Raw genomic sequence first — 71757 nt, 5'->3', positions numbered from 1 at the left:
AGAGCCAGAAGCTTGTGTTAGGGTAATATTTGGATTTGAGAATGGCAGTGACGAAAGGATTTTTTTGGTGGCAATATTCCAAGCAGCATGAAGAATTAGACTGCGATTTACAGTGCTGAGATCTCTTTTTTTTTTGTGATTAACAGTGTTGAGATCTCTAATACCAAGTCCTCATTTTTCCTTATTTTGACAAATATCTTCCCAGGAACGAAAATGTAAGGGTGAAGTAGAGTTATCCTCCTGCACACCAGCCCACCAAAATTTTCTAATGATAGAGATAATTTTAGAAATAAAATTCTTTGAAAACAACACCGTTGACATGTAGTATATAGGTATAGATGCCATAACAGAGTTAATGTATGTTAAACGGCTAGCATGATTTAGCTTGTTTGCTTTGATGGTAGTAAGTTTAGCCCGGAATTTGGTTAAGATGAATTCATATGCCTTAGATCTATCACTATGATTGAAAATGAGTGGGTGGCCTAGATGAATGGTAGAAACTGGGAAGACACTCCGAACAACCTGCCTGTTATTTTGGTCAACGCGCTTGCTGAACAAGATAGAAGACTTAGATAAGTTTGGCATTTGTCCAGAAAGAGTGCAAAAATTTTGAAGAACAGAGTTAATTTTGGTGGCTTCATCAAGGGTGGCTTGACCACAAATAATTAAATCATCAGCAAAAAGCAGAGAATGGATGTGGGGGCTGTTGGGTCCTAGAGTGATTCCTTGAATATTATTGCAATCTATGTTATTTTGGAGTCTGATGGAGAGTTCATTAACAGCAAGAACAAACAGGTAGGGAGATAGAGGGCAGCCTTGCCGAATTCCTCTCTGAGGATGAAAGGCACCAGTGGGTTCACCATTAACAAGAACAGAAATAGTGGTTGTGGAAATGCATGCATAGATCAAGGAGATGAAATGGTTTGTAAAGGCCTTCTAAGAGCCTCGGTAATGAAATTCCATTCTATTCTGTCAAAAGCTTTTGCAAGATCAAGTTTGAGCAAAAAAGCTTATTGTTTCCAGGATTTAAGGTTAAAAGAGTGGATAATTTCTTTGGTTATGATGATGCTAGAAGCAATGTGCCTTCCCTGAACAAAAGCAGCTTGACTAGGGTGGATGATACTTGGAAGGTGATATTTGATTCTATCAGCAAGAGATTTGGCAATTATTTTATAGCTTACATTGCAAAGGCTTATAGGGCGAAAATCTTTAGGTGTAACTGGAGAATTGATTTTAGGAATAAGGGCTATGTAAGTGCTGTTAATTTCTGGACACAGTGTACCATTTTGATAGTAGGAGGAAACAAGCTTGTGCACATCAGAGCTTACCCAGGATCAGGCTGCCTTGTAAAAAGCTGCATTGAGGCCATCCTGGCCAGGGGCAGCATTGTTCCGCATATTTTTGATAATGGCATGAAGTTCCTGCATTTCTGGTATTGAATTAGTGTAAGTATCAGTTGCTCTTACCTGACTGTCGCCTCTGGTCTGGTGGTGATCTTCTTCGTAGCTATCATCCGCAAAAACAGGAGCTTGGGAGGCAAAGATTTCAGTGAAGTAGTGGTTAATTGTTTCAGCTAGCTGTTCAGGTGTAGTGGAAATGGTGCCATCTGGATTTTGGAGATGAGTTATTCGGTTTCTTCTGGCTCGTTTGAGAATTGCTTGGTGGAAGAAGGACGTGTTTCTGTCTCCAGAGGTGCACCAATTCTTTTTATATCTTTGCCGGTGAAAGGCTTCTTGTTTGGATAAGATTATGTGGTGTAGGTAGGTGAGCTCTTTTTGGATGCTTTGGTTTTGATCAGACGGTGGTTTCATTCGCTGCTGAAGGAGGGTGTCTTCAATGGTCTGAAGCCGATCAGAGATTTTAGGTTTAGATCACAATTTTGCCGGTGCTAGGCTACTGGGTTGATCAGAGATTTTAGGTTGTCTTCTATTTTGCCGGTGCTAGGCGGTTGGATCCTATGCCAAGGCCTGGCCAGCTCCATGACCAGACTCTGGCCCACTGCATGAACGAATGCCCTGACGTCTGAACCCAGTTCGGTCGGTGCTCCCTCTGTCTGGTTCGCGGTGAAAATGAAACACTCTGAAACTAGTGCGACGTGCAGCTGGAGGAATCTCACCATCTTGTCTTCTTCTACCTGCTGGTGCGGTGGTGGCACCTGACGCCAACGTCCCCCCTCGGTACGCTCGTGAACCCGATACACCACGCGCCGTGGAACCCCGAGCCCTCTCGCTTCCTTTCAGCCGTTTCCGAAAGCATAAACACTACACTGGTAGGTAGTAGAAAGCGTGCGCCCTTGCGCGCGTGGAGTGGGAAGCGGGTAAGAGTGATATATATACACCGATACATATATGTTATGTATGGTGTTTAACAGTGTAAAACACAAAAGCCTTGTTCGCTTCGCTGAAATTTGGATTATGCTGCTGCTTATGCTGATTTGCTATGGGAGAAAACACTGTTTCGTTCGTCTGCTGAAGTAATGCCGAAGAAGAGGGCGAAAGAGTAGTATACTGGCATATATAAATATCCTTGGGTCTGAGTACAGGTATTTAAAAGTGTGGACATAAGCATGTAATGTACATAGGAGTAACAACGTTTAAAAGTCCTTAAACGCGTTGCCATGTTTTGTCCAGGAGGCAGCGTTATATACACATAGGTTTGACACGGCGAGTTGTTTGGTGCACTGAGCATAACCTTGTCCATGTCGCAAAATGACGAACCGTTCCTGTCAGCTCCGTATCTATAGCATTACGAAGAGGGTTATTTTCATATTTTCAGCAAGCAACCAAACAGTAGGTGTTCTATGTATCTTTTTTTTTGAGGGGAAGGTGTTCTATGTCTCATGCTTGTGCTTATTAGTCAGGTTCTTGGGCTATGGACAGGGGCGGATCTAGGCCTCGGGCTGTCTGGGCTGCAGCCCGGGGCACGGCCCTAAAAAACCCTTTAACAATTTCTTTGTCTAGCCCAAGATAGCCCATGAAAATATACATTTAAGCCCCCTTTGGCACGGCTCATCCAAAACGGTTTTACCGGTGAAGCCAAAGCCGGTGAAGCCAGAAAAACTGGCTTTTCCCGGCTTCTAGTTCATTTTAACTCCGGCTTACAAAACGGCTTCACGCTACAGTGCATCGATTTGCGCAAAATAGATGAAGCCGAAGCCGACATAAGCCGTGCCAAAGAGACCCTTAGCCCCACACGACGCAGCCTAAAAATCCTTTACACTATTTTCAGCCCCCATCCCCTTTGAGTTGTTTCTAGATATGCCACTACGTGTGGGATTAGCGCGAAGTCGGTGAGCTACGGAAGGAGAAGCAAAAGCAAGTACAGCAAGGGAAGGGACTCATGGAGGCTATTGTCGCTAGTGCTGGATGTGTGAAGCTTGTGTTGAAGGAATTGAATGCCCGTGTGATGCCGAGGAGTTAGGCTGAGCCCTCTCGTTGCCCAGTAGGGCGTAGAAAATTTGCCCACAAAGGCAAATGCCCCAATGTGTATCACCAAAGGATACACGTAGGGATGCATATCCTACTACACACACATCCCCATGTGCATCCAACACAGGGCCATCTCAGAAAATTCGGAGGCCCTGTGCAAAAAAAAAACTATAGATAGAGACCAAAACTTAAGTGCTTTACTTTGAAAAGGTTCACTTATGCTAATGCAATGAAGGCTATACGTAGGAGTCCTGTTGAGAGTCAATTAAAAAAATAGAATTTCAATGGGGCTTGTATTCAAATTATGTCCTCTAATCTTGTCTCTGTTTTACATTTTTTTATGATCAGTCATATTTTCCAACCCAATTTGTAGAACACATGGATTGTAAAGGCACAAAAGGAGAAGTGAGGAACATATATACTTAGAAATATATATAAAAAAATGATAGATGGACTTTGTAGTGTTGGCTTATGGGGCTTGGACGCGCCTGATTACTTGAACCTGATGGAGGCACTGACTAATCTCTCATATATGAATTTCGATGCCCGATCGCAGTCACAGCAGACCTAAGCTCGGCCGTTTTGGCCCCTGATTGTTGAGCGGTTGGCTCATGGCGACTAGGAATTGGGAAAAGGAGCGATTACCAACTGGTGCAAGGGTTAAAGTAGGCTTCAATTAAATCATGCCTAGTTAAAAACTATTGTCTTGTTCGGGCTGAAAGTACTGTTGGCTGATTTTTTTTATGATTGACTGAAAAAGTACGACTTATAAGTCAAGCGAACAGGACGTATATCATATATATGAGTTAAATTTGGGGGCCATGGGCAAAGTGGGGGCCCTACGCGATCACACAGGCCACGCTTGCCGAGGGACGGGCCTGATGCAACGGTGCATACATACGGGGGCATATGCCTTTTAGACTGTCTTTAATAGGTGACCTATATGGGCATTCAAACCCAAAATGGGTGGTAGGAGACCAAAAATCAGCCTCCAACATAGTACCTATACGGGAGATCTATTTTGGGTTGTCTGAGAGGCACAACACAAATATGAGTATCCTCTCTCCTGGAAACTCATTTGCAGAAAGGATTCTCTTTTAGGTCCCGTTGTTGAAGAGGATGTCGAATGTGTATTGAACTTTTTGACTGTAGCGTTACCCAAACGTTGAATGGGTCTTGTATTTTAGGTGTTGTTGTTGGAGATAGTCTGAGAGAAAAACAACTTTGCCCTACACTGTGGTACCAAATGTGAATCATCGACGTTATAGTTCACCGGTGGCGAACGGCGTCGCAGCCGTGCCCCCGCGACCAGTGACCACAACATTGTCAACGATGCCCCGATCAGTGTTGTCGAGTGTTTCGGCGGTGGTGATCAGCGTGGACCGTATCATGGTTTGGCGTCCAGACAGCGTGCTTCTTCTTAATCAGTGCCTCAATGCTAGTGACGTGCAGGCATGACATGGACGTGCAGTCTAGTCTAGTCTGTAATCACCTCTCCAGGCCCCCAAAACATCCTGCCCTGGCGCCACGAGATCAGGCTTAAGGAGTTCAACGGCAAGCGGATTGGTCCCCACGACGAGAAGCCCGTCACCATGGGTGCCCAATTCTCTACAATGATCATGTCGCCGGCAAAACTGAAGGAACCGAAGGGATGCTGTGGTGAAGCGATGTAGTGGCTGACCTTCTCGTTGTCAGTGAAACTGAGTACAAAAAAACGGAACATCTGTGGCCACAATGTTTAGAATTGTACCTTGCCACCGGCCAGAGGTGTCTATGAGAACAACTCTGGCTAGCGTCCCGGATCTAGTCTTCGCTGGGTCCTGGTCCGCCCATACAGGCCACAATGTTGCCCTTGATTGTCTCCTCCGTGAGATCATGGTAAGGGTAAGGCACGAGCTAAACACAAGAGGCCTCGTTTCCGGAATCCGGACATCGTTTTTTTTTGCCCTCAGGAGCATGTGTTCCCATCTCCAGTCATTGGATGTGCTTGGAGATGTGTGCAATATTGTCTCTCTTCTACAGTGCACCTATCCCTATGCACATCCAACGGCTGTGGGGATGGGGGGCACAAGCCCTCAAGGGCACATTTAACTTGCTTGATACTTGATAGAGGGAAAATGGACGTATTTGAACTAATATAATAAGTAGGCCTATTGATACTTCACTAGATGGATTTTCTTCCCAAAGGGTAGATGGAGGTATTTGTTGTGCGAAGCAAAGTAAGACTTTGGTAATGCTTACCCAATGACTAGGGACGAATCTAGGATAAATTCTCGCCGGGGTCAGCATAACTATGACCTAAACTTATAATAAACTAACATCATGCATAACATAGAGAGAAATATTAATAATGATTCCATACTGTAAAAGAGTAAGTATTCATAGATAGATTAAATTAGCAATAATTTAATCTAACAAAATAAACTCTTTATAATAGTAGCGATCTCTTATAATTTCAGTCCATGCCAACGATCAACTGTATGACCATATGCAAGCCTCTCACCATAAGAAGGTGGAAGGTGGAAGAAGACTCGAGAAGGTAAAATTATTTTGAATATTGATGCTAGCTTTGATGAAAATTTAGGTACAGGAGGCACATGAGTGGTTATTAGGGACTGGAGAGGTAATTGTTTAGCTGCTTCGAATAAATTTATAGACCATGTAATAGATGTTGCTATGGCGGAAGTGATTGGCCAACGAGAAAGATTACTCTTAGTCCAACATATTGGGGGGGGGGGGGGGGGGGGCTGGCTTATTGCTCAATCCAACTGCCTAGAAGTGGCGGAGACGATGAGAGATGGTGGCTTCTCGTCGATGGCTGTTGCGGCCATCTATGATGAATGTAATATTATGTGGTATGGTTTTGATCGTGTTTTAGTTGAGCATTGTAATAGAGAGACTAGTCAGGTGGCTCATATGTTAGCTAGGGTAGCTTTTCAGGAAAATTTGATTGTATTTGTATCGATGAACCTCCTAACTTTATTTTACAGCACTTGGTAAACAATGTAACTATGTTCTCAAATTAATAAAGTGCGCAGGAGCTTGGCCTTTATAGTATTAGGGCTGCCAAATCAAGGTCCCCATTTTGCTGGACAACATCCACCGCAAAATTTGGCCTCTATAGTACTAGGGCTGCCAAATTTGTTTGGGCAACCTAAAATTTTCGGTGCCAACTAAGGCCCCGTTCGGCTGGTCACATTCTAGCTAGATTTGGCTGGAGCTGATGGGCCTTCCGGCCCAGGCGTGCAGCTGGCCTCTCCAGCCGTTCGGCTGCACTAGAAGAATCAACTGGTGCCCTCCTCACTCTCCCTCTCGCATTCGCTCGCGCGGCTAGGGTTGCGCCACTCCCACCTGTTGCTCCCGCCGCCAACACGGTTAGGTCTTCGCCCGCACCCCCAGTCCCGCTTCGCCGCCGGCCGCTCGTCGTCCTTCTCCCATCCCAACCCCCCAGCCAGAGATGGAAGCCGCCATCCACCCAACCCGTCTTGCCAGATTTGGTGTGGCCTTGCCGTACTAGATCCGCCAAGTCGTCCTCACAATCTTGCCTAGCAGATTTAGCCCCTTCATCGGCTACGGAGTCACCTCCGACTAATCCGGTACGTACTCGACTTCCCCTTCCTTTCTCGTTTGTTCATGACGATCCGTTTGGTTAGGGTTTACGGTTTCCCGCACCCCTAATCCTACTTTGTCTTCAGGTCAATCCGCCATCGAGCTCATTGACGCCACGGTTGCTTTAACGTGTGGCCGATTCTTCCATCTCCTTCCGTTTCTAGATCCAACCCGCAGTCGCCGCCGTCGTAGCTACCAGATCCGTCACCTTTACCTGCTTCCTCTTTCCCTACAATTCCAGATCTGGTAAGTACACGACTTTCTCATCCTTTTTGAACATCCTTGCAGTTTCGGTTAATTAGGGTTAGGGTTCATTTCCCTCGTTCACCATATGACACATTTACACATTCATGTATATACATTGCACCAACTCTGTTCTTTACTTGACTGCATATGTTGCCTTTTCACAGTCTATTGGTTTTACTATTGCAATGGCTTAACCCATATATGAGAATATATCCCATAGAGGATTGATTTATGCTCAAATAATAGACTGTGTTGTCTGAGGACCTATGATGGTAACTGCATAAATGTAACAGTTTTTTCTTTTCCCTTTGGGTTATACCAATGAGATGTAGTTAACTCACACTTTCAATTAGGTTCATTAGATTTGTGGATTCATACATGGGATTACCGTTTGTGCTTATTGCTCTCTGATCCAAACCAGTACGCAATTGAGTAATTGAAACTTTCATTATTTAAACTTGCATGCTAAAAATTAACTGTTGAATACCTCTTGGCTTGCAACCTCCTTTTATGTTTGCATCATTCATGTATCCATCTTTAGGTACAACTACATGCTTGTTTTCAAATCTTGAGCTCTGACATCTTCCCTTGTGTATCATGTAGGTCTCCACACACTCGAACGACCTTTGAATCATCGGCCTCTTTCAATTCTCTATACTGGCACCATCGTCAACAGCTTCCTGCTCACCGCCGGAAGCTACTCGGTACAACTTGCGTGCCAAACGCGCGAAGCGAACAAGGAAGGCAAGTATACTGTTATGCACATTCCTGATTGTTTTAGTTCTATCGTGGTTGTCTTTATTATGTCCGCTACCATTGCTATGCAAAGCCCCAAACAAAATTTGCCATTGCATGTGCTGATAGATGCCATGCCCATGCGCACATTGGGAAGACGATGAGACCAAGCTTTTGCTGCAACTATGTCTTCAAGAGAAGGAAAAGTTCAACTTCAACCAGTTTGGGCTAACTACCATCGGTTGAAACAACATTTACACCTACTTCCCCCATTATGATAAGAAACAATGCAACAACAAATTGGGTGCCTTGAAAGCCGCATACCTTAAATGGAAAGATGAACTATCAGCCACTAGGCTTGGAAGGGACCCACGTACGGGGGATGTTGCCGCTGAGCCTGAGTACTGGGACACCCAGGCCGGTACCCATCCCGAGTGCGCGGTAAGTCCACTACCTTTTGCCATTAGCTGTCACTTTTTTTGCCCTTGTAGTGCCTAATGCCATCCATCTTGCTAACACTTGCGAATGTGTTCTTTGCAGGAAACAAGTTCGGATGGTGGTAGACGTGGAAGACCACCTCGCTTCCTGGAAGAACTGGAAGCACTCCATGGTGACCGGAACCAGAACATGGGCTGTTTCATGTCGACCGGTGGTATTCGTGCCTCAACGCCTCCTCATGTTGTGCAACCACAAGATTTCTGTGGACCGTCTAGCTACAACTCCGGTTCGAAGAGGGCCACCAGGGATCATGTTGTTAATAGCCTAGAGAAGAAGTCTTGCAATGTGGGGGAGTACATGGCACATTTGTCCAACAACATTACTGCTAGGAGTACATCTCATGATCGAGAATGTACCCTTGAACAGGCGGAGGTCGACGAAGCAATGCAAATCCTACGAGACGATGGTGTGCCAGGTTGTTTAGACATGTTCTTCGAAGCATTGGAACTATTGAAGAACTCTGTGTCCTATAGGGAGTTCAAGAATCTGGTGAACATAGAAGAGCGTTTTGCTTGGCTCACGTGGCACATGAACAGGAACAACAAGTAGTCCTGGTGGATGTTGTTGAGTATCTACGCGTTAGGCTATCAGATGTTCAGTGTGCTGGCCACCTACGATGACATTTGAGTGTCATATTGTATCCTTTACATTCTGTTGTCCACTAGTTTTTTTGAATTGCTGCCTGTTTGTTCGAGTTGCTGTGATGTAATGTGGCCCGTGGCCAGAACTATGTTTCGTATTTTTTCCCCGTACTCCTAATAAGTTGTTTGTTGTGATGTATATGTGTTTTGTGTACTTAACTCCTAAAAAGTTGTTTGTTGTGTTGTATATGGTTTTCTCCTTTCGAGTATTAAGTACCTTACTTTGGCTGAGTAGGCTAACTACTCTTTTTCCAAGGGTCATTGAGGTCACCATATCATGAGGATCAGCACCGGAAAGGTATGGAACACGTGAGGTAGCCAAGAGGTTAGTATAAGCTACCTGCTTTAGTATTTGGTGTTGGAGTATGACCTATCTACTTTATTATTTGGTGTTCGAGTATCTTTAACTTTCATGAAGTAGATACTTATTTTGTGCAACATGTTTTTCTCTCGGTTGGTTCAATTTCTTAAATGTCAGTTATCACATAAGAGAAAATTCTTGTAAAAATAATTGTGCCAAAAGTTGAACAAATTATCAACAATATTATTTGAAAACAAACACTTTCAACTATGTTATGCTATGTCATCTTCTCTGTATAATCTTTTTATCTTCATGATCCCAGAGTATTGTACTATCAGCTACTTGAGTGCTAACAGACAAGACTCTATTATTGTAATATTGAATAAAGAGGTCATAAATTATCTTTGTTTTCAAAGGTTTGTATTCTCTTCTTATGCAGTCGTAATGCCTCCGTTCCCCTATTAATTGGTGTTCTTGGTTGACCTATTTGAGTACATGTTTCCTAAATTGTTGGGCTGGGCTCAGATAGTGTCGGGTACCATAAAAAGGGGCCCCCTAAGCGAAAACCGAAAAACTCGCTTAGACCCTGTCAAAATCAAAGCCAAGAGACAACTATTGGCTAAACCCTGGCCTTGTCCGAGGCTACCAACTCTCCACCTGCTCGAGGCCTCGCACGAGAGGCCTCGGACGGCCTACCAACTCTCCACCTCGCTCGAGGCCTCGCACAAAAGGCCTTGAACCGATTCTCCATCTCGCTTGAGGCCCCGCGCGTAAAGCCTCGGACGAGGTGCCGATTCTCCGCCTCGCTCGAGGCCGGCTCGGCAAAAACCCCATCGCCTCCGCCTCGACCGATCTCCCTAACAGAACATCACGTTAATGCGACCAACCACTCCCGCGACATCAGCCAGACGACGGCTCGACACAGCAGAGCGGCCGATGAGACGAATAGTCGCATCAACACTATGTCGTCCGGGACAGGACGGGGCAGGGGTTATCGGCCGCTGTGCACAGGTACTGTACCCACGACCGATGCCCACACTGCACTATGCTACCTAACCCCTGCTCCAGGAACAACGCGGCGTGGGGAGTCAAGTCCGGGTCACTATAGCCTCAGAATCAGTGTACAGGACCAACTGCTCCCTCCAAGCCTCGGCAATCCACTTCAGGGTCTCGGCAGCCTTGGGATTCACGCCCGCCGAGCCCCCATGATGGCTCGGCCTTGGCAGCAACTGAGCCTCGACTTTTTACACTACCAGTACATAGCGACCGGCACATCGTCCGCCATGCCCTGCGTCAAGCTATCACTGGAGCTCCCACGTCGCATAGGATCGGATGTGACCGGCACGTTGCTCCAGCACATCAAGGACAGGGCCGCTCCATCAACCATACCGCCATAGTAGCAAGCTACAGGGCTCGGACACGCCACCTCCGCTTATAGGACGCTGCGTAGCGAACACATGTATCACCCTGGTCCCCCCTTCGACTATAAAAGGGAGGGACCAGGGCTATTTCTAGGGAGGGGCTCACGAGATAGATGAACACGAACACAGAGACACAGACAGGCTCACTCACTCGCGCAAGCGACACTCTGTAACATGCACGCTTCCCCACTACCTGAGATCAACATCTCAAGCAATTCACACCACTCCACGCAGAGACCTGGGGCTAGCTCCCTCTCTCGCCCCGCTTGTAACCCCCTACTACAAGCACTTCGGTGCAAGGAATACAAAATCGATCTCTCGGACTGGACGTAGGGCACCTCTTGCCTGAACCAGTATAAACCTTGTGTCTCTTTGCATCACCATCCGGGATTAGGGGCACGCAGTACATTTTCACTAGTTGGTTGAGGGCTTGCCGGGCCAAAACACCGACAGTTGGTGCGCCAGGTAGGGGTTACTGCATGTCAGCTTAGTCATCCCAACAAGTTCCGGATGGCAGACCCCGTTTGACCACTGCGTCTCGGCACAGTGATCTGGTTTGGGAGCCTAGAGTTCATGTCTCTAGGATCTGATTACGATATGGTACTCCTCACACCCAGAGCCCCACCGACCGACGATGACATCGCGCACCGGCAGCCTGGGCACAGGCGGTGCCCAGGCCGCCGCTCTCGTCATGCTCGCTAGGCACGACGCGGGTGGGACCACCCCGACACAACGCAAGCTCAGGGCAACGCACTGTGCTCCGTCGGTATCCCATGCCCGACTGTTGGTATAGAGTCCCTGGTTGGGGACCCGTCCAACTTAAGCCTAGGCAAGGGAAAGACGCCGGTGGCGCGCAACGACGCCCCATCATCAAGCTCTGCCCCACCACCTCCTGAGGAGTCGTCTTCGACGGAGCGAAGCCCGGCGATGGCACCATCCCCGTACCCCTTCGGGTTGCGCAATACTGCCGCCGCCTATGCTTCCGCCTACGCTTCCGCTCACATGGAGCCCTCAGGATGCCACCAGCACTTCGCCCTCGACCTCGACGTCACGACCTCGACCCATACCCACGCTGACTCCTCGGAGGAGGACGATGCGTGGACCGAAGCGGACTTCTCCGGGCTTCGTGACCCTGAAGCCATGCGCCGCTTCCGAGCGACTACTGCTTCGGCTACTCCGACGACGAAGGCACTTACGATCCCACTCGTGAGTACTTCTACGTCGAGTTCGGGATGCCGAGCGCGGGCGATGAGGACGGAGGGACAGGCAGTCGCTGCCCGCCCCGCTAAGGGGCAGGTGACGCCACACCTCCACGCATCGAGCCTAGGTGACGAGGCTTAAGTGGAATCTTGTTTCGGTCAAGTAGAGCATGCCAACGGCATGATCCTACAAGGCCTCAAGCCAAGAATATACAACCGGTTGAAGAAATTTAGCAAGAAATGGCTTGCTGAACTCCCGTCGGTCATCTGGAGCCTGAGGAACACCCCAAGCCGAGCCACGGGGTTTACACCATTCTTCCTAGTCTACGGAGCCGAGGCCATCCTCCCCACTGACTTGGAGTACGGTTCCCCGAGGCTACAGGCCTACAACGAGCAAAGCAACCGCACTGCCCGCGAGGATGCCCTCGACCAACTGGAGGAAGCCCGAGATGTTGCGCTATTACATTTGGCCAAGTACCAGCAAGCCCTACGACGCTATCAAGCCCGGCACGTTCGAAGCCGAGACCTAAAGGTGGGTGACCTGGTGCTGAGACTGAGACAGAACAACAAGGGCCACCACAAGCTGACCCCGCCATGAGAAGGGCCGTACATCATCGCCCAAGTGCTAAAGCCCGGGACCTACAAGCTAGCCAACGAGAAGGGTGAAATCCTCACCAACGCTTGGAACATAGAACAGCTATGTCGCTTTTACCCTTAAATTTCCAAGCATTGTATATATTGTTTCTCGAAATACAATAAAGAAGCGTCCTTTAATTATTCTAATTTTTTAGAAACCCTCCGAGCCCATCGTGGGCCTCAGCGTTATGATAACACCATAAGGAAGACTCGGCTCTGCCTCTGCAGAGGTGCCCACTTCGGGGCCCGAACGAGACACGGCTCTACCTCTGCAGAACCGAGCCTCCCTCGGGGGCTAGAAGGGGGGACTCCCCCCTAAGTCCCACGCACCTTTTTTAGTCGTTTTTCAAAAAAAATTCCTCGCCAAACTCTCTAGCGCGCTCTCACAAATCGATTGTAAAAGACCTAAGGACCGAAAGTCTGTCTCAAGGCAAAAAGGTCGGCCGAGTCGCGAGACGGCCTACGCCTCTGGGCTACAGCACTCCCTCACCACCTTTTGCCCGAGGGGCAGCTTAGGCTCCGAGGAAGTTTTTTGCAAGAAATATGTTCAGAGACGAGACAGAGGGCAGAGGCTCGGAAATATAATAAAAACGATTAAGAAGCGTAGACGCAAGTGCTTTAGAAAAGGCCTCGATAGCCACAAGCGTTATGGTACAATAATAATCCTAATTTATTTACACGGCCCCTTTGGCCCAGGTCAAGGCTCAGGGTCTCCAGCATCGGCAGACGGCATGGGAGGAACCACCTCCTCTTCGAACAGCTTCGCCAACGCTGTGCCGGGGCCCTCAGCCGCCTCCATCAGGTTCGTGACCTCCTCATCGGCCTCCTCATCGTCCTCAGCCAGGACATAGCCATCACTGATGGCTTCGAGGTCAACGCTGGCATAGTGCGAGGCGACGATAGCCAGGGCACGCTTGACGCCCGTGTGCAACGCCCCCCGGAGTCGCTCGCGCGCTTGGCCGCTCAACGCGGTCAAGCAGCTCCTAAGGGAGCTGCCCGACTCGACCCCCTCAACCTCTAGGACCTCCCAGACGGTACAGGTGGCGTTCTGCAGCACATTGTGCTCCCTGATCTCAGCCTCGAGCACCGCCTGCACTTCGACAGAGGCCTCGACTGCCCAGGAGATCTCCTTCTCCAACCCTGCGCCGAAACAAGCAGGATGGGGTTAAGCACAAAAGAAAATAGTCCAAACAGGGGCAGAGCCCTATGAGACTCACCCTCGGTTTTCTCTTTCCAGCGCTGGACCTCGACCCAGGAGGCCTCGGCTCTCTCTTTCCAGCTCTGGACCTCAACCCAAGAAGCCTCAGCCGCTCTAGAAGCCTCTGTCTCCAGCTCTGCATCACACTAGGGAGTTAGGGGTCGAACACAAGAAAAACGAATAAAACAAGGGGAACAGGACTCACCCTAGGCCTTTCCTTTCCAGACCTGAGCCTCAGTCCGGGAGGCCTTGGCCACCTTGAGGGCCTCTGCCAGGGCACCTTTCGTCAGCAGGTGCGTACCCTGCTCCGCCCCCAGCTGCCCAGCGAGGGCCTTGGCAGAGGCCGTCGCTTCTTTAGCCTAGGATCTGAAGGTGTCCCGATCGCCGACCGCCCGGGTCAGCTCCTCCTCCAATTCCTTGATCCGCGCTTCCAAAGGGGTGGCCTGCTCCTGAGCCATAGCCGCCTCGGCCGTCATATCGGCACAACAAAGGTGGAGGTCCTCCACCTCCGCGCTCTGCGCCGATAGAAGCTCATTGGTAGTGGCAAGTAGGTCCTTCTGCTGCCGAAGCTGGTCCTAGACGTCCCTCTCCCGCCGGAGGAACAACGACATCCCGAGGGATCGGGCCTCGAGCTCCTGATAGGCAGAACGAACGTCAAGCGCTGCGAGAAAACTCGGAAAAAGACGACACCGCACGAGAAAAGAAGGCGCGAACCTAGGCGACCCCGAGCAGATCGTCGGCCACGACGGACAGCGCTGTCTGCAGCGACCGCTCTGCTAGACGGCGGTATTGCTCGAAGGTGTCCCAACGCCCCCCCTCGGCCGCGTCCTCGAGGGCGAACAAAGGCTCCCCCATAGGGTCATCCCGGCTCCACCACAAGACACGCGGGTGATCCCACCCACGGGGCTCGGGTTGTACCCGCACGAGGGCCGAGCTTCCCTCGCTAGAGGTCGGAGCCGGCTGCTCCACGGTGTCGGCCGCCTCAGCATCCACCACCTCCCTTCCCCAGGAAGTATTATTGGAGGAGATCGAATGGACCTCCGCTTCCCGGGCGCTCTCCTGCAACGGCGGCGGGCCTTAGACTAGCGGCGGTATTGAGGCTTGCCCCGCCTCCGTCTCCACTTCTTGGGCCGCTGGCTTTGCCGCGCGAATGCCGGCCCTCGCCACCCCGGCCTCGGTGGTCTTAGGGACTCCGGTCCCCGCCACTTCGGCCTCAGTGGTCCTGGGTGCCCCGGCCTCCATCGCCTCAGCCTCGGAAGTCCGGGGGGGGCCGGTCTCGCCCTCGGTGGCCTCGGCAACTGAGGGCGCCTCGGCCCCATCTGACTCGCAAGCCTCGGCCTCGTGGGGCATAGGTGTTTCCTTCCCCGCACGCTCTGTGGCCGCCTCGGTAGCCTCTCCCTAGGCGACCAGCTCCTTCGGGTCAGCCCTCACCGACGCCACGCCACGCTGTATGGCGGCCTGCGCCTCCACCATCTGTTGAGTGGTGGAGCCCATGCTCACCTTGAGCGACTTACGTAGCGCCAGGGCAGGCACCTCCGCCTAACGCTTTCGGCAAAAGGCAAAACACCCACTTGGTCAACATACGACCATAAAGCGAGCGGGAGACGATACGAACTCTGCTGAAAAAACACTCACCTTGAACGGGGATACAACCGCTTCGGCACTACGTCCCTCCTCCTCTGCAATGGCGGTGGTGGCGGTGGTGGCACGGCCTCCGTGTCCACCGGTGCCGGCTGACCCTCGCCGGACTCCGACGCCCCCTCAACCCTCTGCAGGGGTAGTTGTGTCGCCCCCACCGCCACCTGCTCCACCTCTGCCATCGAGCCCACTAGGCTGACGGCGCGCTTCCCTAATGCCCATGCCTCGGGCGTGTCGACCTTGGCCTCGGGGCGGGCGATCGTCGACCCCAAGGGGCCCTCCTCTCCTCCTCCTGGGAACGCTGGGTGGCTTGCTGACGCCCCGACGTCAGGGAGATGGTCCAGGGGACCTCGCCCCACCTCGCTCTCGTCATCTTCGCCCGAAGAGTCCATCGGCAGCGACGGCGACGGGGATGCCTCCACCGGGAGACCATCCTGCCTCTGCTGCCGGCGGTGCTTCTCCAGCTCCTCGTGCTCAAGGATCTTCCTCTTGTGCTTTGCCTCCTCGGCGTCCTTCCGCTTCTTCTAAGCCTCAGCGTGCGCCCATTCTCCACCCGCCGCTCTGTGTCCTCGGGAACGAGCGGTGGGGAGGCTCGCACGTCTCTCATCCCCTGTAGGAACGGCGAACACGAATAATGGAACAGGAAACAGTGAGGAACGAGGAGGCCTCGGGGGCCGCAGCAGCATGTGACTTACCAGAGAGAGGTACCCCTGCGATGGGCGCATCACGAACGGGGTCAGACCACCGATCTTCAGACGTGCCTCCACCGTTTCCCTCACCTGACGCAGAATCTCCTCATCGGAGAGGGGGACGGCAGACATCCAGATGCCCTCAATCGGCTCATCCAGTGTCATCTCGAATAGGCGCCACCGCCGAGCCATCAGTGGCAGCACCCTACGGCAGTGGAAGGCAGCCACAACCACAGCCGTCGTAAGGCTACGGCTGCGCAGCCCCTCCAGGAGCGGCTGTGGCTTGGGCTGGTCGACCAGCGGGACGCCGTACCTCCACTTCTTCGGCTGGCTCTCCACAACCCGCCCGATGTAGGGGGGAAGTCCGTCGTCATCGTTGCGAAGGTAGAACCAGCTGGTGTACCAGCGGCGATTGGATGACGCGAGCTGGGTCGGGATGTAACGGTGCTGCCGGTCTTGGCGCACTTGGAGAGTGCAGCCGCCGGCCCTCACCGCCTTCCTCGTGCCTGTTGTGGCCATCGGCTTGGTGGTATGCCCCGCCCGGAAGAGGTGGAGCCATAGCTCCCAATGGGGGGCAATCCCCAGGTACCCCTCGCAGATGGCGACGAAGATGGCCGCCTACGCGATGGAGTTGGGGTTGAAGTTGTAGAGCTCCACGCCGTAGTAGTGCGGGAGCGCCCGCATGAACCAGTCTATCGGTAGGCCAAGGCCATGCTCGTGGAAGGACACAAAGCTCCCAATGTAGCCATCGCGTGGCCTCGGCTCCGGCTCGCCCCCCGGAGCAATCCACTCCGATCTGCTGGGGTCGGTAACCAAACGAAGGAGGCTGTCATCGATGAGCGACTGCAGTGTCTCCACAGATATTTCGAACCAACCCCAAGGATCCGCCTGAATGACAACAGCGCTGGCCATGAGTGCGGTAGAGAATGCGACTACGTCGGTAAGCCTCGCTCTCTCTCTCTCTCTCCCACCCTTCTCCCTTCTTCTCCCCGGTGCTCTCTGTTCCTAGCAACGGCTCGAGGGCGGCAAAGGCGAATGCAGGTAAGGTAAGGAGGAGAGGGGCGAGGCTCGTTACGTATTTATGTAGGAAGGGGGTGAAACAGATGGGCGATGAAATCAGGGAAGTTTCCCTCAAATCTGATACAATTAATCCAGATCCGATTTTACCGCCCACGCACCCAACTTTTCCTTATTAATCACACGCACAGTTATGTCCCATCCGCTAACACCGCGTCGCATCCGACCGCAGCAGCAGCAGGCACCGTTCCGCCTCCCCAAGAAAACCACCTCAAAAGGCACACCTGCCGTTGTCAGCCGATGGGAGGGGAATATCCCCCACCCGATTCCTTTTAGACGAAGGAACTGGGCACCGAGCCCGATACGGTCCAGGGGTTCGAAGGCTGGGCCCCTGAGGGTTTCGATAGTCACCCCAGGACGATAGAGTCAGGGACGACTATGGGTGAGCCCATACATGGCCGAGGCCCAAGCAAGCGAAACGCTTGGGATGCCCTAAGTCATATCCGAGACCAGCAGGGAGGTCTCCGAATGGGATCCAACCATAGGGAGGCATCGAGCCCCCGGGGCCAATCGAATGGCCCTAGGACCCACTAGAGATGCCCTCTGGTACTTTTGGAGTGCGTCTCTGGACCGCTAGCCGACCCCTATCGAATGGGGCACGGGCCTCCACTCGGACTTACCCGATAGCAGCTCACCAGAAGTGTCACCGCTTGCGCCCACCGAGGGTAGCCTGGCATATTCCACCCCTCCTTCCGAATGAAAAGGATGCGCGAGGGTCGCACAAAAAGCTAGGGGAACTCTTGATCGCCCTCTCGCTTCATGTAGAGGCTCGGGGGCTCTTCCTACAACCTTGCCGAGACCCAGCGGCCCAGGCTTGCACTCGAGGGCCCAGGAAACAACCCCTCCTTCCGAACGAAAAGGATGCGCGAGGGTCACACAAAAAGTCAGGGGAACTCCTGACCATCCTCTCACTCCATGCAGAGGCTAGGGGGCTCTTCCTGCAACCTTGCTGAGACCCCGCGACCTAGGCTCGCACTGGAGGGCTCGGCAAAAAAACCCCTCCTTCTGAACAAAAAGGATGCGTGAGGGTCGCACAAAAAGCTAGGGGAACTCCTGATCACCCTCTCGCTCTGTGCAGAGGCTTGGGGGCTCTTCGTACAACCAGGTCGAAGACAAGCAACCCAAGCTCGCACTCGGAGGCTCGAAAAAATGCGATAAAGGGCACCGAGCCCGTTACGGTCTAGGGGTTGGAAGGCTGGGCCCCCAAAGGTTTCAACAGCCGCCCCAAGATGAATAGAGTCAGGGATAACTATGGGTGAGCTCGTACATGGCCAAGGCCCAAGCAAGCAAATGCTTGGGATGCCCTAAGTCATGTCTAAGACCGGCAGGGAGGTCTCCGAATGGGATCCCACCGTAGGGAGGCATCAAGCCCCTGGGGCCCAACGAACGGCCCTGGGACCCACTAGAGAAGCCCTCTGGTACTTTTGGAGTGTGTCTCTAGACCGCTAGCCGACCCCTATCGAATGGGGCATGGGCCTCCACTCGGACTTACCTGATAACAGCTCACCGGAGGTGTCACTGCTCACGCCCACCGAGGGTAGCAGGGCATCCTCCACCCCTCCTTCTAAACAAAAAGGATGCATGAGGGCCGCACAAAAAAGATAGGGAAACTCCTGATCGCCCTCTTGCTCCACGCAGAGGCTCGGGGGCTCTTCCTACAACCAAGCCGAAGACTCAGCGACCTGAACTCGCACTCATGGGCTCGGCAAACGCAATAAAACCCCTCGCACGATGTAAGAAAAGCCCCTAGAGGAATAAATCCACTCCTCCAGGGCCTCGGGGGCTACACCCGGCGGGTGCGCTCGCGCGCACCCACCGAGGCCTCGAGTACGAAACACCATCCCGCCAGGAGCTGCCGCGAGTCGAGTCTCGTCAAAACCTCAGGGAGAGCGCTCACACTCTCCCTGAGGCTCGGGGGCTACTGTCGGCTACCATAAAAAGGGGTCCCCTAAGCGAAAACCGAAAAACTCGCTTAGACCCTATCAAAATCAAAGCCAAGAGACAACTATTGGCTAAACCCCGGCCTTGTCCGAGGCTACCAACTCTCCGCCTGCTCGAGGCCTCGCACGAGAGGCCTCGGATGGCCTACCAACTCTCCACCTCGCTTGAGGTCTCGCACGAAAGGCCTCGGACGGTCTACCGATTCTCCGCCTCGCTCGAGGCCTCGCACAAAAGGCCTCGGACGGGGAACCGATTCTCCGTCTCGCTCGAGGCCCCGCGCGTAAAGCCTCGGACGAGGTGCCGATTCTCCGCCTCGCTCGAGGCTAGCTCGGCAAAAACCCCATCACCTCCGCCTCGACCGATCTCCCTGACAAAACGTCATGTTAATGCGACCAACCACTCCCGCGACATTAGCCGGATGACGGCTCAACACAGCAGAGCGGCCGATGAGACGGGAAGTTGCATCAACACCATGCCATCCGAGATAGGATGGGGCAGGGGTTACCGGCCGTTGTGCATAGGTACTGTACCCACGACCGACGCCCGCACTGCACTGTGCTACCTAACCCCTGCTCCAGGAACAACACGGCGTGGGGAGTCAAGTCTGGGTCACTATAGCCTCGGAATCAGTGTACAGGACCAACTGCTCCCTCCAAGCCTCGGCAATCCACTTCAGGGTCTCGGCAGCCTTGGGATTCGCGCCCGCTGAGCCCCCCACGATGGCTCGGCCTTGGCACCAACTGAGCCTCGGCTTTTTACACTACCAGTACACAGCGACCGGCACGTCGTCCACCATGCCCTACGTCAAGCTATCACTGGAGCTCCCACGTCGCACAGGATCGGATGTGACCGGCGCATTGCTCCAGCACATCAAGGATAGGGCCGCTCCATCAACCATACCGCCACAGTAGCAAGCTATAGGGCTCAGACACTCCACCTCCACTTATAGGACGCTACGTAGCGAACACATGTATCACCCTGGTCCCCCCTTCGACTATAAAAGGGAGGGACCAGGGCCGTTTCTAGGGAGGGGCTCATGAGATAGATGAACTTGAACATAGAGACACAGACAGGCTCACTCACTCACGCAAGCGACACTCTGTAACACGCACGCTTCCCCGCCGCTTGAGGTCAACATCTCAAGCAATTCACACCACTCCACGCAGAGACCTGGGGCTGGCTCCCTCTCTCGCCCCGCTTGTGACCCCCTACTACAAGCACTTCGGTGCAAGGAATACAAGATCGATCTCTCGGACTGGACGTAGGGCACCTCTTGCCTGAACCAGTATAAACCTTGTGTCTCTTTGCATCACCATCCGGGATTAGGGGCACGCAGTAAATTTTCACTAGTTGGTTGAGGGCCTGCCGGGCCAAAACACCGACAGATAGGTTCAGGGGGCATATGAACAAGTTATTATTTAAAACTGATGCACTGTTGTACACTTTAGAGGCTACATGGTACTTGTAACACCCCTGGTGTTACGAGCTCGTTTAGCACCGTGATTTAGGCCTAAGAAAAATTTTCGAAAATGATTTTCTTGGATTTTTTATTTAAAGCATACAAGAAGCGATAAGTGAATCATATGTGACTTAATTTTTGTGGACTCGAATCAACGCCCTAGTCGAATTACTCAGTGCGTAAAGATATTTAGGAATGCCTGACAACAATTCTAGCCGAGGGATAGCGAACGGTTTGTTCTATTAGATTAAGTGGGAAAAGCAACTTTTATAAATAAAAATAAAATCCATTAATAAATATAACGATATATATATAGGTATATATATATATGCCCGCATGTCTATTTTGAAAGCACGAACTGATGAGAGAGAGAGAGAGCGCTGTAGCTTCGTTTATTTTTTCTGGCGTGCAGCGTACTCGCCTGGCATTGAAACTATGCACCATCTCGTCCATGCCACTGTTGTCCTACGATCGGCGTCTTGTGCGAGCGTCCTTGCTGCTGCTACGCGACCGCTTTCTTTTGCCTGTAAGAAAGATGGCCGGCCCGCTATTCGCATCACCCCGTCGCTCTGTAGCACTGCCGTAACACGCCGCGCTGTCCCGGCATTAATGAAGTTGGTCGCTCACTCCCATTGTTTTCTCCCGTTCTTTTCTATTTCTGCTGCCTTGATCTTGTCTGTCTATGCTTTGTGTGTCCTTGCCTGCCTCAGCTGGTGTCACTACGCCGACGTGACCATACCGGGCCATCACCGAGCGCGACTACGACGACTTCCCTGCGATGCTCTGTTTTGAGGTAGAAAAGGACTTGAACGCAAATAGGATGCTTTACCATATTCATTTTGCAAAAAGTGCTTGACTCATACATTTTCAAGTAAAGGCTTAGTTGATTTAGAGAAAGTTTAGGGGCCTAATCGCTAAAACGCCGCTACCGTCTGGACCTAGCCGCGTGGGCCGGCCTGCTCGCCGCCGCGCCTGGGCTGCTCCCGCTCGTGTCCACAGCATTTGGGTCTGACGGGTGTCGCCCGCGCTAGGCCGGCCTATCGCCGCCCGTGCACGGGCCGTCCACGCCACGGACCACGCGCTGGGATGGCTTGTGCCTGCGCGCCTGGGCCGTTCGCTGCGTTTGGCCACCGCCTGCGTCGCTTGGGCCAGCCTGGTGCCGCGCTGTACGCTGGACCACATGCCCCTGTGGTCCACGCCGCGCTGCTGGGCCACCGCCTTGACCGCTGGGTCGAGTGGTGGTTGCTGGTCCATTTAGATCAAAGACATTGTTAATATAGTTTCATAAATAAATTTGTAAAATTCATAGTAAATCGTAGAAAAATCAGAAAAATGCCAAACACGTTTTGTTGAGTTCCTAAAATCATGATCCATCCAATAGTGTATTTTGTTCACATAGTTTAGTAATATTCTTGGAAGCTATATAATTAAATTAAGGTACTTAATATTGTAAAAATATAAACTTGTAGGAATTATTGTGATAAATTGGTAATATTGTTGAATCTGAAATTTGTACAGTAGGCTACTAGCAATATTAGGTACTCACTATAGTTTTTGTAGCTCCGTAATAATTAGTTTGCTAGATAGGTAATGATGTATTATTGCGAATATAGACTAAATTGATAAAATAGAATAAAGAAACAACTTGAGTTTATATAACTAAAATAATTGTTAGGAGATAATGTCTTATTCGACAACATAGATACGTAGACCGGCGTTAGAACTAGCTCGTTAGCTTGTGAGGCATGATTAGGTTTCTAAGCATTTCGGCTATTGTTGATTATTTACATCTATGCATTTGCATCAATGCATATCATATAGGTACGATGATGGATCAACGGACCAATTGAAAGATGATTGGGAATCCAAAGATGGTGTAATGGTATTCTATCTAGAAGATGATGCAACGGGCTTTCTATTCAGATGATGGTGGATGATCTGAAGATGCAAATACTAACTTTTAATACATATCTTACCGCAATTTAGGCCTAAGAAAAATTTTCGAAAACGATTTTCTCGGATTTTTTATTTAAAGCATACGAGAAGCGATAAGTGAATCATGTGTGACTTAATTTTTGTGGACTCGAATCAACATCCCAATCGACTTATTCAGTGCGTAAAGATATTTAGGAATGCCTGACAATAATTCTAGCCAAGGGATAGAGAACAGTTTGTTCTATTAGATTAAGCAGGAAAAGCAACTTTTATAAATAAAAATAAAATCCATTAATAAATATAATGATAGATATATAGGTATATATATATGCCCGCGTGTCTATTTTGAAAGCACGAACTAACGAGAGAGAGAGAGCGCAGCAGCTTCGTTTATTTTTCCTAGCGTGCAGCGTACTCGCCTGGCATTGAAACTATGCACCGTCTCGTCCATGCCACTGTTGTCCTACGATCGACGTCTTGTGCGAGCGTCCTTGCTGCTGCTACGCGGTCGTTGTCTTTTTTCTGTAAGAAAGATGGCCGGCCTATTGTTCGCATCGTCCCGTCGCTCTACAGCACTGCCGTAACACGCCGCGCTGTCCCGGTGTTAATGACGTTGGCCAATCACTCCCGTTGTTTTCTCCCGTTCTTTTCTATTTTTGCTGCCTCGGTCTTGTCTGTCTATGCTTTGCGTGTCCTTGCCTGCCTCAACTGGAGTCACTACGCTGACATGACCATACCGAGCAGACCGGGTCACTCCATGCCGCTACTGCTGCCCCTACCTTGCTTCTTGAGGATGGCGAGTTGCTGCTCTCGCTCTGCTTTTTCTTTGCCTCCAACCGCTCCTCTTTCTCTGCTTGCTTCCGCCTCTGGAGGCCGCAGTCACCGCGCCCGCGTTCCTCGGCCACGCTGGACCTACGTCTCCTTGGCACGCCCTAGCCGTAGCTCCCCTCTACCGTCCACGCGAGTCTTCGTCTCGCCTTGCTTCTCCCCGCACCCGTGGCTCCATGGCGCAGCCCCTCTCGAGTCACGTTGTCGTGCCGCTCCATCTCGCCTCGAGAGCACGTGAGTCCCCTTTGCTATTCGCGTGCGCATGCATGCTCCCGCAATCACGCTGCATCGTCGCCCTTTGACCGGTGCATGGCCTCATGCAGCGCCTGGCCAAACTGCGCCACGCCCGTTGCCCTGCAACACCGCCTAGGCCGCACCCACCGTGGAGCCGCCCTGCCAACGCCGCCCTTCGCGTGTGTGTGCCTGTCCCCACGGTCGCACAGAACCGCTGCCCCTTTTGTGCGACGGCGCGCCAAAGTCACCGACCGTCGTGCGTGCAGGTGCGCTCGGATCCCGCGCCACGTCTCCATCGTGGCTGCGCCCGCAGTCGTAGCGTCTCATGCCCACTGTCGCTGCATCTCCACCAGCCGCTGTTTCACCTCGCCCCGGCGCTCCTCTGTTCTGCACTACGACCACCGCTGTTCGTGGTCCCGGCGCCTGGCACCACCTCTGGCCGTGCCGCAGATGCCTTGAGGTTGCAGAGGGACCCACACTGGGAGTCGATAGTTCCGTCGTCGTCATGGCCGTGCACCTCCCTGCGCTGCTCCGTCTCCACTGCCGCGAACCGCACGGCGTCGCCATCACCGAGCGTGACTACGACGACTTCCCTGCTTTGCTCTGTTTTGAGGTAGAAAAGGACTTGAATGCAAATAGGATGCTTTATCATGTTCATTTTGCAAAAAGTGCTTGACTCATACGTTTACAAGTAAAGGCTTTGTTAATTTATAGAAAGCTCAGGGGCCTAATCGCTAAAATGTCACCACCGTCTGGCCCTGGCCATGTGGGCCGCGCGACCGCACGTGGGCTGGCTTGCTCGCCGCCGCTCCTGGGCCACTCCCACTCGAGTCCACGCCGTTTGGGACGGACGAGTGTCGCCCACGCTAGGCCGGCCTGTCGCCGCCCGCGCACGGGCTGTCCGCGCCACGAACCGTGCGCTGGGCCGGCTTGTGCCTACGCGCATGGGCCGTTCGCTGCGTTGACCCGCCGCTTGGGCCGTCCTAGTGCCGCATTGTACGCTGGGCCGCGCCGCGCTGCTGGGCCACCGCCTTGACCGCTGGGTCGAGTGGTGGTTGCTGGTCCATTTAGTTCGAAGACATTGTTAATTTAGTTTCGTAAATAAATTTGTAAAATTCGTAGTAAATCGTAGAAAATTTGTAAAAATGCCAAACCGGTTTTGTTGAGTTTCTAAAATCATGATCCATCCAATAGTGTATTTTGTTCACGTAGTTTAGTAATATTCTTGGAAGCTATATAATTAAATTAAGGTACTTAATATTATAAAAATATAAACTTGTAGGAATTATTGTGATAAATTGGTAATATTGTTGAATCTGAAATTTGTACAGCAGGCTCCTACCAATATTAGGTACTCACTGTAGTTTTTGTAGCTCCAGAATAATTAGTTTGCTAGATAGGTAATGATGTCCTATTGCGAATAAAGATTAAATTGATAGAATAGAATAAATAAACAACTTGAGTTTATATAACTTAAATAATTGTTAGGAAATAATGTCTTATTCGACAACATGAATATGTAAACCAGCGTTAGAACTAGCTCGTAAGCTTGTGAGGCGTGATCGGGTTTCTAAGCATTTCGGCTATCGTTGATTATTTATATCTATGCATTTGCATCAATGCATATCATATAGGTACGATGATGGCTCAACGGACCAATTGAAAGATGATTGGGAATCCGAAGATGGTGTAATGATATTCTCTCTAGGAGATGATGCAATGGACTTTCTATTCAGATGATGGTGGATGATCTGAAGATGCAAATACTAACTTTTAATACATATCTTACCCAGGCAAGCCCCGGTGCATAACCCTAACTTTTTTACACTTTGAATTATATTTGTGCATTAAGTTTTCAGGAGTTAAATGAAATCCACTTGCATATATATGTCTTTATCCTATGAGTCTTACTAGTACGACAGGATCGTGTAGATTGCTATGCTACAGGACTCTCGTAGAAGTCGAGTGATGGCTGTCACTCGCGAGAGATAGGAAATATATTATTGTATTATTATCACTTGGAAAATATAACTGGTGGAAAGGAAAAATGGTGACCGGACAGGGATATGGTTTGGGTATTGGTGGGTGTAAGAGGTTGTGTTGCCGTGGACGCGGGGCATGGCTTGGTTACACTGCTTTCCCTGTCTGTGTCGGTTAAGGACCGGTCGTTGCATAAGCCATCGAGGCAAGTCACAGACTTATTATCCCGAGCACATACTTAGGTATGGGCACTTGGAAGACTTGTTGCTCTCTTGTCGTAGATTTCGGCTCTTTCTGGACTGACTGTCAGGGTTTTTTTTGTGGAGGAGGTCCTTGCACCGCACTGAGTCCGGGACTCAGGGGCGGGGGCTTGGAGTCCTAGTTTGGATGGGGTCCTAGGACCCCAGGACAGGAGGATGATGGGTTGGTCCTACTTGTGCCTTGGGTACAAGCGGGGCGTGTGTTTTCAGGGTATCCAGTTGGGGACATTGATTCGTGAATCGTCGGGCCATCCGATATGGCTTGTTTTGTGTCTAGCACCGTAGTAAGAACTGGAAGAGAAAAGATAGAATGGAAAAAGAAAATTTGATTGCTTACCACTTGCTTGAAAGTAGCACAGGTGCTTACATAGAATGGTTAGTTAATGAACCAATACGGCTATTAATAAAAATCGAATATAAGGACGCGCACTTACTAATGCTTCCTGCAAATGCAATAAACCCACAAGCCAGATAGCCTTGCATATCCTTGGAGTCTTTTATTTTCTCCTATCGAGTAAGTCTTGCTGAGTACAATGGAGTACTCAGGGTTTTATTCCCCCTATTGCAGGTGACAAGTGGAGGCTAGAGTGGACCCTTGTGTGTGGATTCCTCCTGGTGGGCTCAGAGAGGATTTCCTTTACACTACGATCATAGTTTTCAATTATAACTCTCGCTAAATATTTTTATGAATGAAAGTATTATAATCTGTTGTCACAGTTTATATATCAATGCTTCATCATTTCATGAATAGGTATTTATTTCCGCTGTAATTCTGATCACATGTTTATATTCCGCTGTTACATTAAATTGTTCATAACTCTGATAATATGATGACCTCTTGGTTAATCGTAGTAGATGCTTTGAGAACTTTCGTATGCAGCCTGAAAATTTCCAAAGGTTGCAAGCCATATTATCTGGATGGTACGGTCTAGCATCCACTAGGGAAGTTGAATCTATTGAAGCTTTAGGCATGTTTCTTTGGGCAGCTGGTACAGCGCAATCTCAGAGGCAAATGCATGAGAGATTTAGGAGTGGATTGGGCACCTGTAGCAAGATATTTGCCCTAGTTCTTAACGCCATGGTTCGCTTTGCAAATGACGTGCTTAGGCCTCAGGACTACACTTATGCTATAGCGTCGCAGGAGTTGTTAGAGTACACACCCTTTTTTGATGGTTGCATAGGAGCCATTGATGGAACTCACATAGATGTGGTAGTTAATGAAGCAATACGTGAGGACTTCATTAATAGGAAAGGGAGGACAACCCAAAATGTGATTGTTGTTTGTGACTTCAACATGAAGTTCACGTATATTGGGGTCGGGACACAAGGTTCAGCGCATGACATACGGGTGATCAAGACGGCACGGGCAGATCCCACTTACCCACACCCACCATCAGGTTTGTCTACCTAAGTTGCCTTCCTTGTTCTATTGATGCAGCGGTTGTCTAGTGTTGCATGGTAAGTGTTTGTGACCTTGTGTGTTAGTATTTTCGTTTGCAGGGCACTATTATTTGGTGGACTTAGGGTATGCACTTCGCCCGGGATATCTGGCGCCGTATCCAAATAAGAGGTACTGGGTGAAGGAGTTCAAGGATAGGGGCCCTAGTGACGCGCGGGAGGTGTTCAACCGCCACCATTCGAAGCTACATAATGTAATATAAAGGACATTTGGGGCCGCGAAAGCTAAGTGGCGAATGTTGAAAGACGTACCTCACTATTTGGGAACCAAGCAATCACAGATAATTATAGCTTTGTGTGCACTGCACAACTACGTGCATGATCTGGAGGGACAGAAGCAAGCACGGAGGTACAGGCAAGCACAAGGACTTGGCGCGTTGCATCAAGTGGCAGCTATGGTGTTAAGTGACCCTAATGATATGGAACAAGTCCATGACTAGATTACTTACAGACTTGGACTCCTTGGGAAGACAACATATGTGAATCTATTATAGTAGTGTTAGAAAACATCGTGATTCATAAATCTTGTGTTGACTCCTAGTTTGGGGCTGATGAGGCTTTGTACACATGCAGGTGAAAGTTTACCGTAGCGGACCGGGAACAAGGGAAGCACCGGCTAGAAGGCAGAAGAGGGTTGCAGTTGGAATGTGGCTGTTGATGAATTGGCCTTCCTGTCCTTACCGTCTCCAGTACCTTAAACTGGGTACAAGTTTTGTGTTCCTGTTCCACCTTTGCACCCAAGTAAATTTGGAGGACTGCTGTGATTTGGACTTGTTATTGGTTATGACCACTAATTACCTGTTGTAATGGGCAACTGCATACAAGAAGAGTGCATATATGACACTTCTTGTAGCAGCTGATCATGTGGCTCCTAGGGGCTTACAAGTTTTGTAATTGTGCCCAATGGTTCTCTTTGAAAGATGTAAGGACTGTAGAGTTGGTAGTTTAGTACTGTTGATCATGGTCATGTATTGAAATTGTGATTTGTTATGCTCAGTTGAATGTTGTAGTAATGGGAAGTACTGGTTGTATTGAACTGTAGGCGTTGTAGTTCAAATGGTTGGCTGCTGGTGTTTGAATTCGAGTTGCATTTAATGTTGTACTAGAAACTGTGGCGCGGACGTTGCCGCGCCAACCAGCCTGTTCGCTTGCTCGTAAACGATCGTAAATTTCCAGCCGGGAACAGTGTTTTCTCTCACACCAAACCAGCCAGCAGTAAATAATCCACGATCGTTTACGGCCTCCCGAACAGGCTGCTAAGATGACCTGTGTATTTTGGTTGTCATGCATGTATCATCCACAATTGGAAGTTAATGCCGTCTGTTTCGTCCATGTTTTTGATGTTCGAATTTTTGTCATTGAAATCTTATAGGTATGTATCACCTACAATTGGAAGTTGAAGCTTTGATGAATACACTGCCGCGCCATCCTTAGAGTTCACCGGTGTAGTTCTTTTTATACCATTATTATTTTAAAAGGTTGAGCTACGAGATTGCCCATCAGTAATATATGGAGTCATGGGTGATGTTTACAGCAATAGCACAATCAAGAGTTAAAATATTTCCTCAACTTGATCCAAGTGTGTCGTACCTAAATTTGCATGCACATATATACGTTGATATGTAGCAATCTCATCATATAAAAATTTGAGGTGGTCATATAAATGTGCCAAGTAGCAAATCTATCTATGGGATACAATTCAATATAGCAATGCATCAATACTTCATGTCCATATAAAAGTTTTGTAACCTCATAGTTTTATAGGAGAACAATATTTTCTGAAACTAAGCATATCTCACAGATATTGTCATAAAAGCTGAGGCCATGCATAAGTATGCATCGCTAAGTTTGTTTCAGTGACCCAGTACAAAAATATCTTGTATAACCTTTAATGAATGATGAGATCCATAGTATGCAGTAGCCTGGAAAGAGGGAAAACAAAAACAAAATGATACTATTTAAATGTACACTGATGAAAGGATAATTATGAATTGGAGAAAATATTTGTGCTCTGCCTAGAAATTTAATTTAAGTGGCTGAATAATGATTATAAATGCAATTTAGAAACCAAAATGATTAAAGAAATAGAGTAAGATCGTGTGTGCTCCTTCACTTCAACACATTTCTGTTTTACAAAGAGAACATGCTTTCTCCCCCATCTATCTGACAAAGGTGGCTCTGGAATTTTTATTTATCTTAATACTAGACACTTATTAAAGGAACATAGATAAGGACAAAACTCTCCTCCAATATCAAACTCTAGTATCAATGGCAAAATCTGCCCCAAGTATTGTGCATCCTGGAACCTGACCCAAGTACCTGAGACAGAATTTCAAGGTCAATGTTCTCTAAGAATTTTCTCCTTCCATTCTTTTGGAGCCAGGTCATGCAACGAATCCCTCACTTCCTTTACTAGGTTGATCAGTTGACTATAATCAGGTCTTTCTCCTCTCATGGAGTTGGTGACCATATCCCAAAAAGCTTTCTCCATGGTTTCTCTTACTTTCTTCTGGAACTCCTCAGCAGTACTAGCACTATCAGACCTGCCAGCGAAAGCACTGGCATCCTCATGAAGCATCTCATTGACCATTTGTTCATTCTCTGTCGGCTGCTTTGTTGGTGATGAACTGACTGATGCTTGGGGAAAAGAACTGAATTTGACATATAAAAAAAGAACCATGCGCATTGAGATTGAAAAAACCACTGTCTTGTTCCAGCAGTATAAAGTCGTTACTATAAAAAAATATTTGATAAACACATTTATCATCAAAGATAATAAAGAGGAGTTTACTAAACACCATTAGTTAATCTTTCACATTCGTACATAACTACTCAGTTTGGGGAAAAGAGCTGAATTTGACATATAAAAAAAGAACCATGCGCATTGAGATTGAAACAACTACTGTCTTGTCGCCAGCGGCGAATCTAGACTAAACTGCTGTCAGGGTCGCACAGATTCATGAACTCAATTTGATGGGGTCGTAGCTGGCCGGAATACGCGGGGTTCCACTGATTCGTACAAAGTTATCGGGGTCGCATGACCCCGACAACTTTGCACTGGCTTCGCCGCTGCTTGTCGCAGCAGTATACCTGATTATGAACGGCTGCCAATTCCTGTTGTAACTGAACCACTTGTACCAAATCGCTAAATTCTAAAAAGGACGTACCCACTTGAATACTTTCGTTGTAGATACCTGCAAGTCATCACACATCGGAAGAACAAAAGTAACACTACTAATCTATGATGTGTAAGAATCCTGAATGGAGTAGTTGGATGGTTTTGCTAAACATACTGAAATGCCATGCTCTAATATCTGAAAAGTGCCATTCTATAAATTTTTTAATTAGGGCAGGCGACAAAGACAAGACATTCCAGTTTTATGAAATGAAGTAAGCCACTGCAGATCTTCGAACTTCTACCAGTAATATGAATTTTAAATTACCATATATGTACATGTATAGTTAGTACACATGGGATACAACTATTTCAGTAAATATTAGCACTTATCCATGCATTCTGATTATTATCTCGATCGATGCAATCCTGCATGATAGAAAGAGAACAGAATGTTCATGTTTAAGCTCATGGATTGCTGATCAAATACTATCAGAAACGCTGATTATTCAGTGGCTCAATGCACACCTACCTTGGAGGAATTTCCTCGAGCAGCAGCTGGGAATCGTCCATGGACACCACTCTGGCCGCTGAGGAGTTGGACCCCACTCTGACCGCTGAGGAGCTGGCCGGTGCTCGCGGCGTAGGAGCTCGCATATGGGCACAACGGAGATGCTAAGCACTAAAACCACTTACATTGCACGCCGTGACGCGGACTCTTACATGAGCAAGGCAACATCTGTGCAAAAAAGTAAAATTCTAAAAAAGGATGCACGTACCAGAGCAAGATATCTAGAAAGCTCCCCTCCTCTAAACTCCCGCTTCCCTTTCTAATTGGTGCTAAACAAGCCAAGAGAAAGGAACATAGAGAGGTCCTCACCGAGCATCGACTTTGAAATATCATAGCCAATCCAGTGGTGGCCATGCTCCATCAATGTCTCACCACTAAGCCCAGAACCACATCCTGGAAATTACAGCACACAAAGTCATCGTAGGTAAGCATATCTTCAAACATAGATATCTTTCAATTGCCATAACCGATTGCAATAAAGAGCTCCCACAGCATGTATTTTTGCCCCCGTCAAAGGAGAATACTTTCTGTTGTTCTAGTCAACGCGATATGCCATGATTCATGAAGCAGAGATGCAGAAGAGAGTAAGCTGACCTATGTCGAGAAGCAGCTTGGGGACGCCATCGTTGGGAAGAGCGAGCAGCTCCAGCGCCCTCTCGGAAATCCTAGACTGAAAGAAGGCATGTCACTTCGCGCCAGCGCCGCGAAATCGACAAAGCTCAAATCAAACGGGGGGAGGCACTTCGCTTGCTCACCTGGATTTCGATGATACGGGAGGAGGTGGTGTACTTGGGGACCTCCGACTCGTTGTAGAACACATCCGGTGGCGCCTGGAACTCCGGCCGAGGCATCCTCACTCCCCTCCGAGTGTGCGGCGGCTTACCAGATTGGCGGGACTGCAGCTCTCGAGCCCCACGCCCACGCCGGGGTGGCCGCAGCAGCCACGCCTGCACCGACGGCCGCGACCAGGTCCCAAGGGCAGCTGGGGCCCCCGCCCGCGCCATGCCTGCGCCGGGGTCGCCGGTGCCGCTGGGCCCCCCACCGGCGCTGGGATGGCCAGGAACCCCACGCTCGCAGAGCCCGCATCCCGCCCGCGCTGGGGCCGCTGGCCCCGCCCGCGCCGGGAGGAGGAGGGAGGTGCGGGAGGCGGCGTAGAGTGGCCAGGTCGAGCGCGGTTGCGCCGCGCGGCCTCGGGCGGCTCTCTCCTCTACACGACGGGCAACCCTCGGGAATATTCACTACTTTACGGGTCGACGCCCGAACCGACCCGCAATCGGACGGACCAGATCACCTGATCGCTTGATCCAACGGCGAGTAGGTTAGCAGGTGACGTGGCACTATCAGATGCCCACGGTTTGGGTGCAGGATTCCTATAAGAAGATTTGGTGCCTTTTTTGAATTGTTCCTGTTCGGCTGGTGCTCGGCTGATTTCTGGGCTTCGGCTAAATTTGTGTACTGTACACCCAGACAAGATTCAGCCGGCCATGTGACCAGCCGAACGGAGCCTAATAAGGACCAAAATAGAAGGGCAAGACCAAAATTTAGCTTAGCTTTTGTTGGCATGGAATCAGATCCTAAACGCTCGGGGCTATTAGTTGACCCGGAGCGACCAGGAAACCCGGGATCAATACACACAATTGTTGATTTTGTGATCCCGGTCCACTAGCCCGTTTGGCAAAGAAGCCTAATTGACAGTCCGGAACTCCAACTGGCGCGAATCGAGCCCGACGCCCCTGCTAAATTTGTTGGGCAAGCTCCATGACCAGACTCTGGCCCACTGCATGAACGAATGCCCTGACATCTGAACCCAGCTCGGTGCTCTGTCTGGTTCGCGGTGAAAGTGAATTTGAAACACTGAAACTAGTGCAACGTGCAGCTGGAGGAATCTCACCATCTTGTCTTCTACCTGCTGGTGCGGTGGACGCCAACGTCCGTCCCCCTCGGCACGCTCGTGAACCCGATACACCACGCGCCATGGAACCCCGTGCCCTCTCGCTTCCTTTCAGCCGTTCCCGTAAAAAAGTAGAAGGAGCACCGGTATCTTCCGGCGACCATCACGGCGACCTACGCTCAAGCCCACCGAATACGTCCAAGATCCTTCTGCCCAAGGGCGACGAGGAAAAAGGGACCTGTCGCCTCCCACCTCGCCCCCATCCACTTGGACATCTCCTCCTGTCGTCCATGGCGTCCCTTTCCACTTTCACCTCCACGACGAGCCTCAACATTGACATACAGGACGGCACTGCTACCCAGCTTTCCGTTTTGGACCCCAGTGTCTGTCGTCGTTCTACGGCTCCACCCGTGTGCTTTTCAAAAAATTCTACTTGCCCGCGCAGATAATTGTCACCCCCGGCCCGCGCTATAAAGCTCAGCTCGCCGATTTCTCAGTCAAACTCAAACACAGGCGAAAACAGCTACAAAACCAAAAGAATGCCTCCTTTCCACCATTGCTCATCCGTGCTACTGCTCCTCGCCGTCTTCGTCTACCTATCGGCACGCTACGTGCACGGTGACCATGCCAATGGCGGCCACGAGGACCTCCCCGCCCTGCTCTCCTTCAAGGCGTACAACCCGAACGCCACGGCCCTGGCGTCGTGGGTCGGCCCCAACCCGTGCTCCGGCACGTGGTTCGGGGTCAGGTGTTACAGGGGCAGGGTGACGGGGATCTTCCTGGACGGCGCCTCGCTGGCCGGCACCGTGGCACCGCTCATCCTCGGGCTCGGCCGGATGAGGGCGCTCGCCGTCAGGAACAACTCCCTGTCCGGCACCCTCCCGCCGCTGGACAACTCCACGGCGAGCCCGTGGCTGAGGCACCTGCTCGTCTCCCACAACAGGCTCAGCGGGAGCCTCCGCATCTCGCTGGGTGCTCTGCTCACCCTTCGAGCAGAGCACAACGGCTTCATTGGAGGCCTGGACGCGCTGCGCGTCCCGAGGCTCAGGAGCTTCAACGTGTCCGGGAACAAGCTCGCCGGGGAGATCTCCAGCGACCTGTCCAGGTTCCCGAGCTCCGCTTTCAGCGGCAATCTCGCTCTCTGTGGTCAGCCTCTGCCGAAATGTGCACATGCTTACGATGCACTAGGATCAGATAGTTCTTCAAATAATGGCACCACTAGTATTATTGCCGCTCAGTCTCCGAACGCTAGTGTCAGTAGTGTTTCTTCTAGCAACGGAGGGTTCAGTAAGATTAGCTTGACTGCGCTCATGGCCACGGGCATTGGCAACGCGGTGCTCATCACGGTCTCGCTAGCCATCTCCGTGGCCACGTTCGTCTACGTGAGGAGAAAGCTCCGGTCCGCCAAGGATGCTCCCGACGCGGCGCTGTGCTTCGAGGAGGAAGAAAAGAGGGACGAGAGGTGCCACAAGACTGGCGGGCTCGTCTGCTTCGATGGCGGCGAGGAGCTGCGGCTGGAGAGCCTCCTCAAGGCGTCCGCCGAGGTGCTCGGCAAGGGCGTGTCCGGGAGCACGTACAAGGCGGTGCTAGAGGACGGCATCGTGGTGGCCGTCAAGCGCCTCAGCGCGCTGCAGTTCCCCGCCGCTCGGAGCAAGGCGTTCGACCGCCACATGCGGCTCGTCGGCCGCCTCCGGCACCGGCACGTCGTCGGCCTCAGGGCGTACTGCAACTCCAACGGGGAGCGCCTGCTCGTCTACGACTTCCTCCCCAACGGGAGCCTCCAGTCCCTTCTGCAAGCCAACGGTGCGCTGTGAAAATATGATGAGCAAAATCCAAACGCATTGCCAGTGTGCAGTTGCTGCAAGAAAGTGAGTGTTCTTGACGGTCTGCTGCTGCTGACTTGTTGCAGGAGGAGGCTCGAGGAATCTGGACTGGACGGCGAGGAAGAGCATCTTGTTCGGCGCGGCGCAGGGCCTGAACTACATCCACACGTTCCCGGCGCGCCCGCCGCTGGTGCACGCGAACGTGAAGCCGTCCAACATCCTCCTGGACGAGCGCGGCGGCGCGTGCGTGTCCGAGTGCGGGCTCATGCGCTACGCCACCAACATCCAGCAGTGCATCACCCCGCAGGCCACCCGGACCCGGTGCCCGCCCGAGCTGTTCCTGGACCAGGCGTCGAGCGGCGGGTGGCACGGGTACGCGGCCCCGGAGCTGGCTTCGGGCGCGGCCGCGCGGGCCACGCAGGAGTCAGACGTGTACAGCTTTGGAATGGTGCTCCTGGAGGTGGTGACTGGCCACAAGGCCGCGGACGGCGGCGAGGGTACCGACGAGACGATGGGGATGGTGAAGATCGGCATGCTGTGCACCGCCGAGGCGCCGGAGGAGCGGCCCACCATGGCGCAGGTGCTCGCCATGATGAGCGAGTTCATGTGAAGCAGCCGCGCTTAGCGTGTCAAGTTCACTGCTACGATGAGATCTTGGTAGAGCGTGGCTTCGTATGTTGCAGACTGCTAAATGCATTGTTCGTCGGCAGATTTGTGGTGTGTGGTCTTTTGTTGAGGTTCGTGGCAAAATTTCCCAAGACGTGTAACGCCCAGACGTCCGGCGCCAGCAGCGCATCCGGACACCCAGCGTCTGCTGCCCGTCTCGTGTCTGGCTTTTCACGCATAGCGCCCGCACGTGCTCCTTCCCCTGTGCCTCTGTCACTGAGTCCCGATTTGACCATGAGCAGTAGCGATGGGCCACGCCTGGCTGGCACTCCTGTAATCCTGTTGTCCGTATGCTGCTGCTGGCACTGGCACGTGATGCTGCGGCTGACCGGCCAAATCCAACTGGAATAACGAGAGAGACAGAGCAGACGAAGCAGTTGCCAAATTTTAGATGTGCAAAGTTGATAAAATGTACTGTTGTGTTATTATAGCATCTCGTTTGTATTTGGTAATAATTGTTCAAACGTTGACTAATTAGGCTCAAAATGTTCGTCTCGTAAAGTACAACCAAACTGTGCAATTAGTTTTTAATTTCGTCTACTTTTAGTATTTCATGCATGTACCGCAAGTTTGATGTGACAGGGAATCTTCTTTTTGCATAGTGCCAAAGTTGGAAGTTGGGAGGAACTAAATAAGGCCTAAACAGTGTTCGGCTGGACTAAAATTTTTTACTGTTCATGCTACAAAATATTCGGCCTGTTCGCTGGTTGGATTCTGGGCTGGTTTGGGCTGGCTGGTGCTGGTTTGTTGTGAGAGGGAAACACTGTTGGCTGGCTGGTTTGGGCTGGCTGAAACCAACAAGCGAACAGGCTGATTATGACAGAAAATACTGCTCCGGTTGAAACTGTAGCCAACCAGCTAGTCGATTTTGGCTAGCCGAACACGGTGATAGCTTTGTGCTCCGCGCCTGCTGTCACGCTCGCTCGGCTTCCCACACGCACGCGGGGACAGCTGCGTCCGAGGGGACCACCTCTGCCTGCGCCCCTAGCCACGCCTACTGATGAAACACTTGCAACAAAAGCATTTGCTACAACATAGGTCTGAAATAGATGAAATATTTACAATATACGCTTGCAACATATGTGTATAGGCACTACAGCATATGCAACATCCAGATAAAACACTTGCAACATCGTTTGAAACAGCTGAAACATTTAAAACATACACTTGCAACATACGTGTATAGCCAGTGCAACATATGCAACATCGAGATAAACACACTTGCAACATACGTTTAAAACAGCTGAAACATTTAAAATATACACTTACAACATACGTGTATAGTTATTGCAATATATGCAACACCAAATCCACTTTTAATCAAAGAAATATATGCAACATACATCTAAAAACACATGAAACATATGGTTGCAGTATGTGTTCATCTACTTGCTGCACCACAATGGAGCCTCGTTCACGTGGAGCCCGAGGTCGCCTAGGGTCGATAGGTGGATGGATCACGAGCGGATGGATCGTGACACGGTGGGAGGCACAAGGCGCGACACGTGGCATGAGATGCGCTACGCGAGACGCGAGGGCAGGCGCATCCGTCCCATCCTTTGGCACGAGGTATGAGGCACGGGAGCGCGCGATGCGAGGCTAGACACGTCCGTCCTGTCAAGCGAGAGGCATGAGGCGTTGGGACGCGCAACGCGAGACGCGGGGGAGGCACGTCCGTCCCGTCCAGCAAGGACGGTATCATTATCGTTACTCCATTGCAAGCTTCAGTCGTATCCCATGTCCGGTGTAGCGGATTGCATCGTTTGCTAGGGGCCCAAAGTCGGCGGCAAACATATAAAACCGGGCCTCTCACAGTCCAGAGTCTAGAACTAGTGGGCTTAGGGCCTGTTTGGTTCATTCCCCTCCTCCTAAAATTCCTGTCACATCGAACGTTTGGACACATGCATGGAGTATTCAATATAGACTAATTACGAAACTAATTGCACAACTTGCGACTAATTTGCGAGATGAATCTTTTAAGCCTAATTAGTCCATGATTTGATAACGCGGTGCTACAGTGAACATGTGCTAATGATAGATTAATTAGGCTTAAAAAATTCATCTCGGAAATTAGCCTCCATCTATGTAATTAGTTTTGTAATTAATTTATATTTAATGCACCTTATTAGCCTCTAAACATTTGATGTGACATAAATTTTAGAAGCGCCTAAAGAACCAAACACCCCCTTATTGTATTTTACAGTTTAGCTGAACGTCTCGGTTAGGTTAGTGGACTAGGCCCGAAGCGAAGTGAACCTATTTTGCACGTTCTCTTTATGACAGTGGAAGTAGGCCCGAGGTTGTAAACGCACGGCCGTCGGCCTGAAGAAAATACTCCCCATGCGTCCCTCTGTTATTCCCGGTTGGCACGACTTCTTCACGGGCTTAAGAAATCGTCTGTAGTCGTTTTGTACTTTATGGGGTAAAAGAAAATAGTTTTATACATAAAGGCTCCGTTTGGTACGGATCCACTTCACCGGTGATATCGTTAATTTTTTTTTGCTTCAGCTCCATGAAGAGCTTTATCGGTGGAACTGAAGTCGTTTTGGTAAATCGTTTAGCAAAATAGATACACATGTAGAGCTACTTAAAACATGCTCTCACAGAACGCCATATAGGGCCCCACCAAAGCGAGGTGAAGCCACTATTTTTGGCTTCACCCTCCACAAAGCCTTTGTGAGAGCACGATTATTGGGTATCGATATTAATGATACCCAAAGCAAGGAAGTTAGCGCCCACGCTGACTTCTCTAGATGGCTCGAGACGTATTAAAATGTCTCGCCCGACCCTAAGGCCGCGGGCTCCGTATCGCCCGACCCCAAGGCCGCGGGCTCCGTATTGCCTGACCTCGAGTCCGCGAGCTCCGTCTCGCCTGACCCCTTGGACGCGGGCTCCATCTCGCCCAGTCTCAAGGCCACGGGCTCATCTCGCCTGACCTCGACGCCACGGGCTCCGTCTCACCTAACCCCTTGGGTGCGGGCTCTGTCCCGCCTGACCCCAAAGACGAGGGGTCTGTCTTGCCCAATGTAGCGGGCTCCGTCTAGCTCGACCTCGAGGACGCGGGTTCTGCCACGTTCGATGGGGACCCATACCGCCGCTAACCACTCTAGGTCCAAGCGTATGGGCCTGGGTCAAAACTCTAACACCAGGGAAGAGGCTGGCATGCCTCGATATAACCCGTGGCCATGACGCACCATACCTGGGGATTCACATCAAGAACGGTGTCGGACGTGCCGGTGCTGTTCTGCCTAACCCTCGTGCGAACGCTGATAGGCGCGTCAGTTCACCACGACGTTCGCTGAGACGGAGTGGAACGCCATAACCGGTAGATGACGCCTACACATAGCTCTAGTGACAAATAGGACCGCGACATGGAGCCATCCCTGTTGATATCTACAGGACCGGTGGGACCCGCATGAAGGAGAAGAAGGACCCGGCGATCCCGGAAGCCTTCTTCTCTCTCTCGTTCTCCTCCTTTTTCTCCTCTATAACCCGATCTCTCCCTTCGCCTATAAAAGGGAAATCAGGACGCCCCACGGAGGGTGGGGGGTCTTGACATGGGAGAGATCTTATCTCAAGAGCACGACACGAGCACATGGCTGAGCGGCAAGCGAGCTCTTAGCACCCGTTCACTTCTTCCACCAGAGACTTGGGATCCTCTCCCTCTCTTGCCTGTTTGTAACCCCTATTGCAAACCAAGTGCCAGTAACACGAGCAGCAGCGAACTAGACGTAGGGATATTCCGTTCGAACCAGTATAAACCCTTGTGTCCTCCGAGCACACCATCCGAGCCAGACGCGTAAATACAAATTTACTCGCTGGTGGTCTAAAAACACCAACAATTGGCGCGTTAGGTAGGGGCTTTTTGCATGTCTCGACATCCACATCAGGACTCAGATGGCTAGTCACGGTGTCAGCTCGGTCCGAGGCGCATAGGTGTGCTTTGGGAACCTAGACTTCATCATTACGACAGAGGGAGAGTTGGCGTAGGTTCCCTCCACCATCCAACCTCTCCACTCCGCCGGCATCAACACAATCGCCGAGGCACTTGAGAAGCTGCAGCTACACGCATCGGAGGCCCGCGGCCTCAGGAGCGACCAGTTCCTTGGCTTCGATTATGGGAGGCTAGAGCACTAGCTCGGTGCCTTCCTAGGACCCCAACCATCCTAGGAGGACCTGCGCCACCTCACCTTCTCGCTCGCCAACATCAAGACGTAGCTTACCGAAGGAGAGCCGCTCTCCCCGGAATACCTCATCCGGAGCGCCCTGACAACGCTCCCGTTCGGTCTGCGCAACGCCGCCGAAACCGTTGGTCACCTTGTGGCGCAACACTCGCCCCATCCCCTATAAACGACGAGTTCATGGGGATGACCGAATACATCACAGAATATTTCCACGACCTTCTCGTAGGAGAATCGGAGTCGCCCTCCGACTCTAACTACAGCATGGGGAGCCATCGCCCCTCGCGAGAATGTTTCATGGCAGGCACCCCCAAGGGATACATCGAAAGCATCCACGAGGGAGGGGCTACCCCAACAGACGACCTCGACGATGAGATTAAGGGGGATGTAGGGGCCTCACCATGCCTATGGGTGGAGCAGCTGAGGGCGCGGCACCAAGAGCTCGAAGAAGCATGACTCCAACTCGAGCAGGAACACGTGGAGCTTGAGCGAGAGATCGGGCACCATGGAGATGGTGGGCATGTGCTTGCCGTAGCCCATGATGTGAACCAGAGGATCATCGAGGATGGCAAAGTCCTCCTACACTTCACCCGGGCAAGCCAGAACATCGCTATCATGGTGGCCCTGCTTTGAGGGCTTCTGAAGCCCACGACACTAGAGGATCATTGGGCCCAACGCGAGATTCGCGCACTATCGAGCGTGCGGCGGTGCAGTAGGTCAAAAGCTCGTTGTCCCGATGAGATGAGCTTGACGCCAGCCAGTGTGCGCCCTCAGAGCGACCCGATAGGGACATGTCAGTCCACCAGGCATAGCAAGGCAGCAGGCCATGCGTCGCGGCCCTAGTGCATGAACGTCTCGGCCTCCACCGTGATGCGCGCAACACCCTGGATGCTCATAGGCGTGCCCGCAGCTATGAGAGGGAGGAGGCCAGCCATGGCTATCACCCTTATCATTGCAGACGCTACGACAGCGGCGAGGACCAAAGCCTGGGCCCGACTTGCCAGGACCTTAGGCCTTTGGCCGACACACCCTCAATGTCGTCTTCCCACCGTGGTACCGACCGCCCACCAACATCCTAAAATACTCTAGGGAAACAAACCCCAAACAGTGGCTCGAGGATTATCGGCTTGCTTGCCAAGCCGGTGGAGCGGATAGTGACAATTTCATTATCCACAACCTTCCATTGTTCCTGGCCGATTTAGCGCGAACGTGGTTGGAACACCTTCTACCCAACCGAATCTAAAGTTGGGCGGACCTAAAAAAGATCTTCGTGGGAAACTTCGAAGGCACATATGCCCGTCCTGGGAACCCATGGGATCTCAAAAACTACCGATAGAAGTTCAAAGAAACTCTTAGTGGGTACATCTGGCGCTTCTCCTGGTAGTGCAATGAGCTGCCCAACATCGCCGATGCCGACGTTATAAGAGCTTTCCTATCTAGGACCACCTACGAGTTCCTGGTTCACAAGCTTGGACGTAAGGGCCCGTGAACCACCAAGAAGCTTCTCGACATCGCCACCAACCATGCCTCAGGCGAGGAGGCGGTCGGGGCGATTTTCGACGGCCCCGAGGGCAAGGCAAAGCAGGACAAGGACTCCTGTGAAGGCGCCTCCAACCGCCCTAACAAGAAGAAGAAAAAGCAGCGGCATGAGGGATCGCTCGTGGCCACTGTCGACCATAAGGGGGTCGGAAGCCCATCGAGGGTACCCTAAACTACTTCGAGAACCTGCTCAAAGGGCCATGCCCAAACCATGCTTTTCCTGTCAAGCACCTATACAAGGACTACATCCTCATAAATCGGTTCTTGTCTAGAGGCTCCAACAAGGGGGAGCATAGGAAGGAACCCAAGCCGACCGTAGATGACGCCGAGGGGAAGGATGGCAGATTTCTAACGTTGGATGGCTACCCATGATCTTTGGAGGGTTAGCGACCTATGACTCCAAGCACTGCCAGAGGCTTGGGTGCTACGAGGTCTATATAGCTGAGTCGCTCATGCCTTCCTTCCTCCGATGGTCGGAGTCTGCCATAAGCTTTGATCAGACCGACCACCCAGAAAGCGTCCCGTAGCTGGGAAGATACCCGCTCATGGTTGACCCGATCATCGACACAAAGTGGCTCACCAAGGTGCTGATGGATGGAGGCAGCGGCCTCAACATCATGTACACTAAAACACTCGACGCCTTGGGCATCGACCGATCGCGTATCCGGTCAACCGGTTCACCTTTCCATGGCATCATGCCTGAAAAGCAGGGCGTACTACTTGGGCAAATCGATCTGCCCATCACCTTCGGGAATCCAACCAAATATAGGATGGAGACCCTTACCTTCGAGGTGGTCAGGTTCCATGGGACATACCATGCCATCCTAGGATGTCCATGCTACGTGAAGTTCATGGCCGTCCCCAACTACACCTATCTGAAGTTGAAGATGATAGGTCCATGTGGGGTCATCACCATCGGCACCTCCTTCTAGTGTGCCTACGAGTGCGAGGTCGAGTGCTACGAACACGCCGTGGCAATTGTCGCCTCCAAAGAGCTTGCGACCATCAGGAAGGAGGTCATCGAAGAAGCACCCGACCCTAAGCGGTCGGCCAGGTCTTTTGAGCCTATAGAGAGCACCAAGGATGTCCTCATAGACCCTAGCGGCTTCGAGGGTTGAGTGGTGTGCATCAGCACCACGCTTTCCTCCAAATAGGAAAGCACGTTCGCTGACTTCTTCCGCGCTAATAGAGACATCTTTGAGTGGAGACCCTCGAACATGCCAGTTATTCTAAGAGAAGTCACCGAGCATGCCTTGAAGATCAGGCCGGGCTTTAAGCCAGAGAAGCAGCGCCTACGTCGCTTCGACAAGGATAAACGCAGGGCCATCAGTGAGGAGATTGCAAAGCATTTGGCGGCCGGGTTCATCAAGGAAGTGTACCACCCCAAGTGGTTAGCCAATCCTATTCTTGTACGAAAAAAGACTAGGAAAAAGAGAATGTGTGTTGACTACATGGGTCTCAAAAAAGCATGTCCAAAGGATCTATTTCTTTTGCCACGCATAGACCAAGTAGTCGACTCGACCTCAGGATGCAAAACCCTTTGCTTCCTTGATGCGTACTCTGGGTACCATAAAATCACGATGAAAGAGTCTGACCAGCTCGCGGCATCTTTTATCACCCCATTTGGATCGTTCTGCTACATCACAATACCGTTCGATCTAAAAACATAGGGGCTATGTATCAGCGTTGTATGCTTAAGTGTTTCGGAAACCTCATCGGACGAATCATTGAGGCCTCCATGGATGACATCGTGGTCAAGTCCAAACAGGCTGACCAGGATGTAGCTAGCCTAGAACAGACCTTCGTGAAACTCCGAGGAAACGATATCAAGCTCAACCCTAAGAAATGTGTTTTTGGGGTCCCGAGGGGTATGCTATTGGGTTTCATCGTCTTCGAGCACGACATCAAAGCCAACCTAGAGAAGATCTCGATCATCATGAGGATGGGCTCGATTCAGAACATAAAGGGGGTACAACGAGTTATAGGGTGCCTCCCCACGCTCAGCCGTTTTATCTCATGCCTTGACGAATAAGGTCTCTCCCTCTATCAGCTCCTAAAGAAGGCCGACCGCTTCAAATGGATACCCGAGGCCTAGGAGGCACTTGACAAGGTCAAGTAGCTGTCGGCACAAAAATGCGTCGACACACGGCAAGCCGGAAGGATCTGCTTGATGGAGCTGGAGATCTGCTTGGCTTCAACGCTGGGATAACCGATCCTGCGAATTCCTCCCAAGACATGCCAGTCAATTTGACCCTACAATTGACAAGGAGAGAAAGTTTATCAGTAATTTCAGGTGAAACATGCCGATCTTTGCCCAGACAGTTCCAGGTGTGCTGCTTCGGGAGCAGCTAGACTGGAAAATAGACTAAATAGCTGATACGCACAAAAATTGGCTGTTACGGATAGTAAAGCTTATGGATCACAATTAGTTTTATGTTAATAAGTACAATGCCCGTAGACATAAATGATATCATTAGCTAGATGGAAATTACCAATATGAATCATTGAGCCGATTAATCTAAATCAAGAAAAAGATATAGCATGCAAACAAATCGACTGTCTAATACCAATGGGTCTACAAACGCTCTGAATCTAATCTGTTACCATCAACAGTGAGGTTCGACCGGATCGATGGCAGCTATGATGATAATAACAAACTAAAACCAAAGAATTCATAAAACCACATATACCACAATGGCATTGTGAAATTTATAGAACTTCTTTTCAATAGATTGGGAGGCAACATAACATGATTGTCAGGCAACTTGATCTGTCCCGTCTTGAGCAAGAAATCGAAGAGCTTGTCCGATTTCGTGACGTCAAAGTCATAGTTCTCTTCGACTCCTCTTCCTCAAGGATTTGTCACCATTACTGTCTTCTTACCGCAATTCCATTCGGTCGTAGCAACCTCTTCTTCTTCATAGTCCTCATAGCCATCATCGACTGAGTACGGATTATATGCTTCGGCCATTGTGGTACTTTTATAGAATCAGGTATCTCTACGCATATTCTGGAATTGGCTATTGAGCGTTGCCACTCATTGAGCTAACTGACCCAAGTTGTCAAATTCTTGTCCCAGCTGCTTCTCTCTCTACGTTGGCAACATTCCTTGAACGACCATAGCAGTAAGTTGATCACCGGTTAAGTTCAATGAGAAGCACAAATTTCTAGTCTCTCAGAATCTCTGAAGAAACTCGGTACTCGATTCATTAGTTCTCTACCTTATGGTCGTCAAATCGGTAATCTTCTTTTCTCTAGTCCCAGTATAAAAATATGTATGAAACTTCGTCTCTAGGTCAGCCCAATTGGCAATGGAGTTAACTGGCAGTGATGAAAACCAAGTGAAGGTTGGCCCCGATAGAGACAAGGAGAAGAAACGAACACAATGGGCCTCTTCAATGGATGCTTCGCCCAACTCTATAAGATACCAACTGACATGTTCTATTGTGCTTGTGCTATCTTGGCTAGTGAACTTAGCAAACTCTAGGAGCCTGTAATTCGCCGGAAGAGCGACCAAATCCTACCATTCTAGATATGGGCGTTTGTACGAGAAGGTCTACCCTTTTGGCTTCAAACTAAACTGATTCTTAATCATCTCGGTCACTCTAATCAACAACTCATCATCATTTGAATTTGAATCTCTCTACAATTGCTGACCCATCTATGGATTAAAATTCCGAGTACCTTGATACCCCAGATTTTGAATCTTATGAAGGGTGTTGTAATATGTGCCACAATGATACCCTTATGGGATCTCTATCTACTGGGTCCTCTGTTGGTTTGCTTCTTGAAGTCTCTGGTTGTAGATGTTAGGATCTATATCTCTATGAATCCTTTGAACTGATAGCGCTATTTTTTGAGCCGACGATGGTATCTGGCCTGATATGCCAAAATTGACCATTTGATTCCGAACTTGCCCTGTCAGCTATTGCACATGCTGTTCTGACGATCCAGGAGTATATTGTATCTGATTAGTATTAGCTCCCTGAACTTGCTCAGATGAGCTCTAAACCACCTGGACATCATCATTACCAGCTGGTGCTATTTCTTGATGGCTAGTACTGGCTTGGTGAAAGGATCAAGATGCCCAAGAGGGGGGGTGAATTGGGCTAATTCTAAATTCTCTTGCAATAAACAAATCCTACGGATAGCCCAATTAACCCCTTGTGCCTAGAAAAGTGTTTATATCAAACTAATGCACAACAACCTAGCAACCTAAGTTCCAAACTTACTCTAGCAAGCAATTCTATGGATGTACAAACAAGTATTGAATTGCTCAAAGTAAATGCTCAAAGTAAGTGCTCAAAGTAAATAGAGAGAGAAAGGAACGCGGCGATGTTTTGCCGAGGTATCGGAGAGTCGCCACTCCCCACTAGTCCTCGTTGGAGCACCCGCGCAAGGGTGTAGCTCCCCCTTGATCCGCGCAAGGATCAAGTGCTCTTTACAGGTTGATTCTTCGACACTCCGTTGCGGCGAATCACCCAAAGCCGCTCACAACTTGAGTTGGGTCACCCACAAGCTCCGCCGGGTGAACACCAAACTCCCAATCACCACCAAGCCATCTAGGTGATGGCGATCACCAAGAGTAACAAGCACGAACTCTCACTTGACCACGCGAAGCCTAATGAGAAGATGGATGCACACTTTTGCTACTCTTGATTTGCTAGTGAGGCTACTCTCTTGGATTCTCAAATCACAAACACCTCACTAGGACCTTGCTCTTCTTGGCACTCACAAACGTGTTTCTCAGCTGTTGGAATGAGCAAAAGATGCTCCACTCACGAGTGGACCTTCTATTTATAAGCCAGCCTAAAAAACGAACCGTTATGAGCTTCTACGGGACGACCGGACGCTCCGATCGTGATGACCGGACGCTTCGGTCAGTTCAACCCACGAGCCAGTATTAAAGAGTCGACCGGACGATGGCAGGGTCCGGTCAGCACTGACCGGACGCGTCCGGTCGCATAAAACCCTTACTGGAACCTTATTGGACTCGACCGGACGCTGAGCCCTCAGGGTCCGGTCAGCACTGACCGGACGCGTCCGGTCACTCTTTCCCAAGTCTAGACCCTTACTGGAGTCGACCGGACGCTGGCCCTCAGCGTCCGGTCACATGACCTTCCAGCGTTCGGTCACACCAGACTTGTTCACCTCAGTCAAATGAACTGACCGGACCCTGCGGCCAGCGTCCGGTCAGTGTTTGACCCTCCATTCACTTCCAACTTTCGAACATATGTGAATGAAGTTTGCTCCAAAGGATCTTAGGCATTCATAGGAGCTACCTAGAGCTAGTTTTAACAAGTGTGCACCACACCTAACTCACTAGACTCAACTAGGTCAAGCTACCCATTCATACCCCCCTTCATAGTACGGCCAAAGGAAAAAACAAAGTCCTAAACTACTCTAAGTGTCTCTCCAACTCCAATTGACACTTAGAACTAGTTATCCTTAACCTTGTCGTCCGTCCTTTGAAAACCGAAACGATTTCCATCATAGGGGCATGATAACCTCGATTGCCCAATCGATCTCCATTACCATGACCTAACTTAATTGCCTCTGCAAAACACACGTTAGTCATAGTAACTTTGTATTGACATTAATCACCGAAATCCAACTAGGGGCCTAGATGCTTTCAATCTCCCCCTTTTTGGTGATTGATGACAATACCACCTCGAGTATGTTATGGAGTGAGGTTTTTGACGGGCTTGGTTCATATAAGCTTTTGTCAATAAGAACAAAAGAGTTAGTCAAGCTTATATGACCCAAGCCAACACAATGTACTCAAAGGATATGAATTAAGCATGAGTACAAATAACAAAGCTCATTTGCTTCAAAATATAAACGCGGAAGCAATAGCAAATGAGCATTACCCAAGTGATATGACATATAGATAAAGCAAAGTAGAAGTCACACATGTCAAATATCACAACCACGTAGATAGCACTATCACATATATATAATAGTATGCATGAAAGTAAACACACGAATGCTTAAGTAATAGTGTATCACACAAATAAAACTCCAAATGTATATAATAAGCTAATACTAGATAACTAGCTCCCCCTAAAGCTCGCTCCCCCTGAGTCTACATACTCAAAACCCTCTCCCCCTTTGGCGTCAAACACCAAAACCTAAGGGTCAGTCGGCGGGGCTGCAGCGGACGAGTCGGGCGCTGAAGTACGTGGAGCAAGATGGAACTGGGCGCCATCATCATCTGACCCTAAGCTCTGAACTGACTGACCCTCTGAAGCAGGAAGTGTCGCTGAAGCGGTCTGGGTCTGAGCTGGGGCTGGTGCTGCCTATGACGCTGCAAGTATGTCTGTCGTAGGATCTGACGAGGCAACAGACGAGGGGAGCCTCTAAGTAGTCATGATAGCTGGAGCTACAGTAGATGGACCGGCAGTATGCATGTGAGGCGGAGTAGGCATACCGGTCAACTCGCTGAAGGATGCTCCAAGACTCCTAGAAACTGACGTCTCAGGCACGAATAGCGAGGAAGACTGCTTTGGTGAGAAACCCGTGTGATAAGGAGTGAACTGCGGGGCTACACCAGGTGAAGCTAACCACTAGGACACCTGTACAGGAGGTGAAGTAAACTGAGCTGGAGGCTGTCCCTGACTCTGGAGCCCGATGGGCTGTACTGCTGGAGTCGTCGAAGTGGTAGGAGGCTGTGCAAGCTGGGGCAAAGGCTGTGGCAGTGGGACCCCAATAGCTGTCACTACATGCTGCATGAATCCCATGAGCTGCTGCTGCATAAGTAACTGCTGGTGCTGAAGGAGCTGCTGCTGACGCTGGAACTCGTCCTGTTGAGCCTGAAACTGTGCGAAGTTTGTAGCTATCTCCTGTGCCTGTCGTGTCTGATCCTGCTGCATCCGCTCAAGAATAGCAATGAGAGCGGGGTCTGTCTGTGGAGCAGGTGGAGCAGAACTGGAGCTACCTGCCTCTGCATCATGTCTGCGTGGAGGCATCTGAGGTATAGGCTGGTAGTCGTCGTCAGAGCTGTCACTGTACTCACTCACCTCCTGCTGTGCCTCTAGCTCCTCCTCCTCAGTGGTTGCAATCCCTCTGATGATCTCATCCTGCTGAGCTGCAGACTCTGGCACGTCGGGGCGATGACTAGGCTGACTGGGTGCCTGAGGAGTGGCGTGTCTGATCCTCTGTGACAGGTTGTAAGCCGGGAACTCTGTAGTGGCACCTGTATACTCATCCATCATGCCAGGGGGTTTATCAAGCACAACCCTACGGATGAGGAACGTGATCCAGTGAGCATAGGGAAGCTGCCTGCGACCCTTGAATCCCTCAGCTATAGTATCCTCCATCTCTGAAAGAAGGAGGTCCCAGATGTCAAACACTGTCATCTGCATGATGGCATTGAGAAGCCAGAGCTGTAAGCGAGTCAGGCCCTCCCTGTATCCCAACCTGGGAAGCAGTGTCCTCCTGATGATGGCCTCTAGTATCCTCGCTGTAGGAGTCAAGTCACTGGGGTTCCTGCTCGACCCCTCTCCAAACAGCTCCTTGAAGCAATGCCGCACTAAATCTGTAGGGGGCACCTGCCCTCCATGAGGACACCTGGGAGGCTCCTGATGTCCATAGCACACCTCATGCATCTTTACAGGCTGCTCCTGTAGCCTCAGTATCTCCCTGGCTCTGCCACTAGTCACTCTGTAGTCTTTGCCTTTGAAAGTAAAGTGAATGAATCTGTGATGAGGATCAATGTAGAGCGAGGCATAAAACTGACGGACCCAAGATGGTACATAAATGCCCGTCCGTCCAATCAAATCTGTCAGTCCTGGCAAATATGATAAGTATTGCCGAATGCTTTCTCCGGCTGCTGCCATAATGGACTCTATCTGACAGACCCTCTGCGATCTGAACACTGCCCCACTGTTAAGGTATGCATTGTAGAAATCCTCATGCAGTGGCGTGTAGAACCCCTCAGCTGCTCTCTCATCCCTCCTCAGAGGAAACCAAACCTCAAACTCAACAAGCCGCAGCTGCTGAACCTGCCTGGCTGTAGCGGCCCTCAAGTCGAGGTGAACCACTAGAGGCGGACCCTGTGGTCTGGGCGGAGGGCGTGAACCCCTGCGCTGTGTAACTGGCCTCGGTGGAACTGTAGCACTGGTACGACTCGAGCGGCATAGCTGAGGTGCCGGCTCGGTCTCCTGACTCTCCTGAGTCTCCTGGGCTGGCTGAGGCTCTGCTGGTGGGGGCTGCTGCTGTGTTGACGGACCCTCCTCAATGGCGACCCGTCGTCCTGCAAACATGGCAGTCCCAGCTGGACTACCGTGACGACGCTCAACCTCCTCAATCGCAGCTCTGACTGCGGGTGAAACTGGCTGATCTGCAATGACAACTCCGCTGCGTGTACCACCTCTCTCGGCACGCTCTGCGGCCTCTGCAACAGCTGCTGCTCTCGCTGTCTCTGCATCGGGGTACTTGCGCTTCTTGGATGTCAGCTACTTGGTTGACTTGCCCTTAGATCCGGCTGGCTGGCGAGGCGGGGGCCTCCGATCATCATCACCTGGGCCACCACCAACATTCTTGGTGCGAGCCATCTGAACTGACAAGATGGTGAACTGTCGCTGATGAAGATCAACTGTCAAACTGCCGCTTTCGAGGCTTGGCCTCGATCCTTACTCGCGAGCTTGGCTCCGAGTTGACTGCCAACTGCCAGACCAAACACAACAGAACCGACTCGCTGCACGATAGAATAGATAGATATACAAATAAATACCATATTGCTAATAGATGTGAAACCCTAATAGAGAAAGCAATGTAGATGCGAATTTGAATCGAGTGGCTTTCTACCTGACGATCAGCGATCCGAGAAGAGATAAGATATCACGCGGGGGATTCTCGGAACCGGGCTAGGGTTAGGTCAAACGCCCTAAATGCAATGGGGAATCAGTGCGTTTAGAATTTGATCTAGGTCACAATTTGAGATCAAGAGTGAAGCACAAGACTTGCCATACCAATCAATGGGAGGAAAGGGCAAGAGCACTTGGCGAAGACCGGCAGCCTTGGCAACGATTGACCAGCGGGCTTGGGCACGAGGAGGCCGGCGAGGTGCTGAGCAGGCGAGGTGGCGCGCGGTGCTCCGAGATGAGCTGGCGCGGGGCTCGGAGGCGCGCTAGGCCGGGGCGCGAGGCTCGGCTGCGGGCTCGGGGAGGCTGCGGCGGCACGGCTAGGCAGAGGCACGGAGGCGCGGGCGCGAGGTGAGGCGCGAGAAGGCGGCGGCGCAACAGTGCGGCGGCTCGGGCTGCGGCGGCGACTTGGGCGTGGGTCACGGCGGCGCTGGTTAGGTCAAGGAAGAAAAACTCGAAGGCCTGGATAAATAATCCCCCAAACCGTGACAGGAAAGGAAACGGGGAAAAGAGACCTGAAGTCGCGCGAGATCCACTGACCGGACGCTCCGGTGGTAGCAACCGGACGCTACCACCCAGCGTCCGGTCGATTCCAGAGAGGTCCAAATCCTCTGAAATCGTGACCGGACGCGTCCGGTGGTCCATGACCGGACGTAGGCAGGGTCCGGTCAGTACAACTTGATCATCCTTCGATCGACCGGACGCTGAACTCTTCCTGACCGGACGCACAGATGCAGCGTCCGGTCACTCCTTCAACAGCAGTTCACCTCCTGTGAACTGACCGGACGCTGGACAGCAGCGTCCGGTGCAGCGTCCGGTGCACCTTTTCCAGCAATCCTTCAACATTCCTTCGCGCTACCTGTTCCCAATCAAGTCCCAACTTGAATAAGATCCAAATAAACACCAATTGGGACTGATGTGAGTGACCTCTCTCAAACCCTCATATTTTTCAAAATATTTTGCCTTAGGCTATAATTCTTTTTAAGAAAATAGGCAACAAGAGGACAAATGGAACAAAACGACAAAACAACATTCATGCATATGTAATACTTGTAAGTAAATCTAGTTGCTTGTCAAGTTTGATCCAAGGTTAAGCTTCTTCACACGCTTTTCGGCGGTTATCTTAACCATGTTAGACAAGCCCTATATGCATTGCCACAAATTAAACATGTTGTATATTACAATGAATGCAAGGGACAACACAAGCTCAATTTTTAGTGAAGTTACTAAAATCAAGTACATTGAGCTCATTCCGCAATCTACAAAATGTAGCTTCATCAAGCGGTTTAGTGAAGATATCCGCTAATTGATCTTCGGATCTTACACCTTCTAGTGATATATCATTTTTAGCTACATGATCTCTTAGAAAGTGATGGCGGATATCTATATGCTTGGTGCGAGAGTGTTGAACCGGATTATTTGCAAGTTTTACCGCACTTTCATTGTCGCACAGAAGAGGTACTTTCTCTAGAACTACTCCATAGTCTAGTAAAGTTTGTTTCATGTATAATATTTGTGCACAACAAACACCCGCGGCAATGTATTCTGCTTCGGCGGTGGACAAAGCCACACTATTTTGTTTCTTGGAGGACCAAGACACAAGTGATCTACCAAGCAAATGACACCCTCCGGATGTGCTCTTTCTATCAACTTTGCATCCGGCGTAGTCCGAATCGGAATAGCCAATTAATTCAAATAAAGCTCCTTTGGGATACCAAAGGCCAATGCTTGGTGTGTGCTTAAGATACCTAAGGATTCTTTTTATGGCAATTAAATGTGTTTCCTTAGGACTAGCTTGAAATCTAGCACACATGCACACACTAAACATGATGTCGGGCCTAGATGCGGTTAAATATAACAAGCTACCAATCATGGAATGGTAGAGAGTTTGATCAACCGAGTTACCTCCCTCATCTAGGTCGAGATGTCCATTGGTGGGCATTGGAGTCTTGATTGGCTTACATTCATCCATCTTGAATCTCTTGAGAAGATCTTTTGTGTATTTCTCTTGAGAGATGAAGATGCCTTCTTTCATTTGCTTGATTTAAAAGCCAAGAAAGAATGTAAGCTCACCAATCATTGACATCTCGAACTCCTTAGACATCAATTCACCAAATTCTTTGCATGTGTCTTCATTTGATGATCCAAAGATGATATCATCAACATATACTTGACAAATGAAGATATGCCCATCAAGCTTCTTGGTGAATAGTGTGGTGTCGACCTTCCCAATGGTGAAGCCCTTCTCAATAAGGAAATCCCAAAGGCGCTCATACCAAGCTCTTGGGGCTTGCTTAAGCCCATATAGTGCCTTGGACAACCTATAAACATGATTAGGATATCTAGGGTCTTCAAACCCAGGAGGTTGATCAACATAGACTAGTTCATTAATAAAGCCATTTAAGAATGCACTTTTCACATCCATTTGATATAGTTTCATTTCATGATGTGATGCATATGCAAGAAGGATACGGATGGCTTCTAATCTTGCAACCGGTGCAAAGGTTTCTCCAAAATCTAAACCTTCAACTTAAGAGAACCCCTTTGCTACTAGTCTTGCCTTGTTCCTCACAACAACACCTTGATCATCTTGCTTGTTGCGGAACACCCACTTCGTTCTAATGACTCTTGCACCTTTTGGTCGCTCTTCAAGATTCCAAACTTCATTGCGAGTGAAGTTGTTCAACTCTTCATGCATGGCATTGATCCAATCCGGATCTTTGAGAGCTTCTTCTACCTTGGTAGGCTCATAGCAAGAGACAAAAGAGTGATGAGCAATAAATGAGGTAAGTTTTTGAGATCGAGTCATCACCCCCTTTGTTGGACTCTCTATGATGAGATCTTGTGGATGATCTTATAGGAGAGGTGTATTTCTTCTATTGACCACTTGAGGAGGAGGTTGTGGAGCATCAACATCTTGTGCTTGTACCATCATTTGCTCATGGGAGATATGAGTATCTTCATTTTCTACTCTCCCAACTTTTTTACCATCTTGTGGTACATTTGATGAAGAAGGTTGGTTAATGACTTGTACATCATCTTCATCATCTTTTGGCTTGATGTCTCCCACCGGAATATTCTTCATAGCCTCCCTCAATGGTTCATCACCTACATCATCAAGATTCTCATGTGCTCCTTGGGAGCCGTTAGATTCATCAAATTCCACATCATATGTTTCTTCAACCAAGCCGGTGGCATGATTAAATACTCTATATGCTCTGGACTTCAATGAGTAACCAACAAGAAAACCTATATCACAACGCCTTTGAAACTTCCCTAGGTGTTGCCGCTTCTTGTAGATGTAGCACTTGCAACCAAACACCCTAAAGAAGGAGACGTCCGGCTTCTTCCCATTGAGCAACTCATATGGTGTCTTGACAAGGAACTTTTGTAGAAATAGGCGGTTGGATGCATAACATGCGGTGTTGATTGCTTCCACCCATAGAGCTTCGGGGGTGTTGTACTCATCTAGCATTGTCCTTGCAAGAGTGATCAAAGTCCGGTTCTTCCTCTCAACTACACCATTTTGTTGAGGAGTATAGGTTGTGGAGACTTCATGTTTGATTCCAACTTCATCACAATAAGCTTCTATGTTTGTGTTGTCAAACTCTTTGCCATTGTCACTTCTTATCTTCTTGAGCTTCACTTCAAATTCATTTTGAGCTCTCTTGGCAAACTTCTTGAAACAAGATGCAACTTTGGATTTGTCATGAAGGAAGAACACCCATGTATATCTTGAATAGTCATCCACAATCACAAGACAATAGAGATTTCCTCCCAAACTCTTGTATGTTGTTGGTCCAAATAAATCCATGTGTAGGAGTTCTAGCACTCTTGTGGTTGACATGAAAGCTTTGGTTGGATGAGTGTTTGCAACTTGCTTGCCGGCTTGACATGCACTACAAAGCTTGTCCTTCTCAAACTTCACATCCTTCAATCCTCTCACCAAATCATTCTTCATAAGCTTCTTGAGTGAGCTCATCCCAACATGAGCAAGTCTTCTATGCCATAGCCACCCAAGTGTTGTTTTGGTGAATAGGCAAGTCTTCAAGTTTGCATCTTCGGAGGTGAAGTCAACTAGATATAAGTTGTTGTATCTAAATCCATTGAATATCACTTGCTTGTCATCTACCTTGGATACAACAACCTTCTTCTCGGTGAATAAACATTGAAAGCCAAGATCACACAATTGCCCAACGGATAGCAAGTTGAAGCTCAATGAGGCAACATAGAGCACATTGGAGATGGAATGATCATTTGATATTGCCACTTTGCCCAATCCTTTAACCTTGCCCTTTGAATTATCTCCAAATGTTATTTTCTCTTGACCATCTATCTCTTCATCTAGTGAGGTGAACATATGAGGATCACTGGTCATATATTGAGTGCAACCACTATCAATAACCCAATGACTTCCACCGGTCTTGTAGTTCACCTACACACAAGAGATTCAAGCTTTAGGGATCCAAGCTTGTTGAGGGCCCTTCACCTTCTCAACAAGTGACTTAGCCACCCAAATTTTCTTAGGCCTACTCTTGTTGGGGGGACCTAAGAACATGACTTTCATCTTTCCACTTGAATCTTTTCTAAGCATGTAGTGAGCATTAAAAGCAAAGGGTCTAGCATGCTTGGGCAAGGGTTGTGGTGGTGGAGTTTGACACTCATGAGCAAAGTGGTCTTCTTGTCCACACTCAAAACATCTCTTTGGCTTTGGCTTTGGCTTTGATTGTTGGTGTTGAGCTTGAGCCTTCTTCTTCTCTACACTTGCCATATATCCAATGCCACTTCTATCCATCTTCATGATGGTATTCATGAGTAGCTCACTTTGGAGATGCTTGCCTTTAGCAAACTTGCTCAATCCCACCTTGAGATGCTCTTTCTCCATCTTGAGCTTCTTATTCTCTTCCTTGAGAATATCATTGTTCTTCTCCTCCTTGAGTTTCTTGATTTCTTCTTTTAGCTTCTCATTCTCAAGGATCACCTCTTTGTCATGATCAAGAGTTTCTAGCACAATGGTGTTGTGACTTTTCATCTCTTCAAGATCTTTCATGAGCTTCTCATTGTCACTCTTGAGCTTGACAAACTCATCATAGTCATTGCACTCAACCACTTGCTTGCCCTTGCTACTAGATCCATGCTCAATGCTTTCATCAATTAAATCATCACATGAGGTAGCTATATCAATCTTAACAACATGGTTAGTAGCATCATGTGGCTCATTTGGTAAGAATTCTTGTGCAATAATAAGGGTATCATAATTGATCTTTAGAGTTGCATATTCATCTTTTAGCTTATTGTGACTAGTGATAAGCTCATTGTGCACCCACTCAAGTTTATCATTTTTATCTTTAAGCTCTTTCTTAGAAGATTTGAGCTCCTTGAGTTTGGATGATATAGAATCATTTGTTTCTTTGAGCTCATCATTAGCTTTTTCTAATGTATCACACTTAGCTAAGAGTGAATCATTTTTAGCATCAAGTTTTTCATTTGTAGCTCTACTCTTTCTAATGATCTTAGTATATTTTCTTAGTATTTTGACAAGATCATCATAAGTAGGTGAGTCATCATCATCGCTATCACTATCATCATCACTAGCATGTTCATCATCACTACTATCATCACTCTTAGTTACCTTGCGTTCACCTTTGGCCATAAGGCATAGGTGTGTTGAGGATGATGGAGATGGTGGTGGTGAAGATGCAAGATCAATAGCAATGGCGGCCACCTTTTCATCGTCACTATCATCATCGGATGATCCACTTGATGAATCAATGTCCGTGAGCCAATCACCGACAATATAGGCCTTGCCACTCTTCTTCTTCTTGTTGAACTCCCTCTTTTTGCCATCTCTCTTCTTGTATGGCTTGTTCTTCTTCTTTTCATCTTCATCACTTGAATCATCTTTCTTGCCCTTGTTCTTGAACTTGTCTTTCTTGGGCTTTGTGCATTGATGAGCTAGATGACCAAGTTCACCACAATTGTAGCAATCCATCTCGGAGATTGGCTTTCTTCTTGAGCTAGTGAAGAACTTCTTCTTCTTGCCATCAAACTTGATGCCACTCTTGTTTAGCTTTTTTAGCATCTTGGTGGTCTTCTTCACCATGAGGGCAAGGCTTTCTTCATCATCTTCATCACTTGAGCTCTCATACTCAAGTCTTGCTTTGCCCTTGTCTTGGCTAGCTTTGAATGCTAGGTCCTTCTCTTTCTTCTTTGTAGAGGAGAGCCATCTTGTGGTGTGATGTGCATGTACATCTCATGAGCATTGATCTTTCCCAAGATTTGTGTCGGTGTAGCGGCGGAAAGATCACCTTGATGTAGCACGGTCACAATGTGCCCATATTTGTCAATGGGGAGGACACTCAAGATTTTTCTCACAACATCGGATGGTGACATTTGAGTGAGTCCAAGCCCATTGACTTCCTCTACAAGAACATTTAATTGAGAATACATCTCATTAGCACTTTCTTTGGGAAACATCTCAAAAGAATTTAGCTTTTTAATCACAAGATGATAGCGTTCCTCACGCTCACTCTTGGTTCCCTCATGGAGCGCACAAACGTCTGACCATAGAGCATGGGCGTCTTTGTGGTTCCTTACACGATTGAACACCTCTTTGCAAAGGCCTCTAAAAATGGTGTTGCGAGCCTTTGCATTCCATTTCTCATAATTCACTTCATCGCCTTGAAGTTGTGCGGCATTCCTAGGTGCGGGGAACCCTTGAGAGGCGGCTCTAAGAATTCCAACATCTAGAGCTTCTAAGTATGCCTCCATGCGGATTTTCCAATATGGAAAATCATCTCCCTCAAAGATAGGAGGAGGTCCATCCCCGTGAGACATCTTGCTCTAAGCGATTAAGCTTAAAAACGTGAGCATGAGGCTCTGATACCAATTGAAAGGATCAAGATGCCCAAGAGGGGGGGTGAATTGGGCTAATTCTAAATTCTCTTGCAATAAACAAATCCTACGGATAGCCCAATTAACCCCTTGTGCCTAGAAAAGTGTTTATATCAAACTAATGCACAACAACCTAGCAACCTAAGTTCCAAACTTACTCTAGCAAGCAATTCTATGGATGTACAAACAAGTATTGAATTGCTCAAAGTAAATGCTCAAAGTAAGTGCTCAAAGTAAATAGAGAGAGAAAGGAACGCGGCGATGTTTTGCCGAGGTATCGGAGAGTCGTCACTCCCCACTAGTCCTCGTTGGAGCACCCATGCAAGGGTGTAGCTCCCCCTTGATCCGCGCAAGGATCAAGTGCTCTTTACGGGTTGATTCTTCGACACTCCGTCGCGGCGAATCACCCAAAGCCGCTCACAACTTGAGTTGGGTCACCCACAAGCTCCGCCGGGTGAACACCAAACTCCCAATCACCACCAAGCCGTCTAGGTGATGGCGATCACCAAGAGTAACAAGCACGAACTCTCACTTGACCACGCGAAGCCTAATGAGAAGATGGATGTACACTTTTGCTACTCTTGATTTGCTAGTGAGGCTACTCTCTTGGATTCTCAAATCACAAACACCTCACTAGGACCTTGCTCTTCTTGGCACTCACAAACGTGTTTCTCAGCTGTTGGAATGAGCAAAAGATGCTCCACTCATGAGTGGACCTTCTATTTATAAGCCAGCCTGAAAAACGAACCGTTATGAGCTTCTGCGGGACGACCGGACGCTTCGGTCAGTTCAACCCGCGAGCCAGTATTAAAGAGTCGACCGGACGCTGGCAGGGTCCGGTCAGCACTGACTGGACGCGTCCGGTCGCATAAAACCCTTACTGGAACCTTACTGGACTCGATCGGACGCTGAGCCCTTAGGGTCCGGTCAGCACTGACCGGACGCGTCCGGTCACTCTTTCCCAAGTCTGGACCCTTACTGGAGTCGACCGGACGCTGGACCTCAGCGTCTGGTCACATGACCTTCCAGCGTCTGGTCACACCAGACTTGTTCACCTCAGTCAAATGAACTGACCGGACCCTGCGGCCAGCGTCCGGTTGCACCAGAGCCAGCGTCCGGTCAGTGTTTGACCCTCCATTCACTTCCAACTTTCGAACATATGTGAATGAAGTTTGCTCCAAAGGATCTTAGGCATTCATAGGAGCTACCTAGAGCTAGTTTTAACAAGTGTGCACCACACCTAACTCACTAGACTCAACTAGGTCAAGCTACCCATTCATACCCCCCTTCATAGTACGGCCAAAGGAAAAAACAAAGTCCTAAACTACTCTAAGTGTCTCTCCAACTCCAATTGACACTTAGAACTAGTTATCCTTAACCTTGTCGTCCGTTCTTTGAAAACCGAAACGATTTCCATCGTAGGGGCATGATAACCTCGATTGCCCAATCGATCTCCATTACCATGACCTAACTTAATTGCCTCTGCAAAACACACGTTAGTCATAGTAACTTTGTATTGACATTAATCACTGAAATCCAACTAGGGGCCTAGATGCTTTCACTTGGTTAGTCCCCTAAGTCGATAGATGTCGAATGTTGTAATAAGCTGGCCCAATCTGATCAACTGAAAACCCATGAAACACCTCTTTCATGGTGTTGTGGAATGTATTCAAGAAAACTTTATTATGATTCGACATGGCATCATGAATAGAGTTGTTTATAGCTTCTATGAAGAAACGCCTATCTTCGGCTTCATTTGCAACTATCTGCCCATGCAACAGAACTCTCGGTAGTGGATATTTCTGAACAATTATATTGTCACGTGTCTTGGTGTAGGACAACAAACACTTGTTCTGAAATTCCTCTATGGCCTTGCTGATGACATCTTTATCTCCATCAGGTAGGCCTTCATATGGCACCATAAGGATGTCATTGTTGTTGTAAGCCGCCATGACGATTGTGGGGTCCCACCGGGCATGCCAAATCGTGTGTCGGCATGAAAATGCATTGACACACGGCAAACTGGAAGGATCTGTTTGATGGAGCTAGAGATCCGCTTGGCTTCAACGCAGGGGTAACCGATCCTATGAATTCCTCCCGAGACATGCTAGTCGATTTGACCCTACAATTGATAAGAAGAGAAAGTTTATCAATAATTTAAGGTGGAACATGTCGGTCTTTGCCTAGACAGTTCCAAGTGTGCCGCTTCGGGAGCAGTCAGACGTTAAAATCGACTAAATAGCCGATACGCACAGAAATCGGTTGTTATGGACAGTAAAGCTTATGGATCACGATTAGTTTTATGTTAATAAGTACAATGCCCGTAGACGTAAATGAGATCATTAGCTAGATGGATATTACCAATATAAATCATTGAGCCGATGAATCTAAATCAAGAAAAAGATATAGCATGCAAACAAATCAACTGTCTAATACCAATGGGTCTACAAACGCTGTGAATCTAATATGTTACCATCAACAGTGAGGTTCGACCAGATCAATGGTAGCTATAATGATAATAACAAACTAAAACCGAAGAATCCATTAAACCATCTATACTTCGACATGCTTTTCGAAAGACATGCTATGCGTGAAGGCTCAGATGAATCTGCTGAAATAGCTGATTTAGGTGAAAAGAGACTACAGCGTATGAACAATTGACTATTTCATATGGACAAACCTATGGACTCGTCAGATTTAACCGACTATCTCTAACAATGGGGTTTGACCGGATCGATGCAGCCGTGATAAAGACAATAGATCAAACCCTTAAAGTACACAGACCTATTCACGCTTATCAGAATCATGGACACACACTGTAGGCATTCAAGCATAGGCGATCGGCTATTTAGCCGATGCAAACATAGCATACAGTTAAGGTCATGCATAATTGAGAACAAATCTACTAACTAGCATCCTCCAAATCTATAGTGCCATCAGTGGGGATCGACCGGATCGTTACAGCCATAATAGCGAACTATAGACTAGATTTAACTAACCAGCAAACCTCTTCAAGATCATACACGCCTTAACCGCGTACTATGCATGATCAAGATTGAAGTAGAACAACCGATGAAAGATAACCCATCGCTCAGAGTAAGAAACATCGTGTTCTAATAAAGCAAACAATGGACTGAAAGCATATAAGGCCGATCTAAATTGATCTTGACCGCGCAGATTGATGTTGCTGCAAACTAATAACAATGAAAACATCAGCAAGACCGGTAACTTAATGAATCTACCTGAAGGACACCACCTTTAGATAGAGCCGATAACTTGACCTTCATCTAGTTCGAGCAGTGGAGGTCGATCAGATCGATGCAACCGTACTTGAACTAGACAAGAGTCGATAACTAGCTTATACTAAAGTTCGTAGTGGAGGTCGACCGGATCGATGCAGCCGTACAAACCAAAGTATAAACCATGATGGTACTTACAGACAAGCCGAAGGTCAGCCAGACCGATGCAGCCCTGCTCGCTGAAGAACTCACCGAGATCTACTCTACTCCTACTCCTAAGGGTTGGCTGGAGCCAAAAAGGTAAATTGTATTTGATTGATTGGATGTCTTTTTACAATAGCCGAGGTCCAAAATTTATATCCAAAGCCTAAACATGAATCCTACTCAAGTATGACTTATTATAATCTTTGGTATAAAAGAAAACATTCCTATCTTAAGATAACTTGGACCCTAATCTTTCCCTTTTTGTAGAGTCCAATATGTATTTCCTGATGCCAACCATAGCTCATTATCATTATCTATTGACGTCGTTCAAAGAGAGCCGATTCCAGTATTGCATCTGAATCAGCTGATATCGATCCTTATGCAATCGATTCCTTGATTGGCATAATTTTGGAAGCTTCGAGTTCCCGTGTTCTTCCTCCCAAATTTTGGTGTAAACAGTAGATCCTGACGAAGGCCTCGATCATGGTCCCCCCGATCGACAGGGAACCACTTCTGCTCTACATTGCGTCCACCATGCAAGTGGTCAGCGTCGCCCTGGTGGCAGAACAAGAAGAAGAGGGACACGCCCTCAAAGTGTAGCGTCCCGTGTACTTCATTAGCGAGGTCTTATCTGATTCTAAGACTCGCTACCCCCAAATCCAAAAACTCATGTACGCCATCCTTATCGCTAAGAGGAAGTTGCGTCACTACTTTGAATCGCATCCAGTGACGGTCATGATGTCCTTCCCTCTCGATGAGGTCATCCAAAGTTGGGATGCCACAGGAAGAATCGTGAAGTGGGCACTCGAGCTGATGGGTCAGGGCATTTCATATGCCCCTCAGACAGCCATCAAGTCCTAAGTACTGGCTGATTTCATTGCAGAGTGGACCGAGATCCAAATGCCACTAGCAATTGTCGACCAAGAGTACTGGATGATGTACTTCGATGGATCACTGATGAAGAAAGGCGCCAGCATGGGGCTGGTCTTTGTTTCACCCCTTAGGATACACATGAGGTACATGGTTCACATCCATTTCCCCTCCTCCAACAATGTGGCCGAGTATGAGGCACTCATCAATGGCCTGCACATCGCCATCGAGTTGGGTATCCGATGGCTTGATGTCTGGGGCAACTCCTAGCTGCTCATCGACCAAGTCATGAAGGAGTCAAGCTGGCACAATGCCAAGATGGCCGCGTATTGCTAAGAAGTCCGCCAGCTGGAGGACAAGTTCAACGGTCTTGAGCTCAAACACATCCTGAGGCATCTTAATGAGGCAGTCGACACGCTAGCAAAAACAGCATCTGGCCAAGAGCCGGTGCTAACGGGCGTCTTCGCCAGCGATCAGTACAAACCCACGGTCTGCTACGAGGAGCCAGAACAGATCGGTGATGGGCTGCCTACCCTGGGCTTGAGGGCTAACTAGCCAATGGCTCCATTCGACCCTGAAGTCATGGAGCTTGATGAGGATCCAACGATAGAGCCTGACCCTCTAACCGACTAAAGGATGCCTTACCTCAACTACCTCCTCCATGAGGCGCTACCGGCGGACAAAACGGAGGTTCGGTGGCTCGCGTATCACGCCAAGTCCTTTGTCATTATTGAGGGTGAGCTCCACAGGTGAATCCACACTAGGATCCTGCAACGCTACATCCCCATCAAACAAGGGAAGCATTCGCTGAGTGATATCCATGATGGGTTCTATGGGCACCATGTCAAGCCTTGGACCCTGGTCAGAAATGTGATCCGACAAGGCTTTTACTGGCCGACCACAGTAGCTAACGCTGAACAGATTGTGCGCACCTATGAAAGGTGTCAATACTTTGCTCGGCAGACCCACATGTCGGCCCAAGCACTCTCAATGATCCCCATCACATGGTCGTTCGTGGTCTGAGGGTGCTCGGGGGCTATACGCACTTGCTTGTCATCGTAGACAAGTTTACAAAGTGGATAGAGGCTCGACCGATCTCCGTAATCAAGTCTAAGAAAGCCGTGTTGTTCTTCCTTGACATCGTCCATCGCTTTAGAGTCCCAAACTCCATTATCATGGACAACAACACGTAGTTCACTGGGAAAAAGTTCCTCTGGTTCTGTGATGAATACCACATCCACATCGATTGGGCCGTCGTGGCGCACCCCCACACAAATGGGCAGGTTGAGCGCGCAAACAGCATGGTCCTACAAGGCCTCAAGCCTAGGATCTTTAATCGATTGAATAAGTTTGGCAGATGATGGGTTGTAGAGCTTCCTACGGTGCTCTAGAGCCTAAGGACAACCCCAAGCCAGGCCACCGGCTACATTCCATTCATCATGGTCTATGGTTCCGAGGCTATCCTCTCGACCGACCTCGATTATGGAGCACTAAGGGTCAGGGCGTATGATGAATAGGGAGCTAAGGCATCCCTCGAGGATGTCATGGACCAGCTATATGAAACGCATAATGTTGCCCACCTCTGCTCGGCCAAGTACCAGCAAACGTTGCGCCGGTACCATAGCCGTCGAGTGAGGGGTCGGGCCTCAAACGTCAGGGACCTAGTGCTTAGCCTCATCCATAGCAACAAGAACCGCCACAATCTCTCTCCCCCATGGGAGGGACCATACGTCATCATGGAGGTGCTTTGACTAGGCATCTATAAGCTCAAGACCATCAACGGCAAAGTCTTCATCAATGCCTGGAACATCGAACAACTACGTCACTTTTATCCCTAATTTACGCACACTTTCTCTTATTGGTTTTGCTATTGACTCCTTGATCTTTAGTGACACCCGACCCTAGCAACGGCAAGGAGCTTAGGACCATCGACGGTGAAGTCTTCGTCAATATCTAGAATATCGAACAGCTATGTCGCTTTTACCCCTACTTTACGCATGCTTTCTCTTATCGGTTTCGCTATCGACTCCTCAATCTTTATTCTTTAGTGACACCCGACCTCAGCAACGATAAGGGGCTCAGGACCATAGACGGTGAAGTCTTTGTCAATGCCTAGAACATCGAATAGCTACATTGCTTTTACTCTTAATTTACGCACGCTTTCTCTTATCGGTCTTGTTATCGACTCCTCGATCTTTAGTGACACCTGACCCCAGCAACAGTAAGGGGCTAGGCCTCACTTAGGGGCTGATAAGAGCATATCTATCTGGTAAACATTCTCTATGCTCAACCCTTTCTCATGTTAAGATCTAGAAGCAAGGGTTGCAGAAACAAACGCTGAGTAAAACTAGTTGAACCGCAAGAAACCTACGCCCCAGCGGCTACGGCATTTTTGCTCACCAGCATGATCAGAGTTTTTGATCGCACCCCGAGCTTTTTAGCTTTAACTATGAAAAGAGTTGGAACACATTAAGGAGTATATCTATTTAGTAGACATTCTCTGTGCCCGACCCTTTCTCATGTTAAGATCTAGAAGCAAGGGGTGTAGGAACGAACGCTAAGTAAAACTGGTTGGACTGCAAGAAACCTATGCCCCAGCGGCTATGGCGTTTTTGCTCACCAGCGTGATCAGAGTTTTTTCACCCGCACCCTGAGCTTTACAACTTTAATGATGGAAACAGTTAAAATGCATTAACCTTTTTATACAAAAAGGAGAGAAGAGCTAAAAAACTGTTTGGCCATAACGAAATTTAAGAGCTTGTCCACTTATTACAAGTTCGCCTCCTGGCTTATCTACCGAACTAATTTTTTGGGGGGATGATCTCATCCTCTATCTCGGCAGGTAAGTCCTGTGCCAGAGGGACAACCTCCTTCTTGGTGTCATCTAGCTTAGCATCGGTATAGATAGGCGAGAGAACCATCATAGGTATGTTGGGATATGAAGCTAAAAACTCTCCTATGGCCCACTTAGGCCTAGGAGTTTGAAGGTTGGCCCTCTGACGGGTTCACAGCCGCTCTAGGGCACCCTTAGAGTGAGGGGTGGAAAGGGATGGGCCCACTAGCGGCTAGTACCTAGGTGCATGAGCGTCACGGGCATCCTGACCCACGTTCGAGTCTTGGTCGGTTTCCAGTCCATGGTTTTTCCTCGAAGAAAGGCAACGAGCCCTTGGGACCGGTCGAATGGACCCGAGAACTATATGGATTGGCCACTGAGAATCTAGAGTCAGTCACCAGCTGACCCATGTTGGACCCCCATGAACAGGAAACCAGGGCCCCAATCGAACTAGGCCATTAACTGCTCACCAAGCACCATGTTTCATCCATTGAGGGAAAACATGGCACGGCTTAGCCCATCCGTTTTATCGGAAAAATGTTTGAGGGATGACGATCACAAAGACGAGCCAACCCTCGATCGGACCCCTACAACGTGTGGGGGCTTGAGGGAAGTTGGACTCGCAAAGAGACCGAATGCGCAGTCGTAGGACAATGGCTCGGACCCCAGGGAGGGGCACGTATAAAAACTAAGAATAACGTTTCTGAAACAAAAAACACTTTCTCTTACCAGTTTCGCCATCGTCTCCTCAATCTCTAGTGAAACCTAACCCTGGCAACGACAAGGGGTCGGGCCTTACTCAGGGGCTGATAAGGGTATATATATCCTTTCTAAAATTGTCGCCGTGCCTAACCTTTTCTCATGTTAAAAACCTAGAGGCAAGGTTTGCGGAAACAAATGCTGAGTAAAACTGGTCGGACTGCAAGAAACCTACGCCCCAGCAGCTATGGCACTCTTGCTTACCAGCATGATTAGAGTTTTTTGCCCACACCTCGAGCTCTATGGTCTTAACAACAGGAAGGGGTAGAACACATTACCCCTTTTTACACATAAAAATGGAGAAAGAACAAATTTGTTCAACCGAAACAAAAGAACAAGCTTGCTTAAATGAAACAAAATGGTCGGAACTTGTCTGCTTATTACAAATGCGCCGCTTGACCTATCTGACTAAACTCACCCCTTGGGGGATGATTTCATCTTCTATTTTGGTAGAAAGGTCATGCGCTATGGGGGCCACCTCCTTCTCAATGTTGTCCAGCTCGACGTCGGTATAGACGGGCGTGAAGCCTTGGCTCATTGTCGCCAAATTGATGTTCTCGCAATGAGAATAGGTGATCGTGAATGATCGATGAATGCCAAAGTGAAGTGCATCCCTTGCCATATCACATGCCCAGTCGATGATCTGGGTGGCATGAACCGCGAGCGAGCTTATCTCCTGCTCTAGGGCCAGCTCGAGCTCATCACAGACTAGCAAGACGCCGACACATAGGTTGTTGTGTTCATTGCACTCCTTCTGGAGGGTGTCCTTCACCTCGTTGAACTCTTTCTCTAGGCCATGGCTCTTCACCACCTCTAACCCGAGCTTATCATCGAGACCTGCCCAAGTCACGTACCGACCCTGTCAAAAGGCTTACCATGGATTCCAGGGTGAAAGACAATAAGGGAAACTGGAGACTTACCGTTCACATCTGCCTGAAGCTTGCGCACCTCATCGTGTTGTCAGGTCACCTTGGCCTCTAGGCATCAGACCTCTTCTTGGCGCTGACCGACCTCCATAGCAAGCTTGGCGGACATGCCCTTGGCTGCAACCTTCAAGCCCCTCTCCCCCTTGAGCTCATTCTCAAGGTGGTCGATCCACTACTGAGCGTCGGCACACTCCTGGTGAGCCAGGTCAATCCTCATGCGGAGCTCCTCTATGGCCCAGAGCAAATCATCTCACTCCTTTTATAGCTGCTCGGCCTATATGGCGTCCATGTGCACCCTATCGATCAGGGCCACGAGCTTCTCCTCGGCCTCACGGGTGTCGTCGCGAGCATCCTTCTCCCTCACTCAGAGGTCGACCACCTCCTGGGTGGTAGGGACAATCTCAGCCACCTCCTGATAGGCGTCAGCGAGCTATGTGGCTAGCCCCTCACTCCGCCGCGTCTCCTTAGCAAGGAACTAGGACTTGTTCTGACTGTGGGCCATAAGGATCTACAAAGAAGACAAGACTTAGAGGCACAAAAAGAGAACATGAGGGTCAGAAGCAAGGTCATATCATACCTAGCCAACCAGGGCAACAATGTCATGCATCGAGCTCAGCATGGTGGTCATGGCGTGAATAGCGTCCCTAACCTCCGTGTGGATGCTCCCCCATTCCCTCTCCTCTGTTGCGTCATCGAGGGCAGACACCCGGACCGGAGACCAGGATGTCCACACGCTGACCTCAAGCGGCGCCGACCTCTCTTGTGGCGGCAGCTCCTCTAGAGCGGCTCCTCTAGCGATAGACGGGGCAGGTGACGTGGACATGAAGGCCTACTCTATCGCCACATCCACGAATGATGCCTCAAGTGCGCCCCCTTCCGTCCACCCCATCGTAGACATGGTAAGCTGCATGGACGACGGCTCTGGCTGTGCCGCCTCTGCCTAAGACATTGAAGACACGACCAGCCGCACCGCACCCGCCACGGGCACCCCAGACGTGCCCTCCTCCGCCTGCTCTCCCATAACATGGCCATCGGCTGCGCCTCCCTGGTCGACACCATGGCCACCCTGACACCACTCACACTCACCACCAGCGTGGCACCAGCCAGCTCCTAACGTGTTTGTTAGAGGAGGATCTTTTTGTGGCAGAACCGCCTAATCTAATGCCTCACAGGAGTGCTTGTCTTCCATTAGACACTAAGCACTCGAGGGAGAACACTAAATTACTCGGTTCCGTCGGGCACACCCCAGGGGAGAACCCGAAAATCCACATTTTTACCACCAGAATCACAAATGAGAGAATAAAGCTTACATCATTCGTAACCATTTCTTACATCACTTTTAATACAACATCAGAGTATAATATTTATTAATATAACAGCGGAATAAAATCATATTATCAGAGTTATAAACAATTTAATTTAACAGCGGAATAGAAACATGTGAACAGAGTTACAGCGGAAATAAACATCTATTAATGACATGGGGAAGTATTGATATATATAGACTACGGCAACAAATTATGAAACTTTCATTTATAAAAGTATTTGGTGAGAGTTATAAATAACAACTACGATCGCAGCGTAAAGGAAATCCTCTCTGAGCCCACCAGGAGGAATCCACACACAAAGGTCAGCTCAAGCGTCCACCTGTTACCTGCAACAGGGGGAATAAAACCCTGAGTACTCAATTGTACTCAGCAAGACTTACCCGATAGGAGAAAAGAAAAGACTCCAAGGATATGCAAGGCTATCTGGTTTGTAGGTTGCATTTGCAGAAAGCATTACTAAGCATGCGTCCTTATATTTGATTTTTAATAATAGCCGCATTGGTTCATTAACTAACTATTCTATGTAAGCACCTGTGCTACTTTCAAGCAAGTGGTAAGCAATCAGATTTCCTTTTCCATCTTCCATCTTTCATCTTCAGTTCTTACTACGATGCTAAACCGTAGACAAGCCGTACCGGATTTCCCGGCGATTCGCGAATCAATGCCCCCAGCTGGGTACCCCGAAAACACACGCCCCGCTTGTACCCCAGGCACAAGCAGGACCAACCCATCACTCTCCTGTCCCGGGTGTCCAGGTCCCCGTCCAAACTGGGACTCCAAGCCCCCGCCCCTAAGTCCCGGACTCAGTGCGGTGCAAGGACCTCCTCCACCAAAATAAAACCCTGACAGTCGGTCCGGAAAGAGCCGGATCCGCGACAAGAGAGCAACAAGCTTTCCAAGCGCCCATACACAAGTATGTGCTCGGGATAATAAGTCTGTGACCTGCCTAGAGTCATATGCACGATCGGTCCTTAATCGACCAGACAGGGAGAAACGGTGTAACCAAGTTATGACCCGCCTCCGCGGCGACACAACTTCTTACACCCACCAATACCCAAACCATATCCCTGTCCGGTCACCATTTTCCTTTCCACCATTTTATATATTCCAAGGGACAATCATATAGTAACATATTTCCTATATCTCGCGAATGACCGGCAATCACTCGACTTCTACCGGAGTCCTATAGCATAGCAATCTACACGATCCTGTCATACTAGTAAGACTCATATGGTAAAGATATATATGCAAGTGGTTTCATTCAACTCCTTAAAACTTAATGCACAAATATAATTTAAACTGCAGAAAGTAGGGGTTATGCACCGGGGCTTGCCTGGGAAAAATATAATCAGAAGTTAGCTTTCCATCATGGCGACATGATCTCCAAAAGCACCATTTCTCCAGCAACTCCCGACAACTCCGTGATCCACCGACGTCCCTATTATGATATGCAATGTAATGCCATGCAAAAATATAATTAATTGACTGCAATCGTGACTCGTATAAATACGCTTTACGTTTCTCAAGTGAACGAGCTAGTTCTAACGACGACCATATTTAGGCTCATATACACGTTGTCGAATAAGACGTTATTTCCCAACGATTATTTTAGTTATATAAACCAACGGTGTTTCTTTATTCCTATCTATCGATTTAAGTGTTATTCGAAACAGAGCATCATTAGCTACCTAGCAAACTAATTATTATTGAGCTATAAAATTTACAGTGGGTAGATTATAATATTAGTAGTTTACTGTCAAATTTTTAGAGTCAACACTATTAATAATTTCCCACGGAAATTCCTACAAGTTCCCCTTTAACCCTATTAAGCATTTTTTTAAAATAATTAGGGCAACCCTAAAAACATACGAAACCTAGGCGCACAAAATACCCTATCGGATAGACCGTGATTTAAAAACTCAACGGAACTGGTTTGGCATTTTTATAATTTTGCTACACCTTATTTCCAATTTTTGAAGAGCACTGATTCAACAAAATAACCGACAAACCTATAAACCGAAACAGGCCGAACGGCCTAGCTCGGCCCGCAGGCGCGCGCGGCCAGCCAGCCCAGCGTAGGCGCGACGGCCCAGCAGCGAGGCGCGCGACCGGCCCAGCAGGCGGCAATGACCGGCCAGCCCAGCTGCAGGCATCAGGCCGGCCCAGTCAGCGGATGGTGCAGCATTTTTGCAAAACGACCCCTGAGCTTTTTCTAAATCACGTCGCGGTACAACCAATACTATTCTGATGGCTCACGTATTTGTAGTAAAGACCTCTGTATAAAACATTCGCTTGGATTTATACCCTTGACTTCGTCTTCTTCACATGGGGAAGCAGTGGAGCATCGCCCGACGGGCACGGCCGGCCAACTCCCAGCCACCAACGCACACGCCGGTGGGGGACGACGGCGCGGGATAGCGACAAGCCACGGTGCGGCCGGGCACTGCGGCACGGGCGCTGGGGAGCAGCGGCCCAGCGCGGGACCGGGGCGCGGGCACAAGGGGCGCTGCGGCTCGGGCGTGCCTTCACGTGCGGTGACCGGCGCACAGTAGCGAGGCCGAGGGGCGCGCGCGAGGAGGAAGAAGAAGGGGTGCCGGCTCACGGGAAGACGGAAGGAGCCACGGCGTCACGAGCGCGCTGCGAGGGAGGCAAGGCCAGGGCGTCGCGGTGGTGCGGAGATGGAGCGGCGCTGCTCGGCGAGCGGGAGAAGCGCGGCAGCACTCCAGGGCGCGGTAGTCGCGGCTGGCGAGACGGCTCGGAACGGCGTGCTCGCGCGCTGAAGAGGCAGCGGGGCACGGTGCCTGGCCACGGCGGTGGACCGAGGCGGAGGGGAAGGAGAGGGGAATGGCGCTGCTGGCACAAGCAATGGGGGCACGGTCGCGCTTGGCACGGGCAGAGCAGCGCTGCTGCGCAGCAGGCCCAGCGCAGGGCGTGAGGAGCTCGGCTGGTTGCGAGCGCCGGCGCGCAGGATGACAGCGCGGTGGAGCGAGGCGAGGTACGACCACACGCGGTAAAATGGCCCGAGGAGGCACAGCGACGGCGGCCTGGCCGAGCAAGCAAACCGAGAGAGAGCGGGGAGGGAAAATGCCTTTTTTCAGCAGTGAGGGCTCGGCTGCGGCGCTGTAAATGCGCGCTGGCCGCTGGTGCTCTAAAAAGGGGTAGCGTCGTACGTGCCAGAGGACGGACGCGGAGACAGGACGAGACGGCGTGGCGTGGCCGGCAGGAGTGGCAGCCTGGTGGAGAAAATAAAGAACGGCAGCAGCACCTCCTCCACAGACACGGTCACAGTGATGAAGAGGATGGAAACATGAAAGAGACTGACATGATTGAAAGAAAGACAGCCAGAGAGGAACAGTAAGAAGGAGACAGCAGCAGCTCTGTGACTGACGCCCAGAAGTAGGAAAGTTAACATGCATCCGCTGTAAAACGTCTAAGCCTACATCGGTAGAATGAGTGCAACCATGGCATATTAAAATAAAAGAAGAAAACTTGATGGGGCTCTCAGTTGCTTTAGTTGCTTGTCGGTCACGTGTGTATATATATATATATATATATATATATATATATATATATATATATATATATATATATATATATATATATATATATATATATATATATATATATATACGGTTTACTACTTTAGTCAAATTGCAACGTCTAGGCGCAGGAAAATTTCAGCAAGCTCAAATTTAAATTTGATTCAAAAGCTATATATACATATATATGTGTATATCGTGCTATTTATTAATGGACTTTATTTTATTTATAAACGTTGCTTTTCATGCTTAATCTAATAGAACGAACCGTTTGCCATCGATTGACCCGAATTGCCGTTCGACGTTCCTAAATATTTCTATGCCCGGCGTTATTTAACTGGAGCGTTTACTTGATTCCGTGAAACTAAGTCACACAGGATTCGCGTATCGCGTCGAATACGTTTTATATCAAAAATCCGAGAAAACTCGTTTCAAAATTTTGACTTAGGCCTAAATCGCGGTGCTAAATAAGCTCGTAACACCAGGGGTGTTACAACCAACCCCCCTTAAAAAGAATCTCGTCCCGAGATTCAAAACTAGAAGCAGAAAAGGGGAAACGCGATTACATTCCGTAGGTCAGGGATTACACGAAAGATTACACGACTTTGAATACTAAACCCACACAGGGATCTAGGGATACATGGTTAAGAGCAACTTGGTACAACCGAGATCTAATCCAGAAGTCGAGATAGACGAGGACAATGGAGAAACAACAAGATAATGATTATCCAAAACATGGCGTAGCACCAACAGATCCAGAAACAGTCGACTGAGAAGTAAAACATCGTGAACCCTAAGATTGACTACCAAAGGGAGCTTGAACTTCTTCGATGAATCGGATCCTTTCTTCTTCTTAGATCACACCATCACCTCAGACAGGCGAACCTAGCTTCACAACGTCGAATGAATTTCGTAGCTCTGCTGTGAATGTGAGAGGAAGGTGGATGAAGAAGAAGAACAAGGACCAAGGGTATTTATAGTGGAGAATGGAGCTGGGAAGCAACACACCGGAGGTGGAGGTGGCGTGAATGGGATACACAGACGGTGCATGCTGAGGAGATAAGATCGAAAACATGGTGCGCTTCCTGTGCGAGCGGCGGAGGG

At 49.4% G+C, this 71757-nt stretch overlaps 2 protein-coding genes across 7 annotated transcripts; one reads left to right on the top strand and one right to left on the bottom strand.

Annotated features, from left to right (window-relative positions):
* Positions 1 to 29159: 29159 nt before the first annotated feature.
* On the bottom strand, positions 29160 to 32409 carry LOC136547017 (18S rRNA (guanine-N(7))-methyltransferase RID2-like). Of its 6 annotated transcripts, XR_010781466.1 has the most exons (6): positions 31853 to 32404; positions 31692 to 31767; positions 31407 to 31490; positions 31059 to 31265; positions 30502 to 30605; positions 29340 to 30062 (listed from the first exon to the last, which is right to left on the bottom strand). XR_010781466.1 is itself a non-coding variant. In XM_066538984.1 (4 exons), the coding sequence occupies exons 1-4, from the start codon at positions 32099 to 32101 to the stop codon at positions 31246 to 31248; spliced, it is 429 nt and encodes a 142-aa protein (XP_066395081.1). In that variant the 5' UTR covers positions 32102 to 32404; the 3' UTR covers positions 30727 to 31245. The 6 variants fall into 6 exon arrangements, 1 of the variants encoding a protein (XP_066395081.1); XR_010781467.1 differs by lacking the exons at positions 29340 to 30062; positions 30502 to 30605 and adding an exon at positions 29160 to 29333; XR_010781465.1 differs by lacking the exon at positions 29340 to 30062 and having other exon boundaries at positions 30170 to 30605.
* A 1109-nt stretch (positions 32410 to 33518) lies between these two features.
* Positions 33519 to 35631, top strand: LOC136547016 (probable leucine-rich repeat receptor-like protein kinase At1g68400). The gene is made up of 2 exons (XM_066538983.1): positions 33519 to 34791; positions 34898 to 35631. Exons 1-2 carry the CDS (start codon positions 33528 to 33530, stop codon positions 35419 to 35421), a joined length of 1788 nt encoding a protein of 595 aa, XP_066395080.1. The 5' UTR covers positions 33519 to 33527; the 3' UTR covers positions 35422 to 35631.
* Positions 35632 to 71757: the final 36126 nt, after the last annotated feature.

The sequence above is a fragment of the Miscanthus floridulus genome, chromosome 3, assembly GCF_019320115.1.
Source record: "Miscanthus floridulus cultivar M001 chromosome 3, ASM1932011v1, whole genome shotgun sequence".
In the NCBI taxonomy this organism is placed as follows: domain Eukaryota; kingdom Viridiplantae; phylum Streptophyta; class Magnoliopsida; order Poales; family Poaceae; genus Miscanthus; species Miscanthus floridulus.
Note: the sequence above shows the minus strand (reverse complement) of the source record. Positions and strands in the feature narration are given on the sequence as shown.

What these genes read in the sequence shown, in the direction of transcription:
- LOC136547017 (XM_066538984.1), bottom strand. Translation starts at nt 32,101, where the DNA reads ATGGCGCGGGCGGGGGCCCCAGCTGCCCTTGGGACCTGGTCGCGGCCG. An exon ending in CAAGCTGCTTCTCGACATAG is followed by an intron (nt 31,491 to 31,691) that starts GTCAGCTTACTC and finishes TGTAATTTCCAG; the next exon opens with GATGTGGTTCTGGGCTTAGT. An exon ending in TATTTCAAAGTCGATGCTCG is followed by an intron (nt 31,266 to 31,406) that starts GTGAGGACCTCT and finishes TTTTTTGCACAG; the next exon opens with ATGTTGCCTTGCTCATGTAA.
- LOC136547016 (XM_066538983.1), top strand. Translation starts at nt 33,528, where the DNA reads ATGCCTCCTTTCCACCATTGCTCATCCGTGCTACTGCTCCTCGCCGTC. An exon ending in GTCCCTTCTGCAAGCCAACG is followed by an intron (nt 34,792 to 34,897) that starts GTGCGCTGTGAA and finishes GACTTGTTGCAG; the next exon opens with GAGGAGGCTCGAGGAATCTG.